The 72089-nt window shown below is 45.1% G+C and overlaps 1 protein-coding gene, 1 long non-coding RNA gene and 1 pseudogene across 2 annotated transcripts; all 3 read right to left on the bottom strand.

Moving 5' to 3' along the window:
* Positions 1-1260: 1260 nt before the first annotated feature.
* LOC146184111 (uncharacterized) lies at positions 1261-7598 on the bottom strand. The gene is made up of 3 exons (XR_014708544.1): positions 7494-7598; positions 6008-6133; positions 1261-1481 (listed from the first exon to the last, which is right to left on the bottom strand). It is a non-coding gene; the product is annotated as an uncharacterized LOC146184111 (long non-coding RNA).
* Positions 7599-23153: 15555 nt separating this feature from the next.
* Positions 23154-24527, bottom strand: LOC146184110 (putative exonuclease GOR). Its single transcript, XM_084608788.1, has one exon. It carries the CDS (start codon positions 24510-24512, stop codon positions 23154-23156), a length of 1359 nt encoding a protein of 452 aa, XP_084464914.1. The 5' UTR covers positions 24513-24527.
* Positions 24528-47609: 23082 nt separating this feature from the next.
* LOC146184109 (uncharacterized) lies at positions 47610-49928 on the bottom strand (annotated as a pseudogene).
* Positions 49929-72089: the final 22161 nt, after the last annotated feature.

The following is a 72089-nucleotide window of genomic DNA, read 5'->3' as shown; positions in this document are numbered from 1 at the left end:
GTGATGATCTGCGACTACCTCGAAGGAGTGGCCGTATAAGTAATGGCGGAACTTCGTTACAGCCCACACGATTGCTAAGCACTCCTTTTCGGTAACGGAGTAGTTGGACTCGGCTTTGGTGAGAGCACGGCTTGCGTAGGCGACAACGTATTCAGAGAAGCCAGGCTTGCGCTGGGCGAGGACGGCGCCGAGGCCGACACCACTGGCATCGGTGTGAAGTTCTGTAGGTGCAGTAGGGTCGTAATGGCGAAGGATTGGTGGTGACGTCAGAACATTGCGCAGTGTCGCGAATGCATCATCGCAGGCTGGCGACCAAGAGGAGAGGTTAGGGGTGCCTTTCAAGAGCTGTGTAAGGGGGGCTATGATGGTTGCGAAATTCCGAACAAAACGACGAAAGTACGAACAGAGGCCCACGAAGCTTCGCAGTTGTTTCAAAGTGGTCGGTTTCGGAAAGTCAGCGACGGCGCGCAGCTCCTCAGGATCAGGCAGAACTCCATCTTTACACACATGTCCAAGTAAGCTGGCGGGCACCAAAGCGGCACTTTTTGAGGTTCACTTGAAGACCGGCGCGGGTTAGGCAGGTGAAGACCTGGCGAAGTCAAGTCGGGTGGCTCGGGAAGTCGGTTGAAAAGACGACGATATCATCAAGGTAGCATAAACAGATGTTCCCAGACGGCCATAGAAGTCCGACGGTCGACCGACGGACGTCCGTTTTCGGACCTTCGGACATCCGACGGAAGTCCGGTTATGTTCGATATACGTGCAGCGGACGTCCGTCGGACTATCGTTCGTGGATCCCGATCGCGTCCCAGGGACGTCCGACGGACAGCCGGAGGCAGACATTCGGACGTTTCCCGGAACTTGCTTGCAGGGCCCGCTATTGGTGTAAAAACTTGCCAATAACATTCGTGTAAAGCTCAGCAAGCATGTGCCATGGAAATTTCAGTCACATACTAGTGCTCAATGCCTTTGTTGTGAGAGTAAAGCAGACAATAGAATATGCAACAGGTTCTGTTGTCTGCTTTACTTTCACACACAAAGCACTGAACAGCAGTGTGCAATTAAAACTTCCATCAAAGAGGCACATATGCTAGCTGAGCTTTACACAAATGCACCATTCCTGAAAACATATGAAGTGCATAGCCATACCAGCATGCGAGGTTGCATATAGTCTACACTAAAAAAATATCGATGTTAAGGAATGGCATGGTAAAATGCAGGCCAACTGTAGTATTAAGAATCTACTTGAATAATATTTTTTAATTATCCTTGGCCGTGACAGCTCTTCCTTTGGGGAGGTGGTGGAGGAAAAGGTATTTATTGAAACCTAATATTTCGGAATTAGCGAGGAGATGATCGAGTTCTCTGTGGGCGGCCTCCGCAGGCCGGGATTCCAGGAGCAGTTACTGTCCTGTGCATTTGCTCGATCAGCTGTTGCTGGTCTTTCAGTTCTAAGATGGAAAGAGCACGTTGGGCTCCTCCTGCAATAGAAGGGAAAATGAAATTCAAGTTATCTGTGCTGAACTTTGATTACACATCTCCAAGGGCAACTGCCAGTTTCTCTCAATTGCTTTTTCCAGATGGCACTGTACACATGCATCTCCATTCAGAACTGTGACATACTATATAGAAAGGTCATATAACTGCAGCAAAACCCATGCAGAATAACAAAAAATACAAACGTAGTTTGACCAGAACCTGGCATTCAGTATTTTAATGTTTTTATGTCGTCTCTTTGAACATGCCACTCTGACCAAATATGGCATGTTATGCTTGCTGCTATGCACCCTCAGCAATGCCCAAGACATGGAGTGCACATGCAGAGAAACTAAGCATAAAGGATGCTGTATATGAACATAAAGCACAGCCAGAGCATTGCAGTATTACACAGGTACGCATTGGCGGCAGAAACCTGCATTTTGAGCAGTTTAACAGGCAGATTTCTAGTCATTGTTCCTGCTCTGAAAAGAAGTGATCAATAATAACATAATTTAAAATTGTTACCTTTTTGTTCTGTAAACTGCACATTTCGCTGGTTTCCATGTACCCTCTACCGAAGACATTCCCTGGGCGTGTCAGGGGTATATTGACATCAACATCTAGGCTACAAGCGTTTAGAAAGCGTCTCCTTAGAGCAGCTGCGACAAAGTAACTTATCTGATAACGTGCAAGCTGCTGCAGCAGAATAAAGATAGACATTTGACATGTGGCTAAAGCCCAATGTGGAAGCATAGCCCGCCGCAGTGATTGCGCAGTGTTCATGCTTCTACAAGAGTTAAAAGTAAAGTTATTTGTTTACCCACAGCGTTATATGTGACATTACAATAGCAAGGCTTATAGTTACACAAAACACAAAAAGCTGACAACCACAATCTCCTGATGTATTACCGGCAGCATGCAGCATGGATGTTAGTCACTGAAGTATGGTTGCATAATTCTGGCAACCAGCTGTGCATGTATGCCATGGATTTCTCAACTACGCACAACAAATTACAAAAAAATAATGGTCTTTATAAATGCAGCCAGCTGTTCACAAGAAACACTGTAGCTTTTTTATGGGGAAGGTAGTGGGCACCAAAGAAACTGCCCCTGTAAAGGCACCTAATTTGCCCCTATGTAATATCGGGGACAAAAGTGTGTGGACTGCAATCAAAGCACATAACTTTCACATCGACCAGGAAACTCGGACCATACTTGTCGATGTGAAAGTTGAACGTTAGTTCTTTCATGTGTGCAAGAGAAATAAGGTCACAATTCGTTTACATCGCGATTCTAGTCCAAAATCTCCAGACATACTGTCCAGAGACTTTTGCCCCCGCAGTATAAGCCACCACTTGGGTAAGAGATTAGTAAAAGAAGTGTATAAAAGACATTAGTGCTGTTGGACAGCCATAGCTATAAAAATGGTATTGACATTGGAGTACTGCCTTAAGGCTAGGGCATTACAAAAGCAAGAGTTAGTGTCCACTGGTCCTCATTTGAACAAACAAAAAGAGGGGGGGGGGAGAAATCTACCTCAACTACATGTTTTGAGTGGCACCAAGCCACAGTAAGCATTAAAGATATCACACAGTTTTGTGGAAGATTTCGGAGCGCTTTGCTGCTTTCTTACAGGATTGGACAAAAGAGCTCACCATCTTCAGAAAGGCATGTTGCATAGAAATGAAAATAGTGAATTTACTGCATCTGGCCACAACAACTTGCACATGGAGAGGAAGATGAACTGAAAACTTTATACATGAATGTACATATTTACAACAGGTGAAACAATGACCATGATCTATGCCAAAGAGGAAAGAGATCAAAATCTAGCTCAGAACGAGTTCTCCAGGCCGCGGGGCCGTTTCATTAACTTCGGGACTCCGCCCACATTTCTCATCCCCAATAACAGCAAACTCACACATTACTGGCTAACAAACATTTTGGCATGTCTTTCCACTTTCATAAGGTTCTTCACCCTCTCCCTAATACAAGCAATGCAAAAGGGACAATAAATTTGTTTCACAACAAACAGAATTTAGAGAATGGATCTCGAAATGATTGGCTTACTAGGTGACATGCCAAACTCTCTCCCCTAGGAAATAAAAAAGAAAAAAAATTAGAACTCATCAAAACGGTGTCCCACGTGCGCAACCATTGCCCAAAGCTTGCACCCTTGGCGGCTCCTTTTACAGGGCAATTATTGCAATTATTGGCGTCGAAGTCAGCACCATTGCGGACCACATCAGAAGAGCCAACCCACATCGTCCCACTCCGCATCATACCGTCACTGTTACACACTTGCCCTTCTTCAACGCCACCATCTCCCACCATTGTTGACATCCAGGGTTGGAATCCTCAACGAGACCCCACTCAGCGCGCCTGCACTGAATAATTGTCACTTTTATGGGCTCCCCAACAAGGAAGAGGACCTTACACCCTTCAACCTGACAGTGTTTTTTCTTTGAACGATAAGCAGTTCTTCCAAAAGAGGTGCTTGTTTCAAAGCTGTGCTGCCTCCGGGTGATGGGTCCAGTCAGCGTACTAAGGACCCCTTAGTACGCTTAGTACTAAGGACCCCTTAGTTGTATACTGTTCGTAAAGTTTCTTAAATAAATATGAGCCCCCTACATGACACAGCAACAAGAACAAACTGCCTGTCCCCGCGTCTTTGAGTGCGACAGCAAAGTCCTCGGAAGAGGGGACTTCTTTCCCTCTCTGCCTACGTTTCCGTTAAGCACTGTAGCTGCCTCTCTGTGCACGTCTCTCCGCCTCCTGTCCGAGGGCAAGTGGGAGACGGCCGCAGCTGGGCATTGAACAGGTGACCCAAATAGAGCAGACTAATAATGGTGCCTAGCATACCCACCGATCCCTTACAGAAATCATTAAAGAAATGAAAGCAACACATCAGATAACGCTACAATGTTTCTAAGTGCAAAGTCGACAACTCCAAGTGATATAAATATATGTACATCTCCGCACATTAACTAGACAGAAACAGTGCAGAGTAAACTAATAATTCAGTGTCTAGCAACACTATTAAAAGGGGATAAAGGCCACGGGGGGCTACGATTATTAGTACCGTTTTGCCTTTAAACCACAATAACATACTTGTTGCAAGCTTAAAATCAAAGATTCACACCTGTCCCACCCACAGCAATGGAACACACATCTGACTCAAGTCTGCAGAGAAAGAGCAAGCTAGACTATGACAGACGCACCCTTGGTTGTTTTTCTGGCATTTCTGAGGGTGAAGAATCTGACTTGTCAGTAGCACGTATATCAATAAGAATCCTATGACAGTAAATGCATCAGATTTTCTGGAGTGGCTTTTCTTTGCTGACCACATATGAGGTGAGCTATAATTTATCCAACTTGGCCTAGGTTTATTCTATGAATAGCAAAGCTATAGCAGGTACACAGTCGTCCACTCAGGCTGAACATGCGAGTGCGTGGCATGCACTTTTTGAGATGCCACTGCATCCATCGCAGCCGCACACCGTAGCGAAGAGGCAGACAGCGTGAAGTACCAGCCTCTAGTCCCTCTACCACCACTGGGGTCCCAAACTAGGGACCCCTTGTTTTTGTAAGGACAGGCCCCCTCAGGGTCAGCTAGTGAGTAACCTCCTGTATTTGTATCTGATGGAAATGTTTTCCACCACCACCCACAATACGCAGCTACGCATCATAGCAGATGTGAAGCAACAGCTCCTGGTCCTTCTACGCATAAGCCACTTTGCCTTGATGCATGCCTGCGCACCATAGTAAAGAGGCAGACGACATGACGCAGCAGCTCATGGTACTTTTACACATGAGCCCCCCCACTGTACTTCGATAAGCACCATAGCAAATATACAGACTATGCCACACAGCAGCTCCTGGTCCCTCTATGCATAAGCCATTTTGCCTCAATACGCACCTGCGTACCTGAGCGAAGAGGCAGACGTGAAGCTGCAGCTCCTGGGCCCTTCATGCACAAGCCACTTAGCATCAATGCACGGCTGTGCACTGTAGTAAAGAGGCGAAGGACGTTAAGCAGCAGCTCCTGGTCCCTCTACACATCAGCCAGATGTGACAAAGAAGCTCCTGGTTTCTCTACACATAAACCACTTTGCCTGAATGCACGTCTGCACACCGGAGCAAAGAGGCAGATGACGTGAAACTGGAGCGGCTGGTCCCTTTACGCACAAGCCACTTAGCCTTGATGCATGGCTGTGACGGATGCATTGCTATTTTGCAAACTGCATGCCACACATTCCCATTCAAGCTAAGAGTGGACGACTGTGTAAACGTAAAATACTGGTTATTTACTTCAATGGACAATGACAAAAAGTAACATGGTGGACAATGTAAAAAGAATTTGCTGCATAAAGTTTGTTGAAACCAGTTCTACATCCTACATGTAAACAAGCTAAAACCTTAATGTCGAAGGGATGTCCTGTGTGTTTAAAATCATCACGCTCAAACAACTTCAACACTGACAATCATGATTCAATATTAATAATATAGATAATGATACAATACTCACTTTTAGCCATACCAAAGAAATGAGAATGCAAAGGGATGTTGCTGTTTTTTCCCCGTGGATGACAGTTTTCCATGCTCAAAGTGCTGCTTCCTGTTGGCCTACGAAATCGGCTACAGCAAATGGCATCTGAAAAATTTTTGGAAGCCTCATGCTAGTCTTCACGAGAAAAGCATTGCCATACAGAAGCAGAACACAAATACTTTTACAACACACTAAAAGCACCAACTGCGGTGCTGTTTTTAGGATGACTAGGTACAGGTTTTGCTGTAGCAAGCCAAATGTTAGCCTTCAATAAGGAAAGCATTCCCATACATAAACAGAACACAAAAACTTTTACAACACATTAAAAGCATCAATTGCACAAATGCTTGTAAGATGACCAGGTACAGGTTTCTGCTATAGCCCACATCATGTTACAAGCGGTTATCAGAAGCCTTGTATGTGAGCATGATGCCCTAGATTCAATTTATGGCTATCATTGTATTAACAAGCATGGGTTTAAAGCTACTTTAATATGATAATCTAAGAACATGGTAAGAGCTTTCAGTGCGAGACATAAGCTCAGTATCATGCACTATAAGGTGCTGCATGGCTCTAGTGTAGCTTGGGCATTATCTCGCTGTCAATAATGCAGTGAAGTTCTGAGGAGCCTTTGAATATCTGTAAGGACAAAGCAACAACAATTTTGTTTTCATCTCACTTTTGCTCAGCTCGTTTTTTTTTTTTTGAGCCCGCGGCTTGCATGGCCTCCCAGTATGCCTGTTTTGCATAAAAGAAGGCGTTGCAGGCACCAGAGCTCACAGCCCAACTGTATCGCGGCGGCGGTATGTCAAATTCATGTCAGAACAGCGCAGAACAACGGGTCAAGAAAAAGACAAGTGCTGACTTTTTTTTTTTCTCTCATCTCCTTGTCCGGTTCTGCGCGGTTCGGTCCCACATGCATAACCAACATGCGCAAAGTGCTGTCCTGGTTTGTCAAAGCTGAAGGAGAGTACTAAACCTTTAGTTATTTAGTGGCTACAGCCGTTCCTTCTAGAAACTGTAGTTGCCGTAAAGCTCAAGAGAAAAAGATCAGCGGCTGTCCACTAAAAAAAAAAAAAAAAAACAACTCGCGACGTTTTTACAAGTGTAGGCATGTCGCACGATAGGCTCGAGGAGTGCAAAAGTTTTCTCGTATAGTTTTTACAACTCAGCACGTTGCGCATGGTTAACAAATTCACTCCTTTAAAGCTCGGGCAGCCACTCCTTTATCAGAGACAGAGAAGTTGCGCGGCTTACTGGCGCAGCGTCCAGTAATGCCGAGAAAGATGGCCCTCAGACTTGAGGCTGCACTTTAGTTAGTCGGCGCGGAGCCATCCTGTCAGTCTCGCCCAAAACACTCGACCGTTCGGCTGCTGTACAGAGCTGTTTCCTTACCCAAAAGCTCAGCACCATCGGTGCATCGAAAAGTTCCACTAAAGAAACAAAAGTTCGGTGAAATACTTACTTTGGAATCGGCGGGTGAACAAAGCGTGCCAGCCGCACCAAGCCACAGCAAAAACAATGCTAGCAGTGCATTACAGCCGTAGGTATTTGTAACTGTGCAGAAAAGGTTGGTTGGTTGGTTGGTTCATAGGAAGGGAAAGGCGCAGCATCTGTCACACTTGCTCTGTGGGCACCTGAACCGCGCCGTAAGGGAGGGATGATGGTGGGAGTGAAAGTGGATAGAGAGAAAGGGGAGCCGTAGTGGAGGGCTACGGAGTAATTTCGACCACCTGGGGATCTTTAACATGCGCTGACATCGCACAGCACACGGACGCCACTTCGTTTCGCCTCCATCGAAACGCAGCCGCCGTGGTCGGGATCGAACCCGTCGGGCGTCTTACCACTGCACCACGCCGGCGGGGCTGCGCAGAAAATGCAGAACACGGAAACGTGAAGCCATATCTTCCATGGCTAAACTTCAACTTGTCAGGTGGATTGGATTGGCTCATTTCAGATTTTTTTGAGGATAGGTTCGGTTTCGTTCTTTTTGAGCTTGCTGCGTCTATTCCAAGGTCTTTGTTCTTAACTTTTCATCAAAAATTTTTGATGGAAGAATTCATCGATGAAACATGCGGAAAATAAAAAAAAAAACTGTTTAATGGAAACGCTTTCTATCGCATCGATGCGCTCTAGCATCATATAATGCAGACTTGACGGCATTACTGATTTATACGCAGTTCAGACGAACACGACGACTACAAACTATATCATAGCTGTGTAAAAGCAAATCCAGTGGCGGACGTACGGCGGCTGTCCGCTGGGCGAACAAATTCGACCATCCGCTTTCGTACGAACGCCGGAATTCCGGCGGACGTCCGAAATCGGCCGCCGAGTTGCGGCCGAGTTCGGTTGTGCGTCGGACGTCAGTGGCCGTCTGGGTTCCATTTCAGGCCGCGCAGTACAGTGTCCATCATTCTTTCAAATGTGGCTGGGGCGTTACAGAATGCTGGGGCGTTACAGAATCCGAATGGCATAACATTAAATTCGTATAGTCCGTCTGGAGTAATAAAGGCGGTCTTAGGACGATCCGCCTCTGCCTTGGGCACCTGCCAATACCCGGAGCGTAAATCGAGTGAGGAAAAGAATTCTGCGCCTTGCAAGCAGTCTAGGGCATCGTCGATTCGTGGGAAGGGGTACACATCACGACGAGTGATTTTGTTGATTCGGCGATAATCAACACAAAATCGTATGGAGCCATCCTTCTTTTTAACTAGGACCACAGGAGACGACCATGGGCTACAGGATTCTCTAATTACTCCGCGTTGCAGCATGTCATCGACTTGTTGGGCAATAACACGGCGCTCAGTCGGGGACACCCGATACGGCCGCTGATGGAGAGGTGGGTGAGCGCCAGTGTCGATGAGGTGGGAAACGGTCGTCGTGCGGCCCAAGGAAGATTGCGGAATGTTGAAGGAGGTGCGGAATTGGTGTAGAAGGTTAAGAAGTTGCTCGCGGTGGCGCGGTTCTAGAGCGCTGTCTACAGAATGGTCAAAAAGGTCCCACTGTAGCGGATCTGAAGCCACACGAGTTGGAGTCAAGGCGTCAACTTGGCAAACAGGAAATGACACATCATCAAAGGCGAACAGAAGGTCCACGGGCTCGATGCGGCCGAGGCTCTCATGGACCGTCGTTTGCAAAAGCTGAACTGACTGTCATTAATATTAAGAGTGTCTATTGAACAGTTCTCAGTTCTTTTAACTCTAACTGGAGCTTTTGAAAAATCTGACAGAATGGATATTGGTCAGTATTAGATATTTCTTTCTTAGCTCCTCTCTTAAAGAATATTGAAACCTTGGCAGACAGGAATGAGCAGTTCAGAAATGATGAAGACACAATTCGTCGTTCTTTTTCTTAAAGGAATGACCAGACAAATGAGTACTCATCCTGTCGTTTGTTGCTAAATGTGTCCCTATCCATTTTTTTTTGCTTTTATTCTGTCATGCAACACAAAGATGCTCAACCTGCTACATTAGTGAGCTTCATTTCTTGTCATATGGAACACATAATTTGTTCTCAAATTGCTTCATATCTTCACATTAACACATTCTGGCGGTTGAGCTGACTGCTGTGTCAGCTATAGTGGCTGACACAAGGTTGATGTGAGAACCCTCCTGCACTGAACATACAGTAGAATCCCTTTATAGTAAAGTCACTGGGACCAGCAAAAGTCTTTACTATATCAGGGCCATTGCTATATCAGTTGTTGGTGATGACATGGTCCTGAAGATGTTGTCTAGTAGTTGAATGGGCACTTAATGAACATGTCTTGTTGCTTAATGAAAAAAAAAATGAAATAGGTTCCATCCCTCCCTTATTATCTTTTCATGCAATTTTTTTCAGTTACAAAAATTTTTACATCTAGTGGAAGTACCTCTTAAGCATGAGGATGTGGCTACGAATACAAACAAGTTTGATTTCAAGTGAAAATCAAAGCCTTGCATGAACATGGTGTCACATTTTGCTATTTCTGTCTTTTAAAAGGCAATAAATTATAAATGCGAGTGGCAGTCAAGTGCTGCAAGACTACACACACTGCACCTTCACTTCTTGCCACTGCTGCCTCAAGCTGCTGCGCAGTGCTGGGAATGTTCACCCGTTTCTTCCCCTTAACTATTTCTTGGTACACTTTTGCTCTCCTTTCTGAACAGACCGCGCCGCTTCCTTTCCATGTTGGTAGACAGCTTTTTCCTTTTTTTCCATACGCACTGCGCGCTTTCCCTCACGACTCCAAGGCCTTTGTAAAGTAGGCTTCTTCTCAATATTGCTAAGCCTGGTGGTAAAGCCACTTAAAAGGACACTCGGTGGTATTTTTGTTTTGAAATACAAAAAGAAAAATTATTTTCCTCGCGATTCTAGGTAGTGCGTGGGCGGCGATGTCATATCGTGTGAGTCGTCGCCACGGCCAGGCGCACTTTACTATAACCGATTTTTACCAAAAATATCTTTACTATAAAGGGCAAAAACATACAGCTGTCTACGGAAGATGAACGGGGACTTCAGTTTCACTTTACTATATCCGAGTTTATTACAACTACAGATAGGCAGCATCAAGTGGTGAACAAAGCTCAGTGCATCCTTGAGTCACCAATTAATACTATCGATACTATCATATACATTTTGTCAGAATCAGTAAAACTGCACACTGCAGAACATGCATGGTACAATGAAGTGAAACTGCAGTTCCATTTTGCTGCCTGTAGATAACTTCAGTTTTTTTCATTTGATGTGCATATGTCTATATATAGTACAATCCACATGGTAAGTAGAAGTATTTAAATAGCGCCCCAACCTGATGGCTCAGTGATTGGGTGCTCGACTGCTCTATTTAAGAATAAGGAATCGATTCACAGCTGTGGAGACCGCTTTTTGGCAGCGCCAAAAAGCAAGGTGCCCATATGCTATGTGATATCAGTGCACAGGTGGTAAAAATTTAAGGAGCCCTTCACTACAGCATGCCGCATAGCCTGAGTCACTCTGGGATGTTAAAGCTCATCTCAGACTACAAAAACACTCATTTCCTGCAGGATTATGGAACTGTGTAACGAAATTATCCAATTGGAAAACTATGCTTTCCGGCTGGAAAAAAGCAGTTCCAGCTGGAATGACATCTGAACATCTCCTGGATTATGGAACTAGAAATCATGTCCAGCTGGAGTTTTGTGATTTACAGCTGGAAAATTTATCCCTCCAGTAAAGCCTCTAGCTGGAATATATTTTTCCAGCTGGAAAATATGGCAATCTATCTAGAAATTCAGCTGGAAATGTGCTTTTCCAGCTGAAATGAGTACGCTTGAACAAAGTCTACCAGGCGTCTATTTTCATGGGGGATAAACCGACTTAAACCTATTACTAAGCACAATTTTAGTACACTCAAATTATTGTACTTGACATGTACACCATCTTAAATGTGTGTCAAATTCAGCTGCCTATGAAAACAGCTTGTATTAAATATATGACGGTACAATGCAGATGTTTTAACATTAAATATCTCAGTTTTTTATGGCATGAAATTGTTCAATACAGCATGCCTCTTCAGGGCATGTAGGTTTCAAGTTACATATCATTAGCATAATCACCTTACAGCTAATGATATGTACAGCTAGGACAAACGCCTTTATAGTTTCTATCCAACTAACCCTCTCTAGTGTAAACTGCTTTATCCCTACAAGCTACCTACTTCACCAGCCCACCTGGCTATCGGGTCCCCTTGTTACATATATCTTTTTCTGGAATTCATTCCTTTAGAAATAAATTAGATATCTTGCCTTTGAGCTCCTGCTTGTTCACTAATCCACTAGGCTCTCTTCCTATCTTTGCTGTTGTCTTAGATTCAATTTCAAGCCTTTTTGAAGTTTCTATCTCATCAATGGTCACAAGCAAGGTATCATATACTTGCCATTTGAGGCATATCGATTACCAGCCGCTAGTCCTGATTTCAGTCGGAATATACTTGCCAGATGCAATACACTAGCATTACAATAAAGGTGCAATTCAAAATGGCCCACATTATTTTAGACACATGAAAAGATTATCACTAAAAGTCAGGGACCCCGCCGGGGTGGTGCAGTGGTTATGGCGCTCGACTACTGTACCAAAGGACATGGGATCGAATCCCGGCCTCGGTGGCAGCTTTTCGATGGAGGTGAAAAGCAAGGTGCCCGTGTGCTGTACAATGTCAGTGCACGTTAAACAACCCCAGGTGGTCGAAATTTCCGGAGTCCTCCACTACGGCGTCTCTCATAGCCTAAGTTGCTTTGGGACATTAAACCCCACAAACCGACTTAAAATCAGGGGCATGTCAAAATGTCTGATAACCCTCACCAGTTTTTACGAGAGGTCTGAGACCCGCCGCACTTGAATATATCCGGTGTCCAGCACTGCACGAATATGAAACAGGTGCAACCTTTTAAGGTAAACGCCTTTATTGCTTCATTGTTGTCGTCAGTCAGTGTCACACTTTTGCAGCGGCTCTGATTGGTCGAGACAGGATGATGTCATGAAGGTTTCGACCAATCACAGAGCACCACCACAGTATGCGTGAATGCGTGGCTTATATGGTAATCAATGACTGTTTACTAATTAATGACTATTTAATAAATAATTGCTAATTAATCGCTAACTACAAATAAATGACTCATTATTTAATTAATTACTAACTACACATTAATGCCTAATTCATTCATAATTACTAATTAATGACACACAGCCGGTAAAATCAACCACATAGCAGTAAATGTAGAACAACTGCGAAAATGCAAGGAGCACAATCTTGTTGCTGCGCTGCCAAGTAGAATTCACTGAATAAATGCACTCGCAGAATGTGAAAGAGTAGTCGCTCGCTTTACTTGTTGCTCGCTTTACAGTACTCACCGCTACATGTGCAACAGTCGCGTAGCAGAATGCAGCACTTAGGCTTTTGCCTTTCATCACTTTAGTCACCAAAGTGTCCTCGAATTTTATTCTTCTCAGTGGCAATCAGAGAATGCTTATGATTGTTAGAAAATTTTGCTGCAAATTTTGTAAGAATCATTATTTATTTTAGTAAGAATTAGAATTTTCTAAAGCCTGTGATGAAGAAAACAAAAGTCAGTCCCTTTACACAGAGGCTGGAACTAATTAAGGTATTCTCACGTGCCATCTCTTTGGCTTTGCCGGTTCGCACTGTGTTTTAGGTGCTGGCTGAGAAAATTGTCAATATGCTCACACAATATTATTCATATGCTGTACTTGTCGCGTCAGACCAAGCTGGTAGCTCTTACAATATTTTTTGCTAATTTTCATTGCGTTCATTTGAAGTGCAAAAATTATAGTATATATTTTGTCTACTTAGTTGATTTTACATTTAACGTGCAATTAAGATCGCACTTTCTATATAAAGTGCTTTAAAGAACATAGCACTCTCATGGCTTAAAGTGTATTCAAAGACAATTTATTTGCAAACTTTCTATTTAAACTTATTCACTCTTATAAAATTTTCTTCCCAACCAGACAGTCAGAAGTTCAGTTCTCGATGTGAACTGTGCTACAAGATAGCGTTTTCAGGAAAAAATATTGCATATGTTGCACATGCAAATATTGCTTTGTTGTTTTACTATATGCTGCTTTACATCACAAATCATTGATCATACTGGCAGAGTGCAGGGATCACGTTTTTCTGGTGCATGTCATAAAATGATCACAAAAACTTCCTTAATATATATATATATATATATATATATATATATATAATTTCTCCCATTTAAATACAAAGATGTGCAAAGGCTGCCAGCCCTTTCTCTCACCCTCTTAGTTCCCCCTCAACAATTGTGCTCGAATTTGTAGTCTCTGAAAGAGCCAGACTTTAGGCACTGAAAGTAATTCATTCATTTTAAAATTACTTTTACTAAAGTGAATCACTGCTGTTTCTATACTTCATGCTATGCACGATGCCAAGAAAGCAGTAACGACATGCAGCAAGCCTGTCCCAGAGTGATGAATAAGCAAAAAAAAGACAGAATTGAGTGGAACTACAAGTTCGAGGCCTCAGACCTGCCCTGTGTCTCTGGGTCACAACCACTCTCTAAGAGGAAGGTATACATGTAAGGCGTTGAGGGTCCATCGAAGTGACAGATGGTGCAAAATGGTAAAAGGTCAAAACTAGTTGAAAGTGTGCAGTAGCACTCACTGTTGCATATTGGTTAGAGGCACAGTGGCGCCTGGTTACACTTGCCATCACGGGCAAAAAAGGGGTTTAGGGGAAGAGACAGGTGGAAATGTTCATGGCGTGTTTGACCATGATTCTGTTTTTGTTGCTATTGTCTTATATTTTTAATAGCCTGTTCTGTAGGAAAAGGGGAGGGAATAGTCTCACTGGATAGAATTTGGCGGGAAGATGAAAGATTGTGCTCTAGTGTTTAGAGAGGTTTTGTTCACAACCTTTACTTAGTTTATATACGGATGAAATCCAGACTGTAATTAATGAGAAGGAATTTGCTCTGTGGAAGTATTGTATTGTCATTACTTTTTGAGAGAAGTATTCCCTAATTTCATTATATCTTTAAGGCTTAGCAAGTAATTGGTAATATAATTTAATTGCTTTTGAACAGTAACTTTGCCAAGTATGTTGCCAATTTACCCCAGGCAAAAAGATACCATGTGTCTATTAGGAATGAAATAGACTAAATAAGACACGCCAGCTGGACTTGTGAATGTAATCATGTAGCTCAAATGGTTTCTCTACTTCTGATTGGCATTTACTTCGAATCATTCAATTGGAAGGCCCTGTTCAACACTCAATAAAAAAATGTTGCAACTTAAATTGCTGTGCAGTTTGTATAATTTCTATAACCACAGAAGTTGTGATTAAACGAAGTAACTCTGACCTCTGAAGATCTGCCACTGAATGCAAGAGGAGGGTCCAATGTGCAAGGTATATAAGCCATAACGAAGAAAAGATCATGTCAACTCTTCCGGTATATACAGTGTTCCTATGGTTTATGTGTCATATGAATGCTTGCCTGTTGCCCGCTGGGAGCTGCCATTTCAGGTCAGTGCCAGTAAAATAAGCAGTAAGACTGGAAGCCTTAGCTGAACTGCCTAATTGGAGTGTTCAGTTTATTCAAATTGGAGCTTCGAGTCTGTTCCAAAAGCGTGTTTAGAAATTTTGCAACTGCAAACTTTAATTGGAAATCATATTTTTTTTACTTGGCTTGGCCAGTGTCTCGATGAAAAACATACCATCCTGCCCATATTGCAATTTTCACATAAGAGCAAGTCAAAAGACGATGCCACTGCACTGACTTGAACAAATCTCTGAAAGATGGCAACTATAGAAATTGGGCGGGGAGGCTCCGCAAAAACTGCTGAGTTAATTCAGATACAGGGCACAATCAGTACAACTGCGCCTTCCAAAACAGGAGTTTTTATTATATACCGTTTTTGCTGACCTAGATTGATCAGCTGCACTGCTGAGCCATAATGCAAACCCAGTTTGCACTCATACATATATGGTTTAATATATGTACCAAAAGTAACCAAAGCAACCTCGAATATTCACCAGCTGTTGCTGCCTGCGATATTCGACAAGCGATATCAACCGTCCATACAGCCTGTATTTCCTGTCTCTATCTGATGCATTGAACACTGAATTATTAATTGCGGATGCGTAGTCTAGCTGACCGCAAAAAGGAATTCGGAGGTAAGTAAATGCAGTGCCATAACGTACAGCCTTAGAGCTATGGAATAGAACACTGCAGCAACTGCAGGTCTTTTGTATTAAAAAGACGGAATACATTCGGCGAAACAACGAGATAAGTAGGCCACGGGGAGCCAAATTTTCTTGCGTCTAGTGAAGCGCACAATGCACAGCCGAACCCGAAGCCCAGAGCGAAGCTAGAAATTGCACTACACGAGAAAAGCTCCCTCTGCAACTGCACGTCACAATCAAGCGCGTCCAAACTCCGCGCTTGATTGTAGCAATCAAGCGCGGATTCCACAAATCCTCCTTGCTAATCCAGAGATTAGCAAGGAGGATTTGGTATGAGTACGCGAAATGCTTCGACTGAAATAAAAGCGCGTGCCAGACAACGCGCCAAACGCCGACACCGCCAACCTCCTTGGACACCGCCGATACCTAAGTTAAAATTACTAAGAAAATAAACACTAACCTTTTTTCAGCCAAAATTTTAGGTTATAAATTAGTATTATAAATATTTCACTTGCTGCTGCGCACATTTTTTTTTTTGCTTAGTTTATGATGACGTAGCGTGACGTATTCTTATTCGTCGAAGCAGCAGTTGACTGGTGCAACGGTGCGTGTCACCAGTCTCTGCCTTTATAAAAAGGAATGAAAAAGTTTGGTAACTTACATTGAAGATTTGTGGCAGAAAGAACTATTTTCCACGCTCGACGTTGCACGTTGCTAAACGCTGCCTCCCTGTTCCGGGAGAAGTTTTTGCAGGTCTTCGGTGCACAATCACGTGACACATCAGCAACGTAACGCATGCGCCTCTTTGTCGTCGCGGCCATTGTTACAGTGCTCTAGAATCTTGGCTATATTGTTTTAAAACGTGATCCTCGATTGTCCGCGGCCTCTTTCCGATCATTTTGCAACATAGTTCAGATCGTTAAGACGTCTCTTTGCGGAGTTATTACTAATTATTCAAAGGTAAACCGCTTTGCCTCGCAGCAATAACTCTCAACTTCAAATATTGAGAGTCCTTGTACTGCGTAAAAGCTATGTATATATGTAAAACCTGCGATTTTTATATTCCATCAGATGTGTGCGATCGCTCGCTACCCATCTTTTTTATTTAGAGCGTCTTTTTGTTGAGCTATTGGCACATAGAGTCGGTAATTAGGGCTTTCTTGGAATAGTCCTAAGCAACAACTTTTGCACGTAAAATTATACTGTATTTTAAGCTTTCCTTCATAGTAAACACAGATTGTTATATATAATTTTATTCATAATTCGCAGACTCCAACGCAGTAATAGTTATATTTATATCCTCAGTAGGTTAGTACGTATTGTTTATTTAGGTAGTACAGGCCCAATGTTTTTTTTTTTTTCATTTTTTTTAACAGAGGCGTGGGGACGGAAATCTGGCAAGTTTTGTGGCTCAAGCTAAAAACTGGCTGTAAATTAAGTGATTCGAGCTTTGAAACTTAGTCTCCTGTTTTGTTTAGTATCTAATAGCCTTTAAGCTTCACAGAGAAACAATGTAATTTGAAAAGTGAATTTCAATTATGGAAGTTATTAGTTTTATTAAAGTTTTAGCATGCTGATTGGGGTCAGAATTGGAACAAATGATAAGATTGAGTTTGTTGGTGGCTCATGGCATGCATAACCTAGAGCTGCTAGGAGTTCATTTTCTCAGCTTTTCTTGGGAAGTATAGGGAAAATAATGGTATGTTATCACGATGTTTTAGAAGCATGGCATTAATGAAAAATTTCTTATACAGCAATTATTTCTCATTTGTCAACAATGCTCGCAGTCCAGCTGATACAATTGTATCGTCACACTGTTTTTGCTTTTGATTTAATTTCCCATCGAGGGAGTGCTGCCTGAATATGAGCCAGACAGCGTCATTAATATGTTGGGACAGTTTACCCTACCAGCCATGGGTACCTGGAGCTAAAGCATCCTTCCTGTAAAGGAGACATTGGATCGGTATGCATCACATAGCTGATATCTTTTTGCATTCTTGTATTTGCCTTAGACTGTCAACGCTTTACTGGTTCATGCTCTCTCTTGCATTTATTGTTTTCTTTTGAGAGCATAAAGAGTGGATGTGTAAGAGGCTTCATTAGAACAAAGCTTGAATCTAGCTCGTTGCTGTTATATAATTCTTGCTGGCTTCATAGTTCAAGACTGACCTTTTTGTGTATCTTGCTCATAGTCTGCACTAAAGAAAATCTTTCGTGGTCTCTTCAGTGCTTTAAAACAGGAGATATACTTAGCTGTTTTATTGCAACAGTAGCTACTATTTCTAGTTGAGGCAAAATTGAGTAAACCTGTGCTATAATAGCTCAATGACAGATATGGCTGATTGAAATGACACATAGTAATTAGCATTCAACACTCAATCTGAGAGGTGAAGGTGCTTTCAGCATTATTAATTTTTAATGCCCTTGATTATGCTTGCATTATATTAAATTAGAAAGAATGCATTGAAATTTTAGGGAAGAAAGCCATTCATTTGATATTCAGGGAGTATTGTTCAGGCTATTTGCCTTCCACTCTTCCTTCATAATATAGCTAACTGCATTGTGCACATGCGTGCGTGTTGTTGCTGACATTCAGTTACTGGTTATTTAGACTGCCTCAGTATATGTAAGCATAATATTTCTGTGACTGAACAAGAATATTTACTTGCTCAAAGCAACATATACACAAATATTTACTTTCTTGCAAGTCACCAAGATTTGCAAAAAACTTCCAAACTCATTTTATTCACAACCTAAATAAATGCATAGTTAACCCTAGAGCCAAACACTTACTAGCAGTAACATCATGAAGTAATATTTCGATAATTATCTTTTTTGGAGAACATTTTTGGTTTAGTTGTTTTCGTGTTTTTTTAGTTCTGCAAACATGAGTGGGCTTGTTGCAGAAGGGGTGGGCTGCTAGATGAAGGGAAGTATCAGTGTTGGTGATCTTTTATGGGTATCAAATAATTCATTGTAATGTGTAAAACAAATGCCTTTACAGCCTGCTTGGAAAACAATCTTTTTTAAATTGCATGTTGGGGTTCTGCCTGGGTAAACATGGATGGCAGAAAAAGATCTTTCTGCCATGAGATGTGAACTGGATTTTGTGCAGAAAGCCAGAGGCTGTCGAACGTGTTTATATATTGTTGTGATTGAATTTTTCGTTGAATGTCCTACAATAAACTTTGCTCTAAGATGTCTTTTCAAACCCCCATGAAATTTGGTTCTTAGCTTTGGAAAATGACAACAGTATCCTGTAAGATAGATAATGCTATTAAGCTTGCATAGCACATGGAAGTGATGAATGGCTGTTCGCCACGCAGATCTTTATTATCAGACCTATCCTAGAGTATATTGAGAGTTCTGTCCAACAGATGATGTTTTGAAAGCTCAGTCATGTCTACCTGAGCTTATCAAGTACTTAAAAAGATGATCAGTTTGAATGTTTGATAATTAGATGTATTGTATGTAAAATAGCTCTCGGCCAGCCTGTTATGTTTGTGAAAAGGGCAATAATGACAAAAAAGGGTATTTTGCTTGGGCTTCTAAGGCTATTAAAACTGTGAAGCTCTGCTTTAGTACATGCATTGTCTCCTCTGCATGGCTAGATAAATTATTTCTGTTCCTTTTATTACATAAAAGTCATTCTAAAGCTTTAGATAAGCTTGCTCACCTCTATTGTGTGTGTATACATTGTGTTCACATATGCTTGCTACAGCTGGAAATGATGCTGTGTTAGTTACAACTAAATAAATAAAACGAATAGCAACTGTATTTCCTTTGTCCACATATTTTTAACAGAAACAAACATGGGCACACTAGATTTTATTGTTGCTTGCTACTGTTTGATAGTGAAGGATCTCATCATTGCATAAAAATCTTTCAGAAACTCCTGAAATAGTTTGATACCTGGTGGCGTGGAGGCTGAATTCCCAGACAGTAATGTATTCCTTTAGTACCATACAATGCATAGCAGATAATTGTAACCCCTTGCATATATCACTGATTCTTCCACTATGGAAGATAATTTTGTGCTCAAGCATGTTACTGTATCTTTCCTCAGTGGAGCTTTGCATTTCCAATTCTGGGCTTCTCTTTTTATGTTTTTACTCAGCAACGATATGAAATACTCCTCGTATGTTTCTTTTGCAAGGTAAAACAGTGCAAAAACCACACACAGGATGCAGAAAGGTGAGGCGAACCCAGGTGCTGACTGACAACTAATCGTGTATTGTTCTGATACCCCACTAGATATACAGCCAGCATCAAAAAAAAAAAAAGAAAAAGAATACAGCCACACCGCAAATACAGATCAAGCAGGAGCAATGCCAGTTGTATATCTACTGAGGTATCAGAACAATAAATCATTAGTTGCCAGTCAGCACCTGCTCTCGTCCCACCTTTCTGCATCCTGTGTGTGGTTTTTGCACTATTTTACCTTGTGATGATCAATTAACTAGCCCGCAATGTGTTATTCATGTTTATCTTGCTTTTGTATTTCACTTTCCCTTTTTTATTATTGAAAAGAACTTTCTTCCTGCTGTTCTGACTAGTGTTCTCATATGTGTATGCAGTCCTCTTGTTGCTTCATTCGGCCATATCTGGAGACTTCCTGTTGCTGTGGTCTGTGCTGACAAGTAACAACAAGGCAGCCTGACTTCCCTGGCAAGTAGCAGTGGGATGTTGCAGCATGATTTCTTCAGCATCCATGGGGACTTCTTATAAAGGACAGGTATTTTTCCTAAATTTTACTTTCATATGTGATCAAGATTTTACCTTGGTGACAAGCTCTTGAAAGGAAAACATGAGCATGAGTGGCACTTTCTTACTTTCTTACTCTCAGGAATGCACTATTAGGACTATTGTTACCTGCATATGTAGTAAAAAGTATGTGTGACTGCATATTCCAGCAGTAAACTGCATGATTTTTTAAGGATGAAAATTTTTAGCTCCTCTTGTCGGTAACCTAGAATTGACGAGCCAAAGCAGGCAATACCAGGCAACAAAATGTGATTATGCGGGGGCCAGTGGGTTTTAATGAGACAAGCTCTCCACTTTTTAAGCCTTTGTACAGGGCCAACATGTTTCCCAGTAGTGTCTGAGACACATGCCAGTCTGGTATCCTCAAAACAACCTCGTCTAAATTTAAACAAAAGTAGTGCCAACCTAGTTTGAGTACGACCAGTTCAGCAGTGACCTCAAAATTTAAATGTGTAACTCCCAATATTTTACACTCTGGCTCCCCAAATTTTGATGTCAACCTAAGTTCACCAAAATTATGTCCAACATAAATTGAGTATATCAATTCAATTTGGTCTTCAGAACCCTTGAATTTTGAGCTCATTCAAATGTGATCATTATTGGTGTCCTGCCTATTTTTAATTTGACCAATTCAGTGGTGACTTCAATATTCAGATGCACTATCTCCCAAATTTCATCCCTGGACCCTCAAAATATGGCTTCATCTATATTTGGCCAAAACTAGTGTTCATTGCAATTTCTCTAAGGCCAACTCAGTGATGCTTATCAAATTTAGGTGGTACCCATTGTAGTGGTGCAGTGGTTAGGGTGCTCAACTACTGTGCTTAAGGATGTGGGATCAAATCCAGACATCAGTGGCGGCTTTTCAGGGTGAGAGAAGCAAAATCTAAGGTGCCCAAGTGGTGTGTGATGTCAGGAGGAAAGAGGAAGATGAGGAGGAAAGGCAGGGAGGTTAACCAGTAAAAGCAACCGGTTTGATGTCAGTGTACGTAAAGAATCCCAAGTGGTCACAATTTCAGCCCTCCACTGCAGCCTGAGTTGCTTTGGAAGGTTAAACCCCATAAACCAAGAAAAACAATCAGATTTAGATGGGTCAACCACTAAAGCTCAAAATTTGACTTTGCCAACATTTCTCAAAATTGGCATTCAACCCAGCTTGATTGTGACCAGAGCAGTAGTGATTTCGAATAAGTTGGGTCACCCCATGATTTAGCATGCTTATGCTAAATCATGCTTGCACCTATTGAGTCTTATCACATGAGAAAGAAAGCAGGGTGTGGAAAGCTATCACTTTGTGAGTTACATGCCACAGCAGAAGACCCGTCATCCTGGCCAAAAATGCCTTAATATTGCAGCCACTCCCAAATGGGATGATCACCATAGAGCCCATACAGGTTCATGCTTGCATCCATTCTAATCATGGGAGAGGTAGTCACTCTTTATTAACTGCCACAGTGATGCCGGGGTTACGCTCGACTTCTATGCCCAAGTATGCGGTGGCTGCTTTTCGATGGAGGCAAAAAGTAAGGCATCCATGTACTTTGCGATGCAAGTGCGCATTAAAGAGCACCAGCTCGTCGAACTTTCCGAAGTCTCTCCAGGCTCCAAAGTATCCCCGTGTACCACCTGAAAGTTTCACGAACCGCTTCTCTAAACTTTGTAAACTAAAACCTATTCCGTACACTGCCCTTAGACCTTGGAACTTCTGTTTCAATCAGAAAACTTTAGATGCACCTAAGCTCCGCCTTTAGAGTATGACACCATAGCGGCCTGCAGTCTTCTCATAATTACAGACATTCTCATCACTATGGCATGCACTCCTATGACACCACTGACAAGAAAGAAAGCATGATGAAACGTATATAAACACCCGCTTGTTTCCAAGCTGTGAATGGGGGCATTGCGGGGCCTACTCGTTACCGTGTCATGTTTTCTTGCAACTGTGGGATCAAATTCCACTTGCGACAAAAAAAAAACGAAAATAATTTTGCGTCGGCGAAGTATAGATATTTGTAAACATAAATCATTCACGAGATCAGGCAACTTGCAATTTACTTTTCATATGAGTTAATCACTTTCATTCCGCCCGTGACATCAAGTTCCACGTGAGCACGATGAGGCATTTCAAATTCCATTGTAATGTCATGTGGCTGTATAGCTATGACACTCTCGACCAATTAGGATTTTCGCGTTATGACGCTGGTCGCAAAGAGACGTCTGGTTCTCCGCTGAACTGCTACCTGAAAGCAACCACTTCAAATGTGGGCACCTACTTCACAGCTGGACTAATATAATCTTTGGGTGGCACAATATGTGAAATTTTGAACATGACCATTTACAGCGATAGCCAATCCTGGTTTGTAGCTTTAAAGCCCTCAGGGGCAGGTGGAGGAGGTATGATATTCAGGAATTCAGCGGATGTTCTGCATGGCGGTTTCTTCTAATTCATAATTTTCGGACAGTTATGTGACACAACGAATTCCCCTCTAGACGACGTGGAGGATCATTGTTTGTTTCGGAGCGGGTGGTGGCAGTGTGCTTTGGTCGCCGACGAGCAGCATAAATTTATTTCATCTTCCAGAGAGAGAGCAAGGACTGAACCGGCGCACGAGGGTCGTTGCGGTTCTCTATCCTCCGCACCACACACTCACACTCACGGCCGCGTCCCGCTAATCAGAGTGACGGCTGCAAGCGTCGGCTGCCGGCACCGCGGTTCCTGCGCTGGCGCTGTATCTGATCACGCGCCGCCTTCCAGAGGATGAGCTCCATGCAGGCGCGGGCATCCTCGACGCTGTCGTGTCCCCGCACGCCGTCCACCTGCACCTCGTGGTTCAGATAGGCATCGACCAGCGAGCGCAGCGACCGGCGGAACGGCAGCCCCCGGTGGTGGGGGAACACGACGGCGGTGTCCACAATGGTATCATGCAGGATCTTGAGGCCGCGCAGGTCGTTCTCCAGGCCGTGGCCCACAAGCACCGTGGAGGCGGTAAAGAGGCGCAGCAACACCGCCTGCACATCCTGAAGTGTGGTTCGCACATTGCGCAGGTGGTCGGCGGTGATCCCGCTGAAGGCCGTGTTGTAGTCAAGCACGGGGCTGCCGGGCTTCACGTACGAGTCGTACACGGTCACTCCGTTGACACCCACCACGCTCACCTTGGACACCTCGAGACCGCGGATGGTGAAGCACATCTCGCAGTCGAGCGCAAACACTCCGCCGGCGACGCCGTTGTCGGGGCGTGTGTGCACGAAGCCACGGGCTAGCGTGTTGCCCTTGCCCCGCGCACCCTGGGGGCATACGTGGTACTCGGAGCGCTGGCAGCCCGGCTCTTTGCCCGTAGCGCCACAGCACGTGAATCTGTCCATGATACGGCGACCTGTGTGGTAGATGCAATCGTCGTTGGCGTAGTACTCGCCGTCCGGCGTGATGACAAACGAAGAGCCGCAGCGGCAGCAGGTCTTGCGGCTCGAGTTGGCCGACGCGACGTCCGTTTGAAACCACACGGCGCGGCCCGGCTCATCTGGGCACGGGCGCGGGTAGCCGCAGCAGTACAGTTCGTGAGGGGTTAGCCTGTAGCGCAGCAGCTGATGGTACAGGTCGTCGGCGCACAGCGGCAGACACCAGGTGCCTTCCAGCGTGCTCAGGGGACCCCGGGGTGCGGGCGAGCAGGTGAGCGCCGAGGCCTTCTGCCAGCTGGCGGCTCGCTGCGGACAGCGATCAGCAGCTGAAGTCGCCAAGTATTTCTCGTTGCCATTACATTCGAGGTCCAGGTTGTTGCCGTTGTCTTCTTTTAATGTGGTCGTCAGCCAGCTTTCTAAATCTCTTTTCTTCTCTTGAACGTTCTTCTCCTTCAGCACTACTCGCACCTCCATCTGCACAGTGTTCTTTGCCTTGGTTGTTTCGGAAGGCTCCTTATTTGCATATTCTTTCTTCTGGCCGGCCACAAGAATAACCAGGAGAATGAGGATGCCAAGGATGGCGGTAAGCACTATCATAGGCGAGCTGCCAGTTATAAACACTAGTTCGTTAGCCATGCTGCTGCTTCCATGTGCCACAACACCAGCCATAATACACATAGCCACTAGATGACACCGCTGCAACGCGCCAAAAGATACAACCTGCAATACAGCCGGTGCGCTGGGTGCGCTGGCATTGCGCAGATGGCGCTCGCGTCTTGTTACCCAATGTGGCTAGTACTCCATTTTGTTTCGGGCTGCTTTCCGACTCTGAGAGCAAGGAGTGCGCATACAACACGTGGAACGCTGGGCTATATCACGCACCATGTTCGAAACCTCGTATCAAGCTCGTTACGATGTTTAAGGGGACACAACGGACTGATATAACGGATCTTTGGGTGTTACAATATGCGAAATTCCGGACATGACCATTTACAGTGATAGCCGATCCTGGTTTGTAGCCTTAACGCCCTCAGGATGAGGGAGCTGGGTTATGATATTCATGAATTCAGCCGATGTTCTGTAAAGCGGTTTCTTCTAATTCATAATTTTCGGACCGTCATGCGACACAAATTATTCCCCTTTGCGAAACCTCGCAAATCTTCCCAGCCAGTCTGGCAACCGCGCCTCGCCGCCATCGTAAAGGGTTGCTTCGCCGTTCTAACCGTCGCGCGCTTAGCTGCGCTGCAACTGTTTTCGTTCGCCAGCTAATTCAGCGCATATGGCGAGTACATCGACACTCGTATTTCCCATCACAGGATGGGAAAACAACTTAAGCGCTGTGCCGTCTTTAAAGGAGACGAGACTGACTGCTTTTTATTCGAGCAGGTCAGCCACAGAACACTGTCAGGACAGAAGCTACTTCAGTGCAGAGTCCTATGTTATCGTCTCGTCCGTGCAGGCTAACAGTTCTAAAATAAGGTGCGTATGTGCCTGCGAGTGTGAAGAACACTGTTCATGGCTGGCTAATGTTGCAATCTTTTAGAGAAAGCTTGGCGGATGGCACTAGGATTTATCACCGACGCAGTTGAAGCACGCTGCCGCTGCGTCTGTCATCTGCTTCCTGTCCTGCACTTGATTATCGCCTGAATCGACGCGGGGATCGATATATCCCATGAAATCAAGTTGTCTGCATCTTCGAGCTGCACTGAGGTGTGTGTCTGTTGCCTGCCTCATCTGTGGCATATATATCTCTTTCAGTCGCGTTGTGCTCACCTGCTTCATACATTTCAGCCGCTGCGTCCCGCGGACTCCTTCGTGTTTACAAACAAAGGGGGCGCTTGCGGCGCCGCAGCCGACTAGGGGTGAAAAATAGGCTTAGCGCCCATAGGAATACATTGAAGCGAAATATTTCATTTCAGTTTTCTCATTTCAGAGAACATCTATGATGTCGTTATTCGGTACAGAGCAACCATGAACATCCTAGAACAGATAGCGAAAGTATGAAATCTCATAACCGCGAGGCGAGGTACTTTTAAAACACCGCGAAACATATGGGGGGAGTTGGGAGGGCGATCCATAGAAACACATGTAAACACAACTCACCGGAACATTTTGCTCGTTTCGCAGAGCACCAGAATTGTGGTGGCCGGTCGTAAAACATTGGCGAGAGCTTTGAAGTAGTGTGTGACAAGGTATATGCTGCGTCATTGCGGAGGCAATCTACGTTTAAAACCACTCGTTGTCTAAAGGCCCGTTCACACTTGCGACTAGCAGCGGTCGCTCGACCAGTGCGACTGTATTGGTCGAAAAGCGACCGTCGCAAACGGTCGCACCGGTCGAAAAGCGACTGCCGCGGGCCGTTCGGGCACTGTTCGATTTCGCGATACATGCATGCCGTAATAGGAAAACATTTTGAGGCTTTATAAACCGACGTCCGTGCAGGTATGGTCTGTGCCGTACGGAAAGAAAAAAGAAAAGAAAGACGAGGAGACCGCAGAAAAAGCCCAGCACGTGTTGTGAGAGCCACAGCGATACCCCGGGGAAAAAGAAAATAAACGCTGAAATCTGTGGTACCCTAAACTGCGGGTTTGTAGCTGGAAGTAATTACACAAGAGTACACATCTGCAGCACAGCTTTATCAAACTTACCGTCTACAGATATATCCATAAGATTATCGATCGCCATAAGCACGAATATCTTCGTAGACACGCGCGCTGCACAAATCACTCCTCTGCACTCCAGCCGAAACGGGCCCGCGACCGTTGACTTCTGAACGTCATAGAACCGCAAAAGCACTCTCGAGCACGTAGCATATGATGCGTCAACGGGACTTCCATGGGCCGCGCAGCACTCAAACGAGCGACGAGGGCAGCGACGGTGTAGCGGCCTCTTCGATCAACATAGCGGGAGACGGAAGAGGATTGGCTACCAGAAGTGTGCTAGCGCCGTTTTTCATGTCAAGGACGGCAAACGGCAGCGGTAAGTGGCGGCGGCGGCAGACAACGTTAGAGGGCACAAAGAGGACTGTCGCGGCGGTGGTAAAAGAGGTAGTGAGGGGAACCAGAACAGCGCTAACGGGTGGGATGGTTGTGTCATGTGCTACGAGGAGTTTGGTCGCAAAACGAGGACACGGCTCGTGGAGCAGGGCATCAGACGGTGCATCAATCGATTCAATGAGCTCTACTTGAGGACTGGCGCAGTCAATGATAGCATGATGCTGGGACAGGAAATCCCAGCCGAGAATGACGTCATGAGAACATGTGGGGAGAACGACGAATTCGATGATGTACAAGGCTGCAGCAATGACGACGCGAGCAGTGCAGATAGCTGTCGGCTGTATACTGTGAGCGGATGCGGTACGAAGCGATAGTCCCTCGAGAGGTGTAGTTACTTTTCGGATGGAGCGGCAGAGTTTTTGGCTGGTAACTGATACAGCGGCACCGGTGTCGACAAGCGGAAGAGTATGAACACCTTCAACGATGACAGGAATAACATTCGCGGGATTAAGACGAGGACTTTGAAATTCTGTCGAATACGCAGTTCGTGCCTCGCGAACTGCGGCGGTTAGTTTTCCGGCTGGATAGCGGGTCGTCGGCGCATTGGCGAAATGTAGCGGCGACGTGGTGATGGCGAACGACGAGGGAGGAAGTCCGGAGGATCAGGGGGTGCTGTTGGAGGACCCGATGGGACTGGGAACTGGGGGACCAAATAAGGTGGCGCAGGCCGTGCAGCAAAGGCCATATTTATTCGGCGTCTACAGTAGCGTGTAGTGTGCCCAGGGATGCCGCAGTGGTAGCAAATAGGCCTGTTGTCTGAAGTGTGCCATGGAGATCGTGTCGGAAGCAAGGGGGGAGCAAAAGCTGTTGGTGCGGACCGCATGGGGGGCGAAGCGTAGGCATATGCTGGCTCAGGCGGTGGACTTGAAGTGACTTCGGCATACGTGCGACGCAATACTTGAGGAGGAGCCGGCGCGAATGCTGGAGCATAGCTCAGTTGCGCAACGCCGGACGATGAAACTGTGTGCGTGAGGAACGGCATTGAGGGTGCAACCGGAGCTGATTGAGGAACAGGATTAGGGAGGACTGCAGATACATGCTGCTGGATTGCATGGCGAAGCTCCGGAACAAGGCCAGTTGTTGACGACTCCTTAACATATGGCTGCAGGGACAGTTGTCGCGCGACTTCCTGGCATACAAAAGCCTTGATGTCTTCAGAGAGGCTAGATGACTCCCTCTCCGTGGCTAGTCCAGCAAGTGATGTATGAGGCTGGCGCATCAAAACGCGCTCCTTCCGGAGCTCGTCGTAGCATTGACAGAGGTCATAGATTTCCTTGACTGTAGTGGGGCCTTTCGCGATGAGCATGTGGAAAGCGCCTCATCAATTCCTGTGAGGACATGACATGTTTTAACGGCCTCGGTCATGGTCGGGTCAACGCGACGACACATATCAACGATGTCCTCAATGTAACTGGTGAACGTTTCACCGGGCAGCTGCAGTCGCGACCGAAGACGCTGTTCCGCGCGGAGTTTTCGGACGGCGGGGCGGCCAAAGACATCAGAAAAGTTCGTCTTGAAATGCGCCCAGGTGGTAAAGTCCGACTCGTGGTTTCGAAACCACAGATTAGCGACGTCGCTCAAGTAAAAGATGACATTATTGAGCTTACGATTGTCGTCCCAGTTATTGTGACGGCTGACCCGTTCGTAAGTGGTCAGCCAATCTTCGACGTCGTTATCGCTGCTTCCACTGAAGGTAGCCGGGTCCCGTTGACGAAGCGCACCTGTGCAGGTGACGGGCGGAGGCAGGTGCAATGAAGTCAGCTCCGTTATTGGGGTAGTCAATGTTCTGCTGCGAAGTTCCAGGGCGAGATGGGTACAGGGAACCTCAGATTGACCTCCACTAAGTGAAATGTGGATTTAATGGTTCGTTGGAACGTCTAGCGCTGGCAGTAATTCGGGCACAGCAGGATCGAATTACCAGCCGCAGGGCACAGCTTCAGCGCGAGCGAGATGGGCGCCGGAGGCAAGCGATGGTGATGGCGATGCCGCAGCGTTTTCTGTTCTTTGTCTTCTTTACAGAATGCGATTTTTGATACCATTTTTTGCTGTGGATCAGATAAAATTTGCAAAAGCATTGTAGTTCCTCTAGTAAAAAGCAACTGAAAGAGCAATATTTTTAAAAACGTTAAAAATGTAACACAAAACACTTTATTCGCATTGTGTAAAGTGAATTACAACAAAGTATTGGCATATTGCTTCCTACTTTATGATATTTATACTGATGTCAAATTCTCATCATCAGCCAGACTATACCCCCAACAGAGTGAAGGCCTCTCCCATATTCCTTCAATTTCAATCCTGTGCTAGCTGCATCCACTCGTCCTCTGCATCATATCTGCCCCCCTGACTTTCCCTTGGGTCAATGAAATGGGCACACAGAGACACCCTTATATTTTTAAGGCATGAATTGTAAAAATGGAACCTAACTAGATAAGCTGGAATTAGCACCATATTTAAAAAAAGCTCCTAAGAATTGACCACAACGAAAGTTTTAGCCACCTTGCACTAATATCTACAAATATGTTTTGTAATGAAGCAGCTCCCTTTAAGTAACAATTCAGAACAAACTTACAAGGAAATGAATGCTTGCTCGTGCACTTCATAATCGAACACTCAAAATTTACTAAAAGCTTTGGCCCGTCTTGACTTTGTAGATTCAAACTTGCAGTGTACACTTGTCATGCACTAAAGCATTGCCACATATGCTTGCAGTTAAAATTAATAACCAGCAGGTTTCCACTTTTCTTATGCATACTCTTTTTTATCCGATGCATGTAGCAATAAATTCCCAAACACTGGTCAGCTGTGCATTCTGGGAGGAATGATGGCACTAAATGCTATGTTTTTCATGGTCGGCCAACTCCTCAGCAGACCATGTTTTTGTTGCAGACATAGGTGTCGCACTAGGCCAACGACACCAACACAATTGAAAACTAGATGTCTTGCCAGTGTGACAGGGTTTAAGGCTGAGGATATAGAGAAAACCAGTCTGCCGACTGTTGGTGGCTGAGTCTTTGAGATTGGTCGACGAGTAATAAAATTCTCGATAATAGATGCAGGCTTCACACTCCACATTGACGGAGTATATTAATATATCTGCAAAGCACAACTAATGCATATTTCCTGACCTGCACATGAGTGCGAACAGCCAAACTACCTAGGACTGCCGAATATGTGTGAGATGTCAACGACAGCATTTTCAAGCAGGGACGGGTAAACCGTAGCTACATTTGCATCTTGCTGCGACTAATGCGAGCAACCAATTTTGCATTTCCGAAGTGCAGACAATTGTGCAAAAGGTGCTAATGATGAAAAAACGAATATTTTTCTGGAGCCAGCGTAAATCTGTCGATCCTCCTCCACTTTGATCGGAGTATGTTTAGCATCTAGTTGCTGCGGAATATGCATTCCTTCTTTGCTAGCCAAACACAATGCTATGTTATGAGTCACGAAACAAATTTTAGTGCCATTATATAATGCTTTTTGAGAATTATGTGGGCTATAAAAGCAGGTTTTGCAGAATGAACAGCAGCCGTGCAGTTCCATAGCCAGCCCTGTGCAAGCCGCCGAAGGTTTTACCTGCTGCTGCACTCCATGGCATGATTTAAAATATCGGCAATTCACTTTCAGCAAGCTAGATATTCTATAATTAAGCGGTTAACTCTTATCACCCCTACTGAATCAAGATATTCATACCTAAAAAAAAAGGCAACCTAACAGGTGAAACCATATGTCGACGCATCAAGCGGTTAACTCTTATTACCCCTACTGAATCAAGATATTCATACCTCAAAAAAAAAAAAGGCAACCTAACAGGTGAAACCATATGTCGACACATCAAGCAGAAGTTTAGCCTTAGCTTTCATGCTGCAGTGATTACTGCAAATTGCTTCAAAGCAGGAGGTTGCAAGTTTGACCCATGAAAAGTTTTTTTTATCTTTTTTTATATCTACTGGCTCATATTTACTGCAGACTGCTTTTATTTTTCATCACAGCTTATCTGACCCAGCTACCACTGCGGCAAATATTAGGCAGTATTTAGACTCTGCCCATAACCATGACTGGCAAGGCACATCTGGAGTGAAACAGAATTGAAAATAAAGTGTCCCTGCCTATGCGGCTATGAGATTAAGCCATCAAGTAAAAAGTGCAGCAGACTGTTGTGCAATGCAGCACTATACTGGCTTGTGGTCGCCCTTTTTCTTGCATAGTGGAGGCACGTATACTCTTTGCAATATGTTGGAAAGTACATGAGAAGTGCTAAATGCGTGCACAATCACTTATATGTATCAGCAAGGCAACTTACTATGTACTGTGGTCTGTCATGAAGTAACGTGAGCGAAGTCCATGTTTTTTGCTTGCTGTCAGTGAGGAAAAGGAGGAGGAAAACATTTTACGAAAGAATTTGAGGCACGCAGGCCTCATAGGTCTCTGCACGACCCCACTCGTGGTCTAAACATTCATGTCATGTAGATCCATTATGTATGCAGCCTGGCTGACGACAATCTTCTGTGATCGACTGACTGCAGTGAGGTCTCCCAGTCCTCCCAGATTCCCAGAGGCTGGGCCAATGGCGTCTTGGCAGCCATGTTGACTAAAGTGACCAGCAAATATTGTAGTTTACTTTAAAAATACGAAATTCCCCAACTTCTCATTCCAATTACTGCCGTCTTGAAATGCAGGTGCTTATAAATATTCATTTCAGCAGTGAACAATTTTTAACTGTTGAGTAATTCTGGCAATGCAATTGATTTACTCTAAGCATTACTTATGCACGATCACTTATATGTATGAGCAAGACAATTTACTATATTGATACGTGGCGGCAACAGAGGACAGAGAGAAGATGCTTGATGGTCGTGAGATCTCTCGGGCTCTATAGTGGGTGAAATGTCATTGTTGTCAGTGAAGAGGAAGAGAAAGAAAAATACAGGAACGCGATTTTTGATACCATTTTTTGCTGTGTATCAGATAAAATTTGCAAAAGGATTGTAGTTCCTCTAGTAAAATGTAGCTCAAGGAGCTATATTTTTTAAAAGGTTCAAAAATTTACACAGAACACTTTTTCGCATTGTGTACAGTGAATTACAACGAAATATAGATATATATTGCTCCCTACTTTATGATATTTATACTTATGTCAAATCCTCATCATCAGCCAGACTATACACCCAGCAGGGTGAAGGCCTCTCCCATATTCCTTCAGTTATTCCAGGCCTGTGCTAGCTGCTGCACTTGTCCTCTGCACCTTATCTGCCTGTCTGACTTATACTGCCCCCTGCTGTGCTTTCCTTCCTTTGGGTCAATGAAATTGGCACAGAGAAACACCCTTAGACTTAATGTCTACATTTCAGGCCTTAAAAATATAACTAGATACGCTGGAATTAATTAACAGTATTTAACAACAGCTCCTGAAAGTTGACCAAAATGAAATTTTTAGCCACCCTGCACTAATACCTACAAAAATATTCTGTAATTAATCAGCTCCCTTTACTCCGCTTTCAACTGCTCAAGATGCAGGCAGACATCCTCAAATTCACAACAGAGACGGTCACTGAGCTCACTCTTTTGGTTCAGGAGAGACTTCTGCGATTCATTCTCCTCTTCGGTGGACTGCAGCTTTTTAGCTGTCTCTTCTTTTTCCTCTGTCATGGTAATGGTGCAGCGCAGCTTGTCTACCGGCTTCTTCGAAGAGGCTGCTCATAATTGGCAACTTCTAAGCCTGGTGACATCAGCCGTGAGAGCAGCTGCCTTCTCCTACTTGGCTGCATTTCATTGGTGTAGAGGTTCGACGGTAAGTGCCTGCTTGTTTTCAAAGAGCAATAAAATTTTATTAGTTTTTACAGTTCAACACTGCTCGGAAAATATATGTCGCATGCAGAGCGCATTTTTCCAGAATTACTACCTCCCGTTACTTGTGGTTTAAATGAAATTTACGTGCAAACATTTATTATGTTCCAGCTTTCGAAAGTTTTAGGAAACTTTAAGATTTGTTTACTTCCATATCAAGTATACAAGTGTGCAGTATACCTTGAAGATATGCTGCATTGGATAAACATAAATCACTAAATACTTACTAAAACAACAACCAGCAGTGACTGCTGCTTGCACTTGCTGGTAGCATTGAGGTACTCTGCTGGAGAGCCTTTTGTGCGAACAACTCGGTGTCTGCACCCTAGCTCTCTCAACACACTCAACGGACTTTGCTTAAAGTAGTTTGACCATGTCTGCTCTAACATTGTTTTTAGTTTATCCTGGATTGAACAAACACGATATGGAAGGAATTTTCAGCTGAGTAAATTTCCTGGATGCTGTGCTCCAGGAAGTATTGTGCTTTCAGCGGTGGCTGTCATAAAATACCAGTGTTGTGGTGAATGAAACAGTAGGGAAGGGGAAAACAATACTCTGAAATTAACTTTGCTGTAATGAATTTTGTCAATACAAATAACTGATATCACCGAAGAAGGATTGAACTCTGCAACTCTCGGCATACTGGGATCTTGAATATTTGGTCACAGGTGTCATGATCAGGAATGCTGGCGCAGTGATGCGTTGTGAATCATGGGAGTGGAGAGAGCCTAAATATCGTGTGGATAATAGCTTCCGGCTGTACTCCTTATAATTGGCATTTTTGCCATTTCCAGGAGCAAAATTTGAAGTATGGTCGCTCAGAAGATGATGGGAATGAAAGCACGTGCCCCTTCTTTCTATGGGTTTTGGAGGCTTGGTGGTGAATGACGCTAACTGATGATTTCTTGTTACGCAGCTCAACAACGAGCTTTAAGATCCCCCACTGGCTCGCAGCTGTGGTTAACTAGCTTCTGCAAATGTGTGTTATGGCTAAGCCCTTGTATATGACTTTTCTCGCGTTTTTCGTCTTTTGACCACGTGTCTCGATATCAAGGAAAAGCTCAAACCGTATGTGGGTTCTACTTTCATGCCACAAGCCACTTTGTGGTATATTAACTGCCTTATATGGGATATGATTTAGGTAAACTGTTCTATCGCATTTATGAAATGAAAACTGTATATAGAAAACTGGCTAAAAAGAGTTTTGACTGAATAAAGAAAACTTTCTCTAAAGTTATTGGGACTCTTGGGGTTCGCCTTCAAGAGTATAACGCGAAAGCGCAGGTCGCCACTCCACATACACTGCCCCGTTTTACCCAAGCCGCACGAATATGTCTACATAGACTAGAGTTAACATTAATGCAGGGGTCCAGGTAGGCTCATTCTGATATCACCTTCCCATTAGAAAGGAGAGGCCCGAGTTCGTCCGTTTAGTGCTGGGACATGTCAGGTGTTGGTTACCGCCTTGAGGCGCCATGCTCGTGATTTTTCTCTCGCAAATTCAACGCCGGCGAACAGCCTCCTGCACCAGATTTTCCGTGAAGAGGAAATTTAATGCTATCGCATTAAAAATGGAGAGCATTGCTCTTATGTTTCTATAAAGGCTGAAGTTGCGGAGATAAGTGCTGTTGTGAAGGAAAACTGGAGACTAAGTACTCTAATATCTCCTAAAATAGACGGGGATGAGGATACAACTCACTTTTCTTACTTTGTCTTGAACCTAAAAGATACCCGTTGGAGAACATGGAGCGAATCTGAGGGGAATATCATGGTTTGTAAAAATACCTTGACATAACCATTAACCTTAATAAACTGATGACATCCACAGACGGAGTCGCTACGACGACAAAAGGATAGACCGATAATTGCAAAATTTGATCTCTTGAATACTCAATAAGCTGTTCTATCACGTGTGAACACTCTTAAAACTCTTTACGCAGTGTTTTTTGAGTACACCTCTACTGTGTTCTGCCTACTGCAAGAAGCATTACACCTCTTTCACCAGTGCATTGCTATTGTTCTGCATTCCCGAAATGAGATAGTTGAACACTATGGCAGCTGGTATGCAGCAGAATGGAGCAGCAAATCCACAAAGTTTAATGTGAAGCCTGTGGAAAAGTGTTTTGGGGGACAGAGAATTGTCCAAGCACTTCTCCATCTGTAGCTACATATCTAACACGTGAGGATAAAGTGGCCAATCAGTGTCAAAGGAGGCCCTTCACCCAATGTTGTCAACTAAACCTCATGATGTTTTTGTTAGTCCTCTTATACCTGTTTGCATAACTCTATAGAGGGTGGCATAATGAAGGAAGTGAACGATGGCTTGACCCTGTATGGCACAAGAACTAGTTGATGCCATATCCTGAGGGGCTCCTTAAGGATGCCCCGGCCTCTTCGTTCCTTAGTTGTGTTGGACAACACAATGTGACAGACTTTTGCCGAGATGCTCTTACTTGTGCCTGTTCCCAAACATGTAACACATTTGCAGCTGAATATATTGCATATGGTGCGATTAACTCAGACCTTACCACAATGCTTTAATGCCGTGCATTCCTTTGTCCTGTTATGTGGTTGCATGATATCGTAAGACATGGTATATTGAAGGATATGAAGGATGGTTTGCTTAGGGCTGGGTATAATGATCTAATATTGCATAGACCTATACAGTATAGCCCTAAAGGGCCTGCCACACTAGCATGACAAGAAACTGACGCAAACACGATGACGACAACGATGGTCGGCCAACTCCTCAGCAGACCATGTTTTTTTTTGCAGACATAGGTGTCGCACTAGGCCAACGACACCAACACAACTGAAAACTAGATGTCTTGCCAGTGTGACAGGGTTTAAGGCTGAGGATATAGAGAAAACCAGTCTGCCGACTGTTGGTGGCCGAGTCTTTGAGATTGGTCGCCGAGTAATAAAATTCTCGATATAGATGCAGACTCCGCAGTCCACATCGACGGAGTATACTAATAAATATAAAAAGTATAACTAATGCATAATTCCTGACCTGCACGTGAGCGCGAACAGCCAAAATACCTAGGACTGCCGAATATGTGTGAGATGTCAACGATAGCATTTTCAAACAGGGGTGGATAAACCGTAGCTACATTTGCATCTTGCCACGAAGCTGCGACCAATGCGAGCAACCAATTTTGCATTTCTAAAGTGCAGAGAATTGTGCAAAAGGTGCTAATGATGAAAAAACGAATATTTTTCTGGAATGAGCCTAAATCTGCCGATCCTACTCCACTTTGATCGGAGTATGTTTAACATCTAGTTGCTGCGGAATATGCATTGCTTCTTTGCTAGCCAACCTCAATGCTATGTTACGAGTCACGAAAAAATTTTAGTGCTATTATATAATGCGTTTTGAGAATTATGTGGGCAATGAAAGCAGGTTTTGCAGAACGAACAGCAGCCGTTCAGTCCCATAGCCAGCCCTGTGCAAGCTGCCGAAGGTTTTACCTGCTACTGCACTCCATGGCATGATTTAAAATTCACATTCAGCAAGCTGGAAATTCTACAGTTTAGCGGTAAACTCTTACCGCCCGTACTGAATCAAGATATTCACACCTCAAAAAAAAAAAAGGCAACCTATCAGGTGAAACCATATGTCGACGCATCAAGCAGAAGTTTAGCCTTAGCTTTCATGCTGCAGTGGTTACCGCAAATTGCTTTAAAGCTGGAGGTTGCAAGTTTGACCCATGAAAAGTTTTTTTTATCTTTTTTTATATCTACTGGCTCATATTTACTGCAGACTGCTTTTATTTTTCAATTACAGCTTGTCTGACCGAGCAACCACTGCGGCAATAATTGGGCAGTATTTAGACTCTGCCCATAACCATGACTGGCAAGGTGCATCTTCTGGAGTTAAACAGAATTAAAAATAATGCGTCCCTGCCTATGCTATTATAAGATCAAGCCAGCAAGTAAAAAGTGCTGCACACTCTTGTGCAATGCAGCACTATGCTGGCTTGTGGTCGCCCTTTTTCTTGCATAGTGAAAACACGTATACTCTTTGCAATATGTTGAAAAGTACATGAGAAGTGCTAAATGCGTGCACAAATTACTTGTATGAGCAAGACAACTTACTGTGTACTGGGGCCTCATGAAGTAATGTGGGTGAAGTCCGTGTTTTGTGCTTGCTGTGAGTGAGGAAAAGGACGAGGAAAAACAATTTTACGGAAGAATTTGAGGCACTCAGGCCTCATAGGTCTCTGCACGACCCCACTCACTATCTCAACGTTCATGTCATGTAGATTCATTATGTATGCGGCCCGGCTGACGACAAGCTTCTGTGATCGACTGACTGCAGTGAGGTCTCGTAATCCTCCGAGGTTTCCAGAGGCTGGGCCAATGGCGTCTTGGCAGCCATGTTGACTAACGTGTCTGGCAAATATTGTAGTTTACTTTCAAAATACGAAATTTCCCAACTTCTCATTCCAATTACTGCCGTCTTGAAATGCGGGTGCTTATAAATATTCATTTCAGCAGCGAACAATTTTTAACCGTTGAATAATGCTGGCGATGCAATTGATGTACTCTAAGAATTACTCATGCACGATCACTTATTATGTATGAGCAAGACAACTTACTATATTTTTATGTGGTGGCAACAGAGGACAGAGAGAAGATGCTCGATGGTCGTGAGATCTCTCTGGCTCTATAGTGGGTGAAATGTCATTGTTGTCAGTGAGGAGGAAGAGAAAGAAAAATACAGGAATGCGATTTTTGACACCATTTTTGGCTGTGTACCAGATAAAATTTGCAAAAGGATTGTAGTTCCTCTAGTAAAATGTAGCTCAAGGAGCTATATTTTTTAAAAGGTTCAAAAATTTACACAGAACACTTTTTTGCATTGTGTACAGTGAATTACAACGAAATATGGATATATATTGCTCCCTAATTTATGATATTTATACTGATGTCAAATCCTCATCATCAGCCAGATTATACACCCTGCAGGGTGAAGGCCTCTCCCATATTCCTTCAGTTATTCCAGGCCTGTGCTAGCTGCAGGCACTTGTCCTCTGCATCTTATCTGCCTGTCTGACTTTCTACTGCCCCCTGCTGTGCTTTCCTTCCTTTGGGTCAATGAAATTGGCACAGAGAAACACCCTTAGATTTAATTTCTACATTTCAGGCCTTAAAAATATAACTAGATACGCTGGAATATAGTTAACACTGTTTAAAAACAGCTCCTGAAAGTTGACCAAAATGAAATTTTTAGCCACCCTGCACTAACATCTACAAAAATGTTCTGTAATTAATCTGCAGCTCCCTTTACTCCGCTTTCAACTGCTCAAGATGCTGGCAGACATCCTCAAATTCACAACGGAGATGCTCACTGAGCTCACTCTTTTGGTTCAGGAGAGACTTCAGCGATTCATTCTTCTCTTCGGTGGACTGCAGCTTTTTAGCTGTCTCTTCTTTTTCCTCTGTCATGGTAATGGTGCAGCGCAGCTTGTCTACCGGCTTCTTTGAAGAAGCTGCTCAAAATTGGCAACTTCTGCAGCAAGCCTGGTGACATCAGCCGTGAGAGCAGCTGCCTTCTCCTGTTTGGCTGCATGTCATTGGTGTAGAGGTTCGATGGTAAGTGCCTGCTCGTTTTCAAAGAGCAATAAAACTTTATTAGTTTTTACAGTTGAACACTGCTCGGAAAATATATGTCGCATGCAGAGTGCATTTTTCCAGACTTACTACCTCCCGTCACTTGTGGTTTAAATGAAATTTACGTGCAAACATTTATTATGTTCCAGCTTTCGAAAGTTTTAGGAAACTTTAAGATTTGTTTACTTCCATATCAAGTATAAAAGTGTGCAGTATACCTTGAAGATATGCTGCATCGGATAAACATAAATCACTAAATACTTACTAAAACAACAACCAGCAGTGACTGCTGCTTGCACTTGCTGGTAGCATTGAGGTACTCTGCTGGAGAGCCTTTTGTGCGAACAACTCGGTGTCTGCACCCTAGCTCTCTCAACACACTCAACGGACTTTGCTTAAAGTAGTTTGACCATGTCTGCTCTAACATTGTTTTTAGTTTATCCTGGATTGAACAAACACGATATGGAAGGAATTTTCAGCTGAGTAAGTTTCCTGGATGCTGTGCTCCAGGAAGTATTGTGCTTTCAGCGGTGGCTGTCATAAAATACCAGTGTTGTGGTGAATGAAACAGTAGGGAAGGGGAAAACAATACTCTGAAATTAACTTTGCTGTAATGAATTTTGTCAATACAAATAACTGATATCACCGAAGAAGGATTGAACTCTGCAACTCTCGGCATACTGGGATCTTGAATATTTGGTCACAGGTGTCATGATCAGGAATGCTGGCGCAGTGATGCGTTGTGAATCATGGGAGTGGAGAGAGCCCAAATATCGTGTGGATAATAGCTTCCGGCTGTACTCCTTATAATTGGCATTTTTGCCATTTCCAGGAGCAAAATTTGAAGTATGGTCGCTCAGAAGATGATGGGAATGAAAGCACGTGGCCCTTCTTTCTATGGGTTTTGGAGGCTTGGGTGTGAATGACGCTAACTGACGATTTCTTGTTATGCAGCTCAACAACGAGCTTTAAGATCCCGCACTGGCTCGCTGCGGTGGTTAACTAGCTTCTGCAAATGTGTGTTATGGTTAAGCCCTTGTATATACGACCTTTCTCGCGTTTTTCGTCTTTTGATCACATGTCTCGATATCTAGGAAAAGCTCAGACTGTATGTGGATTCTACGTTCATGCCACAAGCCACTTTGTGGTATATTAACTGCCTTATATGGGATATGATTTAGGTAAACTGTTCTATCGCATTTATTAAATGAAAACTGTATATAGAAAACTGGCTAAAAAGAGTTTTGACTGAATAAAGAAAACATTCTATAAAATTATCGGAACTCTTGGGGTTCGCCTTTAAGAGTATAACGCGAAAGCGCAGGTCGCCAATTCACATACACAGTCCCGCTTTAACCAAGCCGCACGAATATGTCTACATAGACTAGAGTTAACGTTAATGCAGGGGTCCAGGTAGGCTCATTCTGATATCACCTTCCCATTAGAAAGGAGAGGCCCGAGTTCGTCCGTTTTGTGCTGGGACATGTCAGGTGTTGGTTACCGCCTTGAGGCGCCACGCTCGTGATTTTTCTCTCGCAAATTCAACGCCGGCGAACAGCCTCCTGCACCAGATTTTCCGTGAAGAGGAAATTTAATGCTATCGCATTAAAAATGGAGAGCATTGCTCTTATGTTTCTATAAAGGCTGAAGTTGCAGAGATAAGTGCTGTTGTGAAGGAAAACTGGAGACTAAGTACTCTAATATCTCCTAAAATAGACGGGGATGAGGATACAACTCACTTTTCTTACTTTGTCTTGAACCTAAATGATACCCGTTGGAGAACATGGAGCGAATCTGAGGGGAATATCATGGTTTGTAAAAATACCTTGACATAACCATTAACCTTAATAAACTGATGACATCCACAGACGGAGTCGCTACGACGACAAAAGGAGAGACCGATAATTGCAAAATTTGATCTCTTGAATACTCAATAAGCTGTTCTATCACGTGTGAACACTCTTAAAACTCTTTACGCAGTGTTTTTTGAGTACACCTCTACTGTGTTCTGCCTACTGCAAGAAGCATTACACCTCTTTCACCAGTGCATTGCTATTGTTCTGCATTCCCGAAATGAGATAGTTAAACACTATGGCAGCTGGTATGCAGCAGAATGGAGCAGCAAATCCACAACGTTTAATGTGAAGCCTGTGGAAAAGTGTTTTGGGGGACAGAGAATTGTCCAAGCACTTCTCCATCTGTAGCTACATATCTAACACGTGAGGATAAAGTGGCCAATCAGTGTCAAAGAAGGCCCTTCACCCAATGTTGTCAACTAAACCTCATGATGTTTTTGTTAGTCCTCTTATACCTGTTTGCATAACTCTATAGAGGGTGGCATAATGAAGGAAGTGAACGATGGCTTGACCCTGTATGGCACAAGAACTAGTTGATGCCATATCCTGAGGGGCTCCTTAAGGATGCCCCGGCCTCTTCGTTCCTTAGTTGTGTTGGACAACACAATGTGACAGACTTTTGCCGAGATGCTCTTACTTGTGCCTGTTCCCAAACATGTAACACATTTGCAGCTGAATATATTGCATATGGTGCGATTCACTCAGACCTTACCACAATGCTTTAATGCCGTGCATTCCTTTGTCCTGTTATGTGGTTGCATGATATCGTAAGACATGGTATATTGAAGGATATGAAGGATGGTTTGCTTAGGGCTGGGTATAATGATCTAATATTGCATAGACCTATACAGCATAGCCCTAAAGGGCCTGCCACACTAGCATGACAAGAAACTGACGCAAACACGATGACGACAACGATGGTCGGCCAACTCCTCAGCAGACCATGTTTTTTTTGCAGACATAGGTGTCGCACTAGGCCAACGACACCAACACAACTGAAAACTAGATGTCTTGCCAGTGTGACAGGGTTTAAGGCTGAGGATATAGAGAAAACCAGTCTGCCGACTGTTGGTGGCTGAGTCTTTGAGATTGGTCGCCGAGTAATAAAATTCTCGATATAGATGCAGACTCCGCAGTCCACATCGACGGAGTATACTAATAAATATAAAAAGTATAACTAATGCATAATTCCTGACCTGCACGTGAGCGCGAACAGCCAAAATACCTAGGACTGCCGAATATGTGTGAGATGTCAACGATAGCATTTTCAAACAGGGGTGGATAAACCGTAGCTACATTTGCATCTTGCCACGAAGCTGCGACCAATGCGAGCAACCAATTTTGCATTTCTAAAGTGCAGAGAATTGTGCAAAAGGTGCTAATGATGAAAAAACGAATATTTTTCTGGAATGAGCCTAAATCTGCCGATCCTTCTCCACTTTGATCGGAGTATGTTTAACATCTAGTTGCTGCGGAATATGCATTGCTTCTTTGCTAGCCAACCTCAATGCTATGTTACGAGTCACGAAAAAATTTTAGTGCTATTATATAATGCGTTTTGAGAATTATGTGGGCAATGAAAGCAGGTTTTGCAGAATGAACAGCAGCCGTTCAGTCCCATAGCCAGCCCTGTGCAAGCCGCCGAAGGTTTTACCTGCTACTGCACTCCATGGCATGATTTAAAATTCACATTCAGCAAGCTGGACATTCTACAGTTTAGCGGTAAACTCTTACCGCCCGTACTGAATCAAGATATTCACACCTCAAAAAAAAAAAGGCAACCTAACAGGTGAAACCATATGTCGACGCATCAAGCAGAAGTTTAGCCTTAGCTTTCATGCTGCAGTGGTTACCGCAAATTGCTTTAAAGCTGGAGGTTGCAAGTTTGACCCATGAAAAGTTTTTTTTATCTTTTTTTATATCTACTGGCTCATATTTACTGCAGACTGCTTTTATTTTTCAATTACAGCTTGTCTGACCGAGCAACCACTGCGGCAATAATTGGGCAGTATTTAGACTCTGCCCATAACTATGACTGGCAAGGTGCATCTTCTGGAGTTAAACAGAATTAAAAATAATGCGTCCCTGCCTATGCTATTATAAGATCAAGCCAGCAAGTAAAAAGTGCTGCACACTCTTGTGCAATGCAGCACTATGCTGGCTTGTGGTCGCCCTTTTTCTTGCATAGTGAAAACACGTATACTCTTTGCAATATGTTGAAAAGTACATGAGAAGTGCTAAATGCGTGCACAAATTACACGTATGAGCAAGACAACTTACTGTGTACTGGGGCCTCATGAAGTAATGTGGGTGAAGTCCGTGTTTTGTGCTTGCTGTGAGTGAGGAAAAGGACGAGGAAAAACATTTTACGGAAGAATTTGAGGCACTCAGGCCTCATAGGTCTCTGCACGACCCCACTCACTATCTCAACGTTCATGTCATGTAGATTCATTATGTATGCGGCCCGGCTGACGACAAGCTTCTGTGATCGACTGACTGCAGTGAGGTCTCGTAATCCTCCGAGGTTTCCAGAGGCTGGGCCAATGGCGTCTTGGCAGCCATGTTGACTAACGTGTCTGGCAAATATTGTAGTTTACTTTCAAAATACGAAATTTCCCAACTTCTCATTCCAATTACTGCCGTCTTGAAATGCGGGTGCTTATAAATATTCATTTCAGCAGCGAACAATTTTTAACCGTTGAATAATGCTGGTGATGCAATTGATGTACTCTAAGAATTACTCATGCACGATCACTTATTATGTATGAGCAAGACAACTTACTATATTTTTATGTGGTGGCAACAGAGGACAGAGAGAAGATGCTCGATGGTCGTGAGATCTCTCTGGCTCTATAGTGGGTGAAATGTCATTGTTGTCAGTGAGGAGGAAGAGAAAGAAAAATACAGGAATGCGATTTTTGACACCATTTTTGGCTGTGTACCAGATAAAATTTGCAAAAGGATTGTAGTTCCTCTACTAATGTAGCTCAAGGAGCTATATTTTTTAAAAGGTTCAAAAATTTACACAGAACACTTTTTTGCATTGTGTACAGTGAATTACAACGAAATATGGATATATATTGCTCCCTACTTTATGATATTTATACTGATGTCAAATCCTCATCATCAGCCAGATTATACACCCTGCAGGGTGAAGGCCTCTCCCATATTCCTTCAGTTATTCCAGGCCTGTGCTAGCTGCAGGCACTTGTCCTCTGCATCTTATCTGCCTGTCTGACTTTCTACTGCCCCCTGCTGTGCTTTCCTTCCTTTGGGTCAATGAAATTGGCACAGAGAAACACCCTTAGATTTAATTTCTACATTTCAGGCCTTAAAAATATAACTAGATACGCTGGAATATAGTTAACACTATTTAAAAACAGCTCCTGAAAGTTGACCAAAATGAAATTTTTAGCCACCCTGCACTAACATCTACAAAAATGTTCTGTAATTAATCTGCAGCTCCCTTTACTCCGCTTTCAACTGCTCAAGATGCTGGCAGACATCCTCAAATTCACAACGGAGATGCTCACTGAGCTCACTCTTTTGGTTCAGGAGAGACTTCAGCGATTCATTCTTCTCTTCGGTGGACTGCAGCTTTTTAGCTGTCTCTTCTTTTTCCTCTGTCATGGTAATGGTGCAGCGCAGCTTGTCTACCGGCTTCTTTGAAGAAGCTGCTCAAAATTGGCAACTTCTGCAGCAAGCCTGGTGACATCAGCCGTGAGAGCAGCTGCCTTCTCCTGTTTGGATGCATGTCATTGGTGTAGAGGTTCGATGGTAAGTGCCTGCTCGTTTTCAAAGAGCAATAAAACTTTATTAGTTTTTACAGTTGAACACTGCTCGGAAAATATATGTCGCATGCAGAGTGCATTTTTCCAGGCTTACTACCTCCCGTCACTTGTGGTTTAAATGAAATTTACGTGCAAACATTTATTATGTTCCAGCTTTCGAAAGTTTTAGGAAACTTTAAGATTTGTTTACTTCCATATCAAGTATACAAGTGTGCAGTATACCTTGAAGATATGCTGCATCGGATAAACATAAATCACTAAATACTTACTAAAACAACAACCAGCAGTGACTGCTGCTTGCACTTGCTGGTAGCATTGAGATACTCTGCTGGAGAGCCTTTTGTGCGAACAACTCGGTGTCTGCACCCTAGCTCTCTCAACACACTCAACGGGCTTTGCTTAAAGTAGTTTGACCATGTCTGCTCTAACATTGTTTTTAGTTTATCCTGGATTGAACAAACACGATATGGAAGGAATTTTCAGCTGAGTAAGTTTCCTGGATGCTGTGCTCCAGGAAGTATTGTGCTTTCAGCGGTGGCTGTCATAAAATACCAGTGTTGTGGTGAATGAAACAGTAGGGAAGGGGAAAACAATACTCTGAAATTAACTTTGCTGTAATGAATTTTGTCAATACAAATAACTGATATCACCGAAGAAGGATTGAACTCTGCAACTCTCGGCATACTGGGATCTTGAATATTTGGTCACAGGTGTCATGATCAGGAATGCTGGCGCAGTGATGCGTTGTGAATCATGGGAGTGGAGAGAGCCCAAATATCGTGTGGATAATAGCTTCCGGCTGTACTCCTTATAATTGGCATTTTTGCCATTTCCAGGAGCAAAATTTGAAGTATGGTCGCTCAGAAGATGATGGGAATGAAAGCACGTGGCCCTTCTTTCTATGGGTTTTGGAGGCTTGGGTGTGAATGACGCTAACTGACGATTTCTTGTTATGCAGCTCAACAACGAGCTTTAAGATCCCGCACTGGCTCGCTGCGGTGGTTAACTAGCTTCTGCAAATGTGTGTTATGGTTAAGCCCTTGTATATACGACCTTTCTCGCGTTTTTCGTCTTTTGATCACATGTCTCGATATCGAGGAAAAGCTCAGACTGTATGTGGATTCTACGTTCATGCCACAAGCCACTTTGTGGTATATTAACTGCCTTATATGGGATATGATTTAGGTAAACTGTTCTATCGCATTTATTAAATGAAAACTGTATATAGAAAACTGGCTAAAAAGAGTTTTGACTGAATAAAGAAAACATTCTATAAAATTATCGGAACTCTTGGGGTTCGCCTTTAAGAGTATAACGCGAAAGCGCAGGTCGCCAATTCACATACACAGTCCCGCTTTAACCAAGCCGCACGAATATGTGTACATACACTAGAGGTAACGTTAATGCAGGGGTCCAGGTAGGCTGATTCTGATATCACCTTCCTATTAGAAAGGAGAGGTCCGAGTTCGTCCATTTATTGCTGGGACATGTCAGCTGTTGGCTACCGCCTTCAGGCGCCACGCTCGTGATTTTTCTCTCGCAAATCCAACGCCGGCGAACAGCCTCCTACACCAGATTTTCCGTGAAGAGGAAATTTAATGCTATCGCATTAAAAATGAAGAGCATTGCTCTTATGTTACTATAAAAGCTAAAGTTGTGGGCATAAGTGCTGTTGTGAAAGGCAACTCGAAACAAAGTACTATTATATCTCCTAGATTAGACAGGGATGAGGATACAGCTAGCCCACTACACTTGCTAGTTGTGGGCATAAGTGCTGTTGTGAAGGAAAATTGGAAACTAAGTACTCTAATATCTCCTAAAATTGACGGGGATGAGGGTACAACCCACTTTTCTTGCTTTGTCTTGAACCTAAAAGATACCCGTTGGAGAACATGGAGCGAATCTGAGGGGAATATCATGGTTTGTAAAAATACTTTGACATAACCATTAACCCTAATAAATTGATGACAACCACAGACCGAGTCGCTACGACGAGAAAAGGATAGGCCGATAATTGCAAAATTTGATCTCTTGAATACTCAATAAGCTGTTATATCACGTGTAAACACTTAAAACTCTTTACGCAGTGTTTTTTGAATACATCTCTACTGTGTTCAGCCTACTGCAAGAAGCATTACACCTCCGTCACCAGTGGATTGCTATTGTTCTGCATTCCCCTAAATGAGATAGTTAAACACTATGGCAGCTGGTATGGAGCAGAATGGAGCAGCAAATCCACAATGTTTAATGTGAAGCCTGTGGAAAAGTGTTAAGGGGGACAGAGAATTGTCCAAGCACCTCTCCATCTGTAGCTACATATCTAAGGTGTGAGGATAAAGCGGCGAATGAGAGTCAAAGGAGGCCCTCCACCCAATGTTGTCAACTAAACCTCATGATTTTTTTAGTCCTCTTAGACCTGCTTGCATAACTCTAAAGAGAGTGGCATATTGAAGGAAGTGAACGATGGCTTGACTATGTATGGCATAAGAACTGGTTTATGCCATATCCTGAGGGGCTCCATAAGGATGCCCCTGCCTCTTCGTTCCATAGTTGTGTTGGACAACACTTGATGTGACAGACTTTTGCCGAGATGCTCTTAACTTGTGCCTGTTCCCAAAAATGCAACGCATTTACAGCTGAATATATTGCATATGGTGCGATTCACTCAGACCACTTAGAGCTTACCACAATGCTCTAATGCCGTGCATTCCTTTGTCCTGTAATGTGGTTGCATGATATCGTAAGACAGGGTATTTCGAAGGATATGAAGGATGCTTTGCTTAGGGCTGGGTATAATTATCTAGGAATGCATAGACGAATATAGCATAGCCCTTAAGGCTTGTCACACTAGCACGGCATGACACTGATGCAGACACGATGAAGACAGCGATGGTCTGCCAACTCCTCAGCAGACCATGTTTGTAGCAGAACAGGCTGTTGCGCTAGGCCAACAACGACACCAACACAATTGAACCTGCCAGTGTGACAGGTTTTAAGGTCGAGGATAGCAAGAAAACCAGTCTGCCGACTGTCGGTGGGCGAGTCCAGTGACGGAAGCAGAATTTTACTTTTTTGGAGCAGATTTTGGAGCAGTAAAAATTCCAGTTTGGAGCAGCGATTAGTGTTTTCGGAGCAGTAAAAATGCCATTTTGGAGCAGCCATTAGTGTTTTTGGAGCAGAAAAAAAATGCCAGTTTGGAGCAACCATTGTTTTTCGAGCGGATGGCAAAGAAATTAGGCCACAATGCCTCCCGACTTAAAACTGAAAAGCATACTTAAGCAAAAGCACTGATAATTACAGTAATTTATTATGAAAATGCTGCACGTGACATTTCACACATACAACAATCAACATGAATATCAAACAAACTATTATGAGTGTGGCTGGTTATAGAATGGTGGTAAAATAGTTAAATATTTAAAGCACCAGTTCTTGTGGCAGAAATATGATGAAAGCCAATGAAGGTGAGCATCACAATGTGGACTAGAAGTAATCATGGTAGCATATCACACTTGTCACACAAGAAGTAGAAGTTCACAATCAATTCAAGATCGAAGTAGTCCGTCACTCAACACATGATTTCACATTAGTCCGCCGATTAAGCTCTACGAACCCGCACTTTTTCTTTTGAAGCTTCAAGCTTGCACAGAGCATCCGCAAGCCTTTTCTGTCTTTCTTGAGTAGTTCTTGGCCACTTTCAATGTCATGAAAAGCTTTTGCCTTCATTCCTTTTGCAATCAATGCTTCTGCATTGCAAAGCATCCTTTTTGCTGACTGAATCTCCATTTGCAGATCTTGCTTTGGACATCCTTCTGTTGAATTGCGGCCATGGTCAAGTTTGCTTTTTTTGACAGCTGGCTCACACTCAGCGGTCAGTCTTTCTTGGTAGCGTTTATAGAACTGTTTCACAGCACTGAGCCTGTCACGTTTTACTGGAATTGCAGAGATGTTCTTGTCATACCCTTTAGCAAATGACTGTATAGCACGCAATCCATTGATGCTTTCAATGGACAGCTTGCTGCGCTCCTGTAGGATCCGGCGATTTTCGCTGAAACCCCTCTCTACATCGGCATTACCATGTGAAAGGGAAAGCAGGGCTTTTACAATTTTTCCTACCAAAGGGTATTTAATGCCGCCATTTTTGTTTTGTAGGCTAAAGACACTTTGCCATGTGCTGTCAAGTCGTTCACTTCGATCAATGTACAGTGCTTCAGATGAAATCAATGCAAATTCATCCATCAGAGCTGAGACTTATTTGGGTGCAATCGCCTCAGGAACTTGCTGGGCCAAGTTTCGAAATGCCACAGCTGAACTTTCTTTTTGTATGCTGCTTAGGTCAAGACATCTAAGATCTTTTAGAATGCCATTGTCAAAGGGCAAACTTGAAAGTAGGTAACCCGCAGACTTAATATAGAAACTGCGAGCCCCCAGCCTAAATAATTTTTTTTCTTCTGCTGACCAGTCAGTGATGGAGCCCTTTGTGTCCACACCAATCTCAACAACTTCCTTCCAGTTTCCTGGACACTCAACGTCAAGAGATTTCAGCTCTTCCCCTGTCAGGTCACGGTACACATCACTCCGCACGAAACGGCTCAGAACTTTCTTGGTCAGCTGCACCATTTCTTCGTACAGAATGTGGAGTAGAGGTTCAGAGCGCTGGAAAAGTTTCAAGAATCCAACAAAAAGATCTGCGACATTCCTCAGAAAAACTGCCTTTGGGAAGAGGTCTTTCCTGCTGAGACTTTGTCGGAGGCGCTTGTACATCGTGCCAGAAGAGTGAGCCGTTTGCTGCACATCTAATAGCATGGACTTAAGTGCTGGGTGCTGCACAATAAAGCGCTCAAGGGCAGGGCCTAGGGTGAGCCAACGTGAATTTACATGTCGAAGAAAGACGCTTTCTGGCAGACCAAGACACTTTTGGTGTGTTTTGAGCACAGCGCTTTGGACAGCAGAATTTTTTATGTAGTAGTACACATCTAACAAAGTCGATTCCACATCGTTGCCAAAAGCTTCAATTCCTTTTGCAAAACCGTTGCGAACTTTGTGCAAGCTACACTCTCCTATGTTCAGCAGTGCAGGATTTACATCTTACTTAAGCTTTCTTTTCAGACTCTTCATAACGTTAGGGCCATCACTGTAGAAGCTCAACACATTCCTTTGAGGAAGGTCTTGGATGGCTTCCTTCACATGTGCAAGTAAAACATCTGAGGTTGCACGCCCTAAGTGAAATGAACAGAAGTGCTCCACCACAACCTGCTTGCAAACTTCAGAAAAGTACCTAACTACAATGTCAAGCTGTTGGCACCGTTGTTCTGGAAGAGGAGTCTCGTCTATTTGGATGGTGTAGTACACACCTGCCTTGTTAAGTTCATCAACAACTGCTCTTTTAAAATATGGCCCAAGGCCGTCAGATACTATGTACGAGACTTTTCTTCCACATTGAAATTCTTTCGCAACCTTGGAATCTAGAAAAATCAGAGGGAAGAGTGATGTTGCAGTGTCTCCCCACGAATACGGTATTCCAGAAACAGCCACACCAAGAACAAAGTAAGTCTCTGCTAATGTGACACGATCTGCTTCAGATATATCCGGTCTTGCAAGAAGGCATGATGTCAACAGAGCTTATGCAGCAGCAGGCTTCTTCAATACTCCCAGTTCATTCCTGTGTTGCTTGCAAGCTTCAACATGGAGCTTATTAGAAGCGTGCCGCTTCACAGCGTTTACACCATGCTGTGTGCAGTTTATAACCTTGTTACAGATAATGCAAGTGGCCTCCTCCTCTTTCGGTCCTGGTCTGCACCACACAGCGATAGAGTCGCCGTTGACATCCTCTTCATTTAACACCCGAGCATTAAACTTGCTTTTTCGCCCTGAAATAAAATACGAAACAAAAAAATTAGATTACAGGCAACTGCTGGCTCGACTTGCGAAATACACATATAGGCTCATTTCACGTCAAATCAAATACGCGACAAAACCTTTAAACTGATGTCTTAAGTCACTATTTTCGCCAACCTGCTACTTAACTACGCGATCCGCCAGCGCCAATTTGGTCTCGTTTGAAAGCACGCGCTTTCTTTTCCGATCGCGAGCAACACGCCAACATGAAAAAATTAGACAGAAATTACATGCAACGTGCGATTCTATTGGGATATAAACCAAGTGACCAAAACGGTTGTTTTCGATCGGCTTTAAATAGAGGCGCGCGCTTGCCACCTTTTTCTTGGGCTTTGCAGTTGCAGAAGCGTGCTAACCCTAACATATCGCCGTGCGGTTCGCCGTGCCCGCTGGTGTGAAAAAGACACGTTATTTCGGTCGGAAATCGAAAACGAGTCGGGTCAGAAAGGGTGCTCGTTATGCTAACCCTGCTGCCAACACCGCGTTGCCACCGTATGTGATCGACAACCAGCAGCGAAGTACCGAGGCTTCGACGTTGCGCGACTACGACGTCGCGGCCGTGGACGCTTCCGCGCGCACAGTGGACTCCAGACGGATAATAATAAACACCGATGCCGTGAATGAGTCAAGTTAGCGAGACACGCACTCGGGAAAAGATGACGCTAGTTTGCAAACATTTCAGTCACATTGTTAACTCATTTGCGTCAAGAACGTTTAAACGCGGTGTCGCTCTTACGAAACTGTACATAAATCATCCTGAAAGATTGTCGAACCTTACCTGATATCTTTGAAAGCGCCATGGGTAAAGAACCGAAGGCGCGAAGGGCAGCCCACAAAGAACGTGACGAGAAGTTTGTGGCGGGCCGAAGTTTGTCCACGTGCGCCTTGTCACCTCACACCTCGGCGGGAGCGGCTTGACCCGGCTGCGGCCAAGGCTACAACGCTACAAAGGCTTCACTATATTTTCAATAATGATGATATTAGACATGTTTTCGGCTTCTCTGGGACCAACTGGCTCGTCACACGCTTGATGTTTTTCGCCTACGTTTCTGCAGCGCCGCTTCGGCGCAGGTGCGGCGCAGTTACCAACGAAAATGCCTGTTTGGCGCAACATGTAGCAGCATTTTTATATTGGCGCAGTTTGGCGCAATTGGCCATCACTGCGAGTCTGTGAGACTGGTCGGCGAGCATCAACGGAGTATACATTTCAGCTCTACTATATATAAAGTATAACAAATGATAATTCCTGACCTGCCCATGAGCACAAACAGCCAAACTACCTAGGTCTGAGGAATATGTGTGGGATGTCAACAGCAGCATTTTCTAGTAGTGCGGGTAAACCATAGCTACATTTTCATTTCGCGGCGAAGCGGCGACCAATGCGAGCTACCAGTTTTGCATTTCTGAAGTGCATAGAATTGTACAAAAGGTGCTAATGACGAAGAAGTGATATTTTTCTGGAGCCAGCCTAGATCTGCCAATCCTTCTCCACTTTGATCGGAGTATGTTTAACATCTAGTTGGTATGGAATTATATTGCCACCTGGTGTCCCCATGTTCTTGCTGCGCCTGGAGGAAGAGGACACTGAAGTTGACTCGCGTGCTGTGCGCCGAACTTTGCCTGCTGGTACAGCTTCGTCCCGTCGTCTTCCACGTCTAGCCCTGTTGTCCGTGACATATTTTGGTGTCGGCGCAGGGTATCGATCCCAGTATATGTCCCGCACTCCTCCGCATACCCAGGATTCAGGTCCTGTGCCAATTGACACGCCTGTTCACCGCGCTAGCCGGAGGAACCTAGGCCTACCACCTGAGCACGGGCCGTTGGAATTCGCCACCGCAGCCGCCCCTCGACCTGTGATGCAAACTCCAACGTATTACACTTTCCAGAACCCACGATTGCCTAAGGCTTTCCACGGCTGTCAGACGGAAGACGTCGAAGACTGGCTCACCCAGTTTGAACGCGTCGCCGCATTTAATCAGTGGGACGACGCCGCAAAGCTCAGGAACGTCTTCTTTAGCCTGGAAGATGGCGCTCGTATTTGGTACGAGAATCGCAAAGGCGCCCTAACATCGTGGCGCGAGTTCTGCCGCTGCATCCTGGACACCTACACCAGCCCGGATCGCCGAGAACGAGCGGAAAGGGCTTTACGCTCTCGCATACAGATGCCGAACGAGACCACAACCATGTACGTGGAGGACATGACTAGGCTGTTCCGACGATCTGACCCGGCCATGCCCGAAGAGAAAAAGGTACGCCATCTCATGCACGGCGTTAAGAAACAACTGTTCGCTGGGCTCGTGCGCAATCCGCCAAGCACTGTTGCCGAGTTTCTTTCGGAGGCAGTCACCATGGAAAGGATGCTCCAGCAGCGGTCTACGACCTACGACAGGCCGGTACTCGCCGCTTCGCTCACGGAGCCGCATTCGGTCTTCGGGGCTAGTCCGGACCTTCTTCGCGACATCATCCGCTCCATTTTGCGTGAAGAGCTCCAGACGCTCTTCGATGCACCCCAGCCGACGGCCGGCTCTATCGCTAGTATTGTCCGAGAAGAGCTCCAACAGGCGTTTCGACCTTCGGTACCATCTGCTAACCCGCCATCCTTTTCCACCAAGTCCTGTCGGCCAACCTATGCGGACATCTTGCGACGTCCCTCAACTGATTCCACACAATTACCGCCACCCGGAATTACCGGACCATGAAAAGGAAATATCAAGAAGAATAAGATTGGGATGGAGCGCATTTGGCAAGCACTCGCAGATTATGACTAGCAGCTTACCGGTATCGCTCAAGAGGAAAGTATACAACAGTTGCATCTTGCCTGTACTCACCTATGGGGCTGAAACGTGGAGGCTAACCAAGAGAGTTCTACTTAAGTTGAGGACAACCCAGAGGGCTATGGAACGAAAAATGGTAGGGGTAACATTAAGAGATAGAAAGCGTGCAGAGTGGGTCAGAGAAATAACTCAAGTTACCGACATTCTAGTGGAAATTAAGAAGAAGAAATGGACATGGGCAGGACATGTAGTGCGAAGAGAGGATAACCGATGGTCGCTTAGGGTAACAAACTGGATTCCAAGGGAAGGAAAGCGTAGCAGGGGGAGGCAGAAAGTTAGGTGGGCGGATGAGATTAATAAGTTCGCAGGGGTCAAGTGGATGCAGCTAGCACAGAACCGGGTTAAGTGGAGAAATATGGGAGAGGCCTTCGCCCTGCAGTGGGTATAATCAGGCTGATGATGATGATGACCGCCACCCGACCAAGGCTCGCTGTATTCAGCCCACCCCGAGCCGTACATCGGCAACCGCCGACCACCCCACCGAAAGGCAGACCTGTGGCGTACCCCAAATCGGCAGCGCCTGTGCTTCCACTGCGGAGAACCTGGCCACCTGTATCGACAGTGCCCATATCGACAACTGGGACTGAAGGGTTTCCCCATCGACATGCGTAGCCCTCCTTTAGGCCAACGACCCCGGGATATCGAGGACTACGTAGCCCAGCAGCGCATGGCGCCAACTTCTAGACGACACTCACGATCTCCGTCTCCACACCGACTATCCTCGCAGCCCAGCTCCTCCTGGATGGCGCAGCGACGGCCGTCTAGTCCGAGCCGGGAAAACTAAAGACAGCGACCTCAGGGGGCGAGGCCGCTTCAAATCGACGCGACGAAGACCCCCCGACAACGCCACCTGTGAGCGACCGCGACTTGACGGCCCCGACGACAGTTCGTACACGTGAAGATAGACTCTCGCTGGATATACCCGTGGTCCTCGACGGCTATAAGGTTAGCGCATTGGTAGACACTGGTGCTGATTTTTCGATTTTAAGCGGGAAGCTAGCGGCGCTTCTAAAAAAAAGTGATGACGCCATGGTCTGGCACGCAGATTCGAACCGCTGGCGGACATGTGGTAACTCCGAGCGGTCAGTGCACGGCGAGAGTCCAAATTCGCAACTCCACGTTTGTTGTAAGCTGCCTTGTAATACCTGACTGCTCCCGCGACTGTATCCTTGGTGTCGATTTTCTTCGGGAGTATGGGGCCATTATCGATCTCCGGAAGCGTACCGTGACCTTTTCGACCGAGAAAGCGGATGATACTGACACCGCAGACCGCCAAAGCCACGCCCCTCTTCGAATTTCCGCCGAGAGCGTTTCTATTCCGCCACGTACCAGTGTTTTTGTGACCGTTAATTGCGATGAACTGCGCGACGGAACGGCGGTCGCTGAGGGCAACCAGTCCCTTTTGCTCACCCACGGCATCACCTCGGCGCGGAGTCTCATCCATCTCCGTAACGGCCGATCTGAGCTCCTGGTGACTAACTTCACGAACGAGCCCCGCCATCTTTTCCGCGCTACCGCAATCGCATTCGCCGACGCCTTAGCGGACGTTTCTGAATGTTTTACGTTCGGAGAAGTTGAAAATGTGCACCCATCCCTTGATCGTCTGGATATTAGTACAGATCTCTCGAAAACACAGCAGCACGACCTACGTTCTCTCCTTCTAAAATACAGTGCTTGTTTCGTGACATCATCGAAAATTCGGCAGACGCCTCTTGTGATGGAATTGAACGGCGGCGCAACACGGAAACAGACAGAGACAAGAATGGGACACCACATGCGCACCATCATGCACCAACTCGCCCCCCAGGCAGTTATTCTGAAGCCTCTTGTGAAGCACCGTATAACTACTCCCGACGATGCCCGCCCTATAAGTCAGCAGCCGTACCGCATCTCAACGACGGAATGTGAAGCGATTCACACACAGGTTCAGGAGATGCTTCGTGATGGTGTCATCCAGCCCTCCAACAGTCCGTGGTCGTCCCCTGTCGTGCTTGTGAAAAAAAAGGATGGCACCCTTCGCTTCTGTGTTGACTATCGAAAGTTGAACGACATCACAAAAAAAAGACGTCTACCCGCTGCCCCGTATCGACGATTCGCTCGACAAGCTTCGTCGCGCCCAGTACTTCTCCTCCATTGACTTGAAGAGCGGGTACTGGCAGATTGAGGTTGATGAGCGGGACCGCGAAAAAACAGCTTTTGTTACCCCAGATGAACTGTACGAGTTTAAAGTGCTGCCATTCGGCCTATGTTCAGCGCCGGCTACTTTTCAGCGCATGATGGACACCGTTCTCGCCGGCCTCAAATGGCAAATCTGTTTAGTTTATATCGACGACGTTGTCGTGTTCTCTGAAACCTTTGGAGAACACCTCGAACGCCTTCGAGCAGTATTAGATGCCCTCCGGTCAGCTGACGACGCTCAAGCCCGAAAAGTGCCACTTTGGCTACAAAGAGTTGAAGTTTCTGGTCATCTTGTGAGTGCCGCAGGCGTTAGGCCAGACCCCGACAAAACTGCCGCTGTCGCAAAATTTCCCGTTCCTACCACGAAGAGGAGTTTAAAACGTTTCCTGGGTTTGTGTGCGTACTACCGTCGCTTCATCGCCGATTTTTCCAAGATAGCCGCACCCCTCATCCGCCTCACGCGGGATGATACACAGTTCGTGTGGGACGCCGAGCAACAGGATGCTTTTGCGAAGCTACGCAGACGACTGCAAACTACCCCTGTTCTTGCGCACTTTGATGAAGACGCTGCCACCGAAATCCACACTGACGCCAGCAACATCGGCCTTGGCGCTGTACTCGTTCAACACCAAGCTGGCATGGAAAGGGTCATTGCGTATGCCAGCCGCACGCTCTCCCGCGCTGAAACAAATTATTCCACTGCGGAAAAGGAATGCCTCGCAGTTGTGTGGGCAACTATGAAATTTAGGCCTTACCTCTATGGCCGCGCGTTTAAAGTCGTTACTGACCACCATTCTTTGTGCTGGCTGGCCAATCTCCGTGATCCATCGGGGCGCCTAGCACGATGGAGCCTTCGCCTTCAAGAATTTGATTACACCATTGTGTACAAATCTGGTCAGAAGCACGAAGATGCTGACGCGCTCTCGCGGGCACCTGTCGGATTTGTCGATAACGCCAAGGATGACAGAGGTTTTCTTGGACTACTGAATGCCTCAGACATAATGACCTGACAGCAAGCTGACCCAGACCTTCGACCTGTCATTGACCATCTGGAGGGTCGCGCTGCTGATGTCCCCCGCCAGTTTGGAAGGCACCTGTCTGCATTCTGTCTTCGGAATGGCTTTTTATTCAAGAAAAACTCCAGCACTGTTGATCGAGCGTACCTCCTTGTCGTGCCGGCCGACCTTCGCGACGATATCCTTTTTGCTTGCCACGATGAGCCCACCTCCGGACACTTGGGCTTTGCACGCACACTCGCTCGAGTTCGTCAAGCCTATTATTGGCCTAAACTTTCTGACGCCATTCATCGCTACGTCAGAGGCTGCCGCGAGTGTCAGCGTCGAAAGGTACCTCCTCTCAAACCCGCGGGTTTGCTCCAACCTATTATTCCACCTCGGACGCCGTTTGACCAAGTCGGCATCGACCTACTGGGCCCATTTCCGCTGTCATCGATGGGTAACAAATGAATTAAAGTCGCGACCGACTATCTTACACGTTATGCGGAAACCAAGGCAGTGCAGCGGGGCACATCAATTGAGATCGCTCAATTCTTTATGCAGCAAATTGTGTTGCGTCATGGCGCACTGTCCCTACTCGTAACCGATCGAGGCACCGCGTTTACGGCACAGCTCATGCACGACGTGCTCGAGCTTAGTCATACCAGCCACCGAAAAACTACTGCATATCACCCGCAGACGAATGGCCTCACGGAGAGACTCAACAAAACCATCGCCGAAATGATCGCAATGTACATAGACTCGCAGCACAAAAACTGGGATGAAATTCTCCCCTACATCACATATGCCTACAACACGGCCACCCAAGAGACAACGCGTTTTACGCCATTTCGCCTTGTCTATGAACGTGACGTTCAGACGATGTTAGATGCTATGCTTCCGAGCTGCACAGAGGATCATCCACTCACGCCAGACGCCGAGCAGTTTGCTCAGCGCGCTGAGGAAGAGCGTCAACTTGCCCGCATTCACATTCAGCAACAGCAGGGCACGGATGCACGCCGCTACAACCTCCGTCATCGACACGTCGCCTACCATCCCGGAGAGAAAGTTTGGGTGTGGACCCCGGTGCGTCGGCCCGGTTTGTGAGATAAACTGATTTCTCGTTACTTCGGACCTTACGAAGTTCTGCGCCGAGTCACGGAAGTAACATACGAAGTTCTTCCAGTGGGTACTGTGCAGCCTTCGCGTCGGCAACCACGCTCCGAGGTCGTGCACGTCGTCCGCATGAAGCCCTATTTCAGGCGGTAGTGCGCTATGCGCTTGTTTCGTTGTCGCGTAGGACACCTTACCTCGCGCTCCGTCCCTTATTTCTCTTTTTTTAAGAGGGGGAGTAATGCCACCTGGTGTCCCCATGTTCTTGCTGCGCCTGGAAGAAGAGGACACTGAAGTTGACTCGCGTGCTGTGCGCCGAACTTTGCCTGCTGGTACAGCTTCGTCCCGTCGCCTTCCACGTCTAGCCCTGTTGTCCGTGACAATATGTATCGCTACTTGGCTAGCCAACCTCAATACTATGTTATGTGTCTTGAAAAACAAATTTTTGTGCAATTATATTTGTTTTGAGAATTATGAGGGCGAAGAAAGCAGATTTCGCAGAATGAACAGCAGCTGTTAGGTCTCATAGCCAGCCCTATGCAAGCTGCCGAAGGTTTTACCTGCTGCTGCACTCCATGGCATAATATCAGCAGTTCACTGTCAGCAAGCTGGACATTCTACAGTTAAGTGGTAAACTCTTATTGCTTCTACTGAATCAAGATTTTCACACCTCAAAAAATAAATAAGGGGGCAACCTAACAGGTGAAACCACATGTCGACGCATCAAGCAGAAGTTTAGGCTTAGCTTTCGTGCTGCAGTAGTTACTGCACATTGCTTTAAAGCAGGAGGTTGCAAGTCCGACCTAGGCAAAGAGCTTTTTATCTTTGTTTTTATATCTACTAGCTCATATTTACTGCTGACTGTTTTTATTTTTCAATCACAGCTTATCTGACCCAGCAACAACTGCGGCAAGTATTGGGCAGTATTTAGACTCTGCCCATAACCAGGAATGGCAAGGCGCATCTTCTGTAGTTAAACAGAATTAAAGATAAAGTGTTCCTGCCTATGCTGCTATGAGATTAAGCCAACAAGTAAAAAAGGGAGGGGCTATGAAAAGGAAAATTTTGCAAGACAGAAACAGAAACAAAAGGATTAAGAAACGAAACAGTATAATGACACAAGAAGAGAGCGAGAACAAGAGAGCAGAGTTGGTGGGAGGTTTCGCATGCTGTGTCGCTAGTGAGACAGAGCAGTTAGACGTCCATTGACCGACAGCTATCATGAAAGTGACGTGGTGTCAACACCGAATTCTAACCAACTATTTCCTTTGGAGCAGTGTGAGGCAGACGCGCACATCAGGAAGACACGGTTTTGGCAGACCGAATCAGTCATGTCATGCTGGTATGACAGGTCTTTAAGGTGCCTTGTGTTTAACTTGTACCAAAATTCAACTACAATGGCCCAGCTTGAACTGGTGCCCTTGGGCCCAGTACCCATACACCCTTACCACCAAGCTATCAAAGTAGCTAGAGCACTCCTAAACCTTGAGAAAAGATACAGTTGGAAAATGTGGAGGGTACTATTCAGACAGGTGTAGAAGAGAAAAAGAATGAAAGAAAACAGGGCTGCAGCAGCTTCTCTTGCCATTACAGACATGAGTACCACAAATATTTTCTGCCCTCAAGTCTTGCCAACTCACTAATAGGTTTCATAAAATCTTCCACACCTATCGGAGTTGCTGCAGGGAAAAAGAGACAATGGTCGGTGAGAGGGAGATCTAACAAAACTCCCTCTGCAGGTCAGCCTCAGAAACAAAAGTGAAAAAACCAGCTTGCACAGATGGCATAGCTACTGGTGTTCCAGAGCACTGCTGGCCAGGCAGAGGCTACTCATTGTGCTTGAAAAGTTAGTTTTGTGCAAACAAGACAAAATTTCCAGAAACAAGCAAAACATTAGAGCTGTAGCAAACCATGCTACCATATACCATAATGTGTGCTTGTGTGACATGTGGAAGCCCCTTCCATTTGTGCATGTTCAGTGCACGTAAAAGGGATAGGTACCGCATCTGAAGTGCCTTTGAATGTCCTGCACAGAGAATGCACAACCATCATGCACAAAAGTTCAAGTAAAATGTTGAGATGCAAAAGGTTCTTGGCTGATTTTCATGCTAATTAATAATTCGAACTTTTCACATGGTCCCTCAAGAATTCAGTTAAAGGGTTTACTCTGCCAGCATTAGCTTCATTCACATTAAGCTGCACTGTGTTAGCATTAGGCAATCACCTTTGTTGCCATGAGAAAAGCTGACATCACAATCAACACTGCAAGCAACAAAACATTTGCCTCTCCCCAATCCCAAAGTGACAAAGCTCAAAGATTCAAAACCAGATTGTTAAAACAGCTGGTAAAATATTTTTGTGTTCTTGATAGTTCCATGACTTCAAGCACATGAGAATTCTAACTTTGCACTGTACACTGTATACAAGCAGCCTGTCTAGCCCTAAACAGGCATGCAAGCACATATGACAGCAAACAAAATACTGCAAGCCGCAGCATCTTCGGCTTTGATTGGCTGCTGAATCGATGACTATAGTGCTAGTGTGGGCACTGATGACCAGACTGCTGTTTACGATGCTGCTCTGAGAGGCACTTATATCTCTGGGCATTACCCCACATACCCCACTTTTTTACCCCACATAAATACCCTAAAAAAAAGCATCTCAGTCTTCAAACATACTGAAAGTACTCTCAAGGAAACACTGGGGGTCCAACAGGACATGCCTTTTGTATCGATCCGTAATATGCTCTTCCTTAGATTATGGAAGCATAGTCCACGATTCAGTGAGACCCTCGTATCTGAAGCGCTTAGATCCAGTACACAACATGGGATTGCGCCTGTCTACTCATGCATATAGAACATCTCCAATAAATAGCCTCTATATTGAAACAAATGAGCCACCTCTCGCAGAAAGAACAATGCTGACATGCACATATGTACTGAAAATAAGATCCCTACCGAAACATTTATGTTACTCAATAGTCACAAACTGCTCATCTAGAACTCTCTTTAACCACAAACCCCGAGCAATCAAACCAGCAATCCTCCGTTTTGAACAGGCATGCCAGGAATTTATTATATTGAATACACTTCCAAATATTGCCTGCAAACTAGACCCACTGCCACCCTAGTATCATTTCCCCTCTGTGTGAGACGTCATATTAACCCACTTTCATAAGAAACAAACACCGCATGAACACATAGTATAAGAGTTCTCCGCACAGAATGAAAAATGCAATATTTATACAGCATTCTATACAGATCGTTCAAAGACAGCACTTTGCACTGGATGTGGTGTAATACAAGAGAAATGGGAAAAAATAGTACAGTTACCCAAGCATTCATCGGTTTTCACAGTTGAATGCCATGCGATTTTCATAGCTGTAGAAGAAGAGTTAAAGAAAAGGATTGGAAAAAGCATCATTTATACAGATTCCTTGAGCGTGATCACAGCACTGCATCAAAGAAATGCTACAGAACCTTTGATTGGAGACATAATACACAATGTAGTGAATGCAGAAACAAAGGGGCAGTCGATAAAATTTTGCTGGGTGCCAAGCCATGTTGGAAACCACGGCAACGAGAGAGTTGATACTAGTGCTGCAGCAGCCTTGAAATAAAACTAGTAAACATACCACATAGAGATGTCATGAAACTTGTTAAGGAAAAACAGAAAAATGGCAGGCTTCATGGAACAATGAAACAAACAATAAATTACACTATGCCTAAGCAGTCATTGAAGAATAGACATCGTGCAGCTATCCGAAACACTTTGTTGAAGCCATTTTATGTCAGCTTTGCATCGGGCACACGCCCCTAACACATGGCTTCATTCTTAAAAAGAAGACAAACCTTTGTGTGAAAGGTGTGGAGGTGAACTAAGAACAAATCACATTCTACTCTCATGCACTAAACAAGAGAAATTAAGACAAATATTTTGCACAGTTTTACATCCAAGACTGCTTTTGGGAGAAGATGCAATTGTTGAAATTTCTCGCATTTTTGGGTTCCTAAAAGAAGCAATAATTCTTAACAAGTTATAACAATTTAAAAATGGATTAATCACATCCGAAAAGAAAAGACAAACAACCTTGTTCTTGGCGCATGATAGCCTTAGTTGCTTAAGTGCCAAAAACCTAGTACACCAATCTAGTTTCCATGGTGCTGGTTGTTTTTACAAACTGCTGTGGTGCATGCTGATGCAACTTATCACAAGATACAAGAGAGTGATCATACAACTGGAAAGTTCGGTAAAAATATCTGGAGACCTCAGTATCAGGATGGTTGAATGTTCTCATTGGCTTGACCTAGTAGTTGAAGTGGCAATAAAGACTCAAAGCTGCAACTGGATTTTCTGATTTAGTATCACCAAAGAGTCATTATAATCTCCCATGTATAATGCAACTACATGACTACCCCAAGAAAGAATTGTGAGCTGCTAGCAAGGAATGCTCAGCGTCAGGACCATGTCTAAAATTTAGGAGGCAAGCAGCCTCATTTCATGACAGAATATACCGGCTCTTATAGAGGCTACACAACTTGCTATGATGTCATTTTATGCACATAATTTCATTAGGTCCCATGAAGAATTAAGTTGAAGTGGGCTGAAAATATACCTGTTGAAGGAAGCAAAAATGTGCAATGTTGCTGCCATTATTACTGATATAACTGAGTGTCACCAAAGATTTATTGCTCTACCACTTTGCTATCACTCTCACAGCTTCGAGTCACCTCTTCATGGTTTGGGGAAGCACCTACACGACAGACTGCAATGCTCAGAGCCTATAGATGCTACATGTAGTCAATAAAATCCAAAAATGTGGATGCACTGATTGTACAATACCTGCCATGCCACAGTGCTATAGGTAATGAATATGCTCACTGCAATTATAGCATAAATGATACCACGTGCTACTTAATTAGAAGCCACAACTCTGCATGGTAAGTACATGTGATGGGTGATTAAGTTCTCGCAGTGGGCAATGAAATAAGAATGGCACTGACAAGAACACATAGAATGCAGTATAAATTTTTTAACTTTTCCAAGACAAGGTTCATTCTAAAAGGGCTGTGCTGGAGTGAGCAATAACAAGTGCCAGCACAAATCTACCACCTGTTCGAGGCAACTGTTCGGGTGATTGATTAACTAGTAAGCCAATTCTTGAATTCAAACTTTCTTGGAAATCAAACTGGGGCATCATCACCAGTCTGGCTGCAGTTTCCTCCACATACACATTTGACCAGACCTTAGCAATATGGACTCCATAACAAGAATGACAATAAAGAGTAGTAACTCCCCTTTTAATATTTCTCTAGGAAGGGAGGCAACATCTCATTGCCTGGCATGTCAAACAATCTGCACTAATACTGAACATATAATCATATAATAACACATAGAACATATAACATATAATAATACAAATATGATGGCTTGATCTCGTTTCCTCCATAGCCAAATATTAATATTTCCTTTTAGCAGGCAGTCAACACAGCCACATATCAAAATACATGGATTGATAACTAGTTTTTAACCAGTGGTGCAGATAGCAATATAAACAAAATTCAGAAGGAAAAGGAGCACCTGAGTAGGAAGGTGAAAGAATTGGTGAAAACTGCTTCACCATAAGCTATGAGACGCTCAAGGATTGCCAGTGAAAGAATTTGTTGGTTTGAACTTTCAAACAACAATGGCAGGAAACAAAAGAAAATTTAGGCGACTACACTGCTACTTAGGTAAGTTTCACTAAACATGCCTGGATCTTGACAAGAACAGCAGTGATATACCCCAGGGAAAACCGGAAACACACTGCCAGCATACCAATGGGCAACTCACATGCAGAGGAGATGGTCAGATAGGTTAAATGGATAATAAAAGCAGTTCTAGCCCTTTCCTTTTTTAAGTAGCCAAAATTTCATTTATCTTTCTGGTTATATTGACATATGTCTGGCAGTACAAGATGCACCTATTATTACAGAGAAAGCTACACTTAGAAGCTTTCTACTGAATGTATTGAAACTCTTGATAGCTATAACTGTTTTAAATATTCTTTCTTTCCGAGGACAATTACGGAATGGAATAAACCTAATAGCGAGACTGTAACACAAAGTTCTTTACTAATGTTTGAAAAGTGCCAGCAAATTTTATGAATTTGAGTGCGTTTTTATGCTTGTATTTCTTTTTGTTTTTCCCACCCTGGTATGATCTGTACCAGATCACAGTACGTATAAATAAATAAATAAATAAATAAATAAATAAATAAATAAATAAATAAATAAATAAATAAATAAATAAATAAATAAATAAATAAATAAACTTTATGTGATCACCATAATGTACAATAATTAGAAGTGTAAGGTGAATTGTGGCATGAATTGTGCCAAGGTGTCGCAGACTGGTTGCAAATCTAGCCAGTGAAGGCAGTACCTTCGATTCATTTTCAGCCTCTTCCAACTTATGAAAAAACCATTTTCAGTGAAAGCATGATCTCCATCATTGGAATCAATTCGTAGAGGCAGACACTGATTGGCCCAAGTTGACCTAAAGGGATTCATAAACAAAGTCATTGTGAAACATTCTGAACCTTTTTGGAGGGAGCTCAGATATATTCAGTACACAAGCCAAATGGTTTCCTGCTGGCAGTGCTTGGATGCAGAATGCAGAAGAATGAACAGTGCTATGAGTATCCATTAGGCATTGTTTGAGCCAGTCACCACTCCTTGGCGAAGGACAATATAGCCTCCAATACCTTGAAATAAAAAACACCAAACTTCTGCCCAAGACCAAAATGGCCATGGTGCTCCCCATTATTTTGAAAGCAAAAATGCAACCCATCATATCTGCAAGCCTGAAATTCAACCAAGCAGTACCACAGTGCCAACCCAAAAGGAACCTTCAATTTGGCTGCCATCCCAATGGGTGCAAGTTTGGATTTGAGACCATGCAGCAACCCCTTATATTGCCACTCAAGTAGAATGAAGCTTGCAGGCATCTCTTAAATTGGAAGCTGAAAGTTAAAGAATATATGTTTCAAGCCAAGTACTGGTAAAGTACACTCAGAGTACTTAATCTAAGAAATATAATCTGGAGGGTATCATGAGATAAGTTGCCTACTGGAAGACATATTTTCCGTTGGACCTCGACTGCCTGTCTTAACATATTGCAAGACCCTAATGTTGAACCCAGAGAGCCAATGTGCAAGGGTAATTAAACCACATCCAAAGAAGTGCCAAAGAGAGAGCAAAAAAAATGGAATTGTCTGCCCTAACATGATGCATCACTTGTCGAAAATATACCTGCATTTTTTTTTATTTCTAAAATACTTCTACATTTTCCTGATATAACACCACTTCTGGATAAATACATCTACACACTGCATGTTACATATTGATGCCTCTTGCTAAATTTTTACTTCCTTATGATTTGTTCTTTATCACCAGATTTTGACTGATAACTATTGAGAGGTTAGGGACTTCTCTTCAGAGCTAGGGCTTGGGCCATTTTTCCACTTTTCAGCCATCATTGCAAACAAGAATGGTTCTAAGCCTACTTGTCATTACCAAAACTTCAAATTGTCTATATTGGTGATTGGAAACTGGTTGCCAATCACCAATCACTGAACATGAAGATAGTCACACAGATACATGAAGCAGTCTGTTTATGTATATTCTCCCATGGGAGTATATACAGGACTGCTACAATGTGTCATCGACAAGATTAATGCACAGTGCAAAGCTAGTCTAACTAGCCTCACTCAACAAACTATAATCAACACACCACGGAAATAAACACCCACATTCTTCTGCAGCTTCACACATCATTCACCAGCTCACTGTGTGAGGCAACTGGAAAGAGCAGCAGTCTTCAGTGTGCAGAAATGCCCAGCAAGCATAGATGCAGACATATTGCCTTTAAAGCTTTTCGTGTCGCCTCTTTGAAATTAGCAGCTGCAGCATGCACAGGCTGGTAGTATATGCAAATGAGCTTCCTTATAAGCAAATACTGTTAACTCCAACACAGAAGGCATGATTGCAATTAGAACAAAACAGAGTGCTTAATTTACTTGTGTCCATGTGTGTACATAGTTTCGAAAATTGGCATTTGAAAATGACCCCTCCACTTTCAATTTAAGATCACACACAGATGAAATTTTCTCAAAGAAATAATGTTAAAATTACAAAAGAATTCAAAAAGATGTCATTGGTTATTGGACTGCTCCCACATGACCGAAGAGTAATTATGAGAAATATATATTTAGAAATACAAACGACACGACACCCATCCAATGCTTCTTTGCTGAGCTCTCGCCACAGAACAGCCAACAAAAAGCACCACATACACAAAGCAAATAATGTTTAAAAGGATGCAAACATTGCGCACAGCCCCTTGTTTTTTGTTTACACTGGCTCACTGGTAAGTACACTCGGGCTTATGAAGGCTAAGCTCAAGACGCCCATGTAGTGTGCTACATAGCACAAATAAAGCCAGGGAGGTCTCGGAGTGTCTGGCACACCCCACACTTTTTAAGAGCTAGGGGTCTTGAGACCCCTCACACTTGAATGCATAGAGACTGCAAGAATACAAAAGCAGGTTGCCATCTATTCTTGTTAGTACTTGTCAGACTACATCTTCCATAATCTTTTGGCACTTTCACAGTAGGGCCATTTGTTAACCTAGGCCAACTATACCGATTTGGCAAATTTCTGATACCTCCAATGGTGTTATGCTACACTAGTGTAGCTGGCATAGGTTAAAAATGGCCCTAGTAAGTTTTAATAAGAACCATATTACATATTTTCTAAAACCCGATGAGAAACCTCTCTACCCCTTATGCGAATTTGCACGTCGGGCGGACAGGATCACATGACAAGGGTGACATAGGACGTCACAAAGCAACCTCTCCTTATGTAATGAATGCTTTCCACCACCACCTACAACGGCTACGCATTGCCCTCTCAGCACGTTTTTTTTAGAGCGCAGCTCTTTGGCGTCCGTTCCTGGGTTTCGCGTCGGCGTCGTCGTCGGCCTCGTAACCAGCTCCGCCCCCCTTTCATCCCCCCAGCGCTAGCAGCGACCGACTGATACCGCTGGATGCCGCTGACGCCGCTAGAGAGTCAAGATAACGTGACTGCATAGAACACCGTCGCCGCCATGCAGAAAGAGGAGGGGAGGGTCCCCCCCCCCCCTGTTCCTGTGTGGCGGATAGGGTGCTCTTCAGCTGCCGACGCACCGGTTATTTCACGTAGGCCCCGGCACGTCGACGAATACGTGACCACCTTCCCACGGCTAGACCTGGTTCTTGGCGCTGCGGAAGCGAGGGTATCATATTGTTTGCGTCGGCATCGGCGGCGTTGTCCCTGAAACCAACTCCGCAGCTGGGGTTGACTCACTAAAGGCGTCAGCAGCATCAGTCAGTCACTGTTATCTCTTCCCTCCTCCCTTTATCGCGTTGTCCGCTTGCTGCGCGCGCTTCTGCCCCCATCGTTTGCCGCTGGGTGTACACGCCGCCCCCCTCTTCCTGCGAGTCTCCGGTTGTCAAAGCGCCGGCTCGAACTTAATTCCTTTCTTCGCTCCTCCTCCAATGCAACCCCAGTGCGGTGGCAATCAGAGAGCCAGATCGGTGGCGGCGGATCTGTATATGTGCACCGCCCGAACCGAAATTGCCGCTGCCGTTCGCCACTGCGAAATTATCTGCCAGTTCTTTCTGAGCCATGAGCGAGACGACCGGTGGAAGTCCTCCGTCTGCTGCTGCTGCTAAACGAGCTGCCAGAGCAGAGGCCCAGCGCCGTCGCCGCCAGAATTCAGAGCAGTAAGCGAGGCTGAAGCAGAAGCTCATCGCCGCCGTCGAGAAGACCCTGCCGTTCGCACCGCCGAAGCGGAGGCTCATCGCCACCGTCGAGAGCAACCAGGTGTAAGCGAGGCTGAAGCAGAAGCTCATCGCCGCCGCCGAGAAGGGAGTCTTTGTTAAAGGAATACGTGTGAAAAATAAAAAAAAAAATTCTGTGATAGCGCATACATGTGTTGCTCGATTTCTTTGCCTCAATCTATCGAAAAGGTGAAACAGCTTATTTGCTGCGCTCAAATTTCGCATTAGGAAGTAACGTAATCGTCGGTAATTTTTTTTTTACCTCACCTAGCCCAACGCTCTGGTGCTGTGGCTCTTTTGCACACACTTTTTGTTTTCGTTCGTCGTTTCCCCTTCTTTCCCAGCTGGCGGAGATAAAGTGGTCTCGAGATAAAGTGGCCCGTAACCCAAATGGGGGGGGGGGGGGGTCGCGATCTTTTGCCCTACCCCTAAATATATGCTGGGCACAGCTTGGTTTCTAAACTCTGCTATAATGACTTGCCATTATAAATGAAAAGCGGAAAAACTTACAAAAAGCAATTAAGCACGTCGGCGTTGTTGTGCCTGGCCAAAGCCGCCTAGAAATTCAGCCGGACGCCAAACTTCTTCGGCGAACGCCTCCTTCACAAACTTTGGATACTTCTCTGCAAAGCACCAATGCACTGGAGGCGAGCCGTACCAAAGGGACAGAAGCGACGTGTTTTAACATGCGCTGAACGTCCAGACAGCACGGCGCGCCGTGGCCCTGACGGTGAACCCCTTCTCGCCCCGCGGCATATTTCAAGCGAGAGCGCAGCAAGCTCTCCCATTGGCCCTGCGAAAGTGCTGCCATCGGATTGGACCATTTTGAGCGTCAACGGTTCTCGGCAACGGAGTCTCAAGTGCTTCCGTTCGAGACTCCGAGTGTGTGAGTTCGTCACTAGCGTCCATCGGGAGCAGTTCGCCCCCTGACAGTGTGGACGCGGCGGAATCTCCCCGGCCGTCGCTGCGCGAGAACAGTCGCGCATGGCTATGTTAGCTTTCGGCCCCAGAGCCGATCTTGTTGTTTAAATACCTGTAAATAGTGTATAAAGCCTTTTCTTCATCTCACCAACGCCGACTCGGATTCATCGCTACCGCCCAGGGAACTGACAGCCCTCGTTCACGAAACGGGTGACGAGCGCTGCGTTACCAACTCCTTGGCACAACCCTGTTGACGGTGGGCTACTGTGTGATAACCCCACCGGCACAACATTGGTGGCAGTTGCAGGATCCTTGGCACAACCCTGTTGACGGTGGGCTACTGTGTGATAACCCCACCGGCACAACATTGGTGGCAGTTGCAGGATCCACTGGCACAACCCTGTTGACGGTGGGCTACTGTGTGATAACCCCACCGGCACAACATTGGATGGCAGCTGCGGGACTGACCGGCGTCAGGCACCTCGGCGCGGTGAGTACCTGAAGTCCCTCAAACGCCAGACTTCTCTAACACACAGGGTAGCTTAGAGAAAGGCTGAGCGTAGCATTGTGTTAACCTTGCGTGTTTCAAGCCTACAGGAAGTGTTTTGAAAACCAGGGGATGCTAAGAGGGGAATCAGTGTGAGAAAGGCTTGCGCATCTCTTGCTAGGAGCGAGATAGCGAACGTATAGTACACTATTCTAAAAAGGCAAACAACAAGAGGCCGGTGTAAAGATGGAAAGTTACAAGGTCAAAGAACTTCTCCAAATTTGTGATGAGTTGGGCATCGATTTGGGCTCAGCGAAAAGAAAAAAGGAAATTCTTGAGATCATGCAGGCAGAAGAAGTGACGGTTGAGGAAGCCGCAGAGGCCTGGGATGATATTCAAGAGAAAAAGAAAGAGGATCGTGAACGTAGGGAACGTCACGAGAAAGAGGACGCCCGTGTATGGCAACTGATGCAGCTGGAGGTTTCAACACATAGAATGAGCGTGGAAAAGATTAAAGCTTTTAATGCCATTCATTGTAACGGTTCAATACCGCGAGACTGTCCACCACCGTTCCTCATCGCCGAGGATATGGCAATGTATTTGGCAGACTTCGAGAATGTCTGCAGAAGTAAACGCTTCGAGCGAGATACTTGGGCACAAAAATTGGTAGCTATTCTCTCCGCTGAGGCGTCGGAAGAAATCAAGCGCGTGATAGACGTTGACTTGAAAAGCTACGATTACCTGAAAGAGTCTTTACTGAAAAGACATCGGCTGTCACCAATAGAACTTAGGGACAGGTATCAGCGTGAAAAAAACTGTACCAAAACGTACTTCGATTTGGCCTATCAGTTGAAAGCCGCTGTAAGCGAATGGCTAAAAAGTCAGGAAGTCTCGGAGCAAATTGTACTTGCACCAGAGAATGAGACACAGCTTGGGGAAGCGGCCGAGCAACGCGATAGCAGCAGCGAGTCGATCGAGCCTCGAACAGAAGTTTCTAGGGTTACCTTGGTCGAGCCACTGGCAGCTGAGACGGTTGGAGCCGACTCCATCGGCGAGAAATCCGAAGTGACACCGTCCTGCACGCATTCCCACGTAGCTGTAGGCATTCCACCAATCGAGAGTGAGGAACTGGCAGTAAATCAACCGCCTGACAACTCAGAAGCAGCAGTTGTACAGCATGGCGGAGATGTAGTCAGGCTAGTAGACGACAAATTGGTGATTTCCTCAGAAGCAGCAGTTGTACAGCATGGCGGAGATGTAGTCAAGCTAGTAGACGACAAATTGGCAATTTCCGAAGTCAGGGTCGACGTAGATCATGACACACAGAAAGACGAAGTGCCGTTCATGGAAACTGCGCAGCCCACGAGTGGTGAACAGCGAAGGCAGGCCCATGACGCGGACGCTGTTGAGAACCACACCTGTGAAGTCGACAGCGAGCGACTAGACTGGAGCCAGGCATCTTCCTGTCCTGACGCGCTCAATTGTATTGGTGAAAACAACCTTGGTGCGAACATGGACCTCACGCGATCCGAAACGCCCCAGCTATCAGACGACCTTGATCGTGCGGCGGTTAGCGCTGAGCGATGCGGCACACCGGCGGATCAGTGTAACTTGAGTGGCGAGCCTGCAGAGGATATGCCTAGCCTGGGGGCTGGCGTGAGCGAGCCTTGTCCTTGTTCAGACGCGACTGGCAGTGAGTCATGCGCTGCTGGCCGCGATGCAGGCGCGGCGCCGCACTCCGACGATGTCGGCGCCATATTAGCTCCGGTTACCAGCAGCTTGAAAGAGCTGGCACCAAAAGAAAGAAAGAAAAAATTCAAGTGCAGCCGCCGAAAAGAGCGGAAAGGCAGGTGCATGAAAGAATGCTGTCACCGAAAGGTGAGCAAACGCAAACGATCGCGAAAGGAAAAGAAACGGCGATCCCAGCGGCACAAATGTACCCGTGCTGAGAAAATGCGCGCTTGGTGCGCAAAGCGTAAGGAACGAGACAGATCGTTCAACAAAGCGAGTAACTTCTGCTCGTCTGTTCTTTCACATACAAAGTGGAAAGAAAGGTCTCGTAGAGAAATGGACAGCCGAAGCTGTAGCGGAGGGAGGAGAGCCAAACCGCCCGAATACTGCTTCGCGTTCTGCCGCTTGCGGAAGAGAGCAGCACAATGCGAACTCGGATGCTTTGAGTCGTGCATTAGAGACGTAGCTACCTTCAACAAGCGTTTCGTCGCTAACGGTAACTTTCTAGGCAGATCGGGGCCAAATTGAATGACCTCCTTACTTCCTCAGTTGTGCTTTATGGCCCAAGTGATTTCAAGGAGACTCTTTTCCATTACTGATTATTAATCTTTTTTGCTATTTAATGTATCCTTAATGCGCAAAATTGTTGTTTGAACCTTGTGTACTGCATCGTATACACTTGTCTCTTGTTGTAGTGGGAGCAAAAAGGGGACAACAATTTAGCTAATTGAATTTGAAATTTTGCCTCTGTCTGGTGTTTGACGGGTGACCGAGGGTACTTGCTTGTGTTGGGTGTTGCCTGTTGTCGGTCGGTTTCGCAAGCCGCAGAACAGTCTACCGTTACCAGTGGCGAGTGGCAAGGGCATCGGAGCGACCCGAGCGAAGTTGATCGGCGTGCCCCGGCAACAAGGCTGTCGGCAGAGATCCTGACCTGGCGAGTGGAACCCAAGGCACGTGAGGCTACCTGGCGCCCGGACACTGTACGTGAGCTTGGAGGAACCTGGCGAACGAGCGCGCCCGGCATCCGAGCCACATGCGAGCAGCTCGTCTTCCCGGCGCATTGTCTGATGGCGAGGGTGCTGTTGTGCCTGGCCAAAGCCGCCTAGAAATTCAGCCGGACGCCAAACTTCTTCGGCGAACGCCTCCTTCACAAACTTTGGATACTTCTCTGCAAAGCACCAATGCACTGGAGGCGAGCCGTACCAAAGGGACAGAAGCGACGTGTTTTAACATGCGCTGAACGTCCAGACAGCACGGCGCGCCGTGGCCCTGACGGTGAACCCCTTCTCGCCCCGCGGCATATTTCAAGCGAGAGCGCAGCAAGCTCTCCCATTGGCCCTGCGAAAGTGCTGCCATCGGATTGGACCATTTTGAGCGTCAACGGTTCTCGGCAACGGAGTCTCAAGTGCTTCCGTTCGAGACTCCGAGTGTGTGAGTTCGTCACTAGCGTCCATCGGGAGCAGTTCGCCCCCTGACAGTGCGGACGCGGCGGAATCTCCCCGGCCGTCGCTGCGCGAGAACAGTCGCGCATGGCTATGTTAGCTTTCGGCCCCAGAGCCGATCTTGTTGTTTAAATACCTGTAAATAGTGTATAAAGCCTTTTCTTCATCTCACCAACGCCGACTCGGATTCATCGCTACCGCCCAGGGAGCTGACAGCCCTCGTTCACGAAACGGGTGACGAGCGCTGCGTTACCAACTCCTTGGCACAACCCTGTTGACGGTGGGCTACTGTGTGATAACCCCACCGTCACAACATTGGTGGCAGTTGCAGGATCCACTGGCACAACCCTGTTGACGGTGGGCTACTGTGTGATAACCCCACCGGCACAACAGCGTGGAACCTCCTCGAGCTGCGCTCGCTGCTCGTTTGTGCCATCGCACTGGTCTTCTAGCGCTCGCGTAGAGCCGGGCTTAAGAAATAAAGGAAATTTCTGGTGCGCCAACTGGATCACACAGCGGACTTGCGCTCGCGAGCAGGCGAAGACACCTGTGAGCAGCAAGGGTACAAGCTCCTTGCCAAATG

The sequence above is a fragment of the Amblyomma maculatum genome, chromosome 7 (genome assembly GCF_055883805.1).
Source record: "Amblyomma maculatum isolate TAMU_Amacu chromosome 7, ASM5588380v1, whole genome shotgun sequence".
Classification (NCBI taxonomy): domain Eukaryota; kingdom Metazoa; phylum Arthropoda; class Arachnida; order Ixodida; family Ixodidae; genus Amblyomma; species Amblyomma maculatum.
This window is presented reverse-complemented; position numbering and strand designations above follow the sequence as displayed.

Excerpts from the sequence above, each read along its gene's own strand:
- LOC146184110 (XM_084608788.1), bottom strand. The coding sequence starts at position 24,512 with ATGGCTAACGAACTAGTGTTTATAACTGGCAGCTCGCCTATGATAGTG.